Raw genomic sequence first — 63,482 nt, forward strand, 5'->3', positions numbered from 1 at the left:
GATCCCTTACAGGAACTCAGGTGCCCCAGCTTTGGGTGGGGCTCTACAGAGCATATCCGAAGGGAGTCTACTGAATGGAGGGTCATCAGCATAGTGGACCCTGTTGGTACCTGGCCCAGCTCTCCTTAATGGCTGGTGCCTCACTCCTCAGTTTCTGTGAGTATGCAAGTCAGGTGTCTCCCTTGATCTTCACCAAAGGTGTGTTTCTACTTACATAAGTCTGTGTACAGGGGAGTTCTTTATGGACATTGAGTGTGTTGCTTATTAGAAATGAAAGGCTCTGATTGCAGAAATAGCCTCTGACAGAGAAAATCCAGTGTCTGTTTCATTTTCTCCCCAATAAGAAATGTATGAACTACGGTAATATCAGTGAGACACCGGTTATAGTTCTCTGGATAAATTGTTAAATAGACTTTCTATTTCAAATCATTCTTAGGTGAGCTGAGGAAAGAAAGAAAGAGAGAGAGAGGGAGAGAGAAGGAGGGAGGGAGGAAAGAAGAAAGAGAAATCTTCATGCCTGATGGCTCCTGGATAGGCTGAATAGCTAAGTGTTAAGATGGAAGGAGCTGGCGGGTCAAACCCAAGAATCAGAGATCATGGGACTGCTCTCTAATAACACGTTCCTGCTGTAAAGCCACCACCTCTCTTACCCATGCCTTCTTCCTCTGCCTGTCTCCCTGGCTCACTGGAAGTTTCCTGTTGCTTGAGGGTCCTGGGAGTCACCATGAACTAATTCTCTGATGGACATCTCTTGAAAAATCTTTAGCGTTGTCTTGAGAGAGGTCTTGCAACTATTTGAATTAGGAAACCTCCTGTTAAATTATGTCCACAAATTCTTTGATAACCCCCTTCAAGAGACGGTGCCTGATCTCCTTCCCTTGAGTGCGAGCTAAACTTAGTGACTGAGTTCTAACAGATAGAAAGCGGTACGATTGATGGTGTAACTTCTGAGACTAGGTTATAAAAGGCGCGTGGCTTCCCCCTTGTCCTCTCTCTCTCTCTCTCTCTCTCTGGGGGAGACCAGCTGCTGCGTTGTGAGGACAGCCCAGCAGCCCTGCGGAGAGGTCCACGTGGGGAGTAATCAAAGTCTCCTGTTAATAGCCAGCAAGGACTGAAGCCTCCCGCCAACAGCCACGTGTACGAACCATTCTGAGGACAGATCTTGCAGTCCCAGTCAAATCCTCCAGTGCCTGGAGCCCCACCTGAGATCTTGAGCGATATCTAGAACCAGAACTGCCCAGCAAAGCCACTCCCAAACTGTTGCCCCACAGAAACTGTGTGAGATGATCGGTGCTTATTTTTTTAAGCGGTTAAGTTGGGGAGATTATCTGTTGTACGGAAATAGACAATGAAGATATTCCCTCACAGAGAATTGTGCCATCACCAGAACAGGGTAGTGTGTTTGTGTGTTTGGTGGGTGTTTAGGCATATTGGTAGCCATTGGAAGCCTGACAGTAATCACTAGGAGGCTGATGACTCAGGCCCGTCCTGTTACCCTCCCCGGAGGGCTGACATTACCCAGCCAGCTGGTCTTGAAGGCCAGGTGTCACATGGTGACCATTTTAGGGCCTCCCAGTCCTGCTGGGTTGGGTTAGATTGCCTGGATCCCGGGGTCAGTGTGTCAGGCAGGTAAGCTCAGGGCCAACGTGTGTCCTCCCAGAAGAAGGCATATGACACACAAGAGTTTGGGATTGGGGGTTGGACCTGAGTTCCATGGACAGGAGGCACGAGCAACATCTTCGTTAGCCTTCCCTGGAGACAGATGGGGGCGAAAGAACTGATCTGTTTCTCCTGGTCACGTGTCCCCATTCCCACTCCATTCTAGGTCACGTGTGAAGGGCTGGTGCTGGGCCGGGAAGGGGGAGGAGCTGGGAGGGAACCTGGGAATTACTTTAATTTATAGCTTATGAAATCTCTGTAAAGTCTCCATCTCCCCACCAGGATTTTGCCTGACTTCCAGGGTGTGGGGGATTCTCCTGAGAACCCCTGAGGCCATGGTTGGGCGCTAGTGGGGAGAGGACTCCCTTTAGAACAGTCAGAGACATGGCCTGAGATGATCCCGAAGCTATGCTGCGCCCCGGGGTCTGGGAACGTGGGGCAGAGGAGAGCAGGGAGCCACCTGCAGGACACCTGTGCCGTCAGAGTCTTAGATCGTGACTCGCGCGCTGCTGAGCTTTGTCCTTGGTGCCAAGGCCCTCTCAATGGTCTGGCCTCCCTGGCTTGTGCCGCCCAGGAGTCATTCTGCACAGAACTGCACGTGACACTAGCTGAACGTAGAATCACCGAGACAAGGCTCTGCATTGCACCCTCTGCTGAACTCCTCAGAGAAACCATCTTCAACGTTCCCCACACAATAAGCAGACTATCAGATTCCTTTTCGAATTGGTGCTTGAGAAGGACTTTTCTGCCCTGAGCAATCTAAGTTGTCTTCAGTTAGAAGAAATACTTGCTCCTTGCCTCACTGCTAGAAGGTTCCCATGCATTTTTGCTGCTTAATGGCATCAGCTCCCCTCAGGCTGGGATCTGGGGGATAATCACCTTCCTACTCACCATGGCTGGGCTTTGGTTCACTACCTTTATTTTCAGAGACTTCTTGTACCTTGTATTTAAACCACCTCATCTCCTTTGGGTAGAGGTAATGGTTAGGAATGTGGGCCGCTCTGCATCCTCCTCCCAGTTAGTAAGGTTAGCGGAAACCAGTGTCCCAACATGGGTGCCATGAAAGAAGTCCATGGTGGTGGTCATGACCCTGCCCCCTCCTCCCAAAGTCTGGAGCCGAGGGAACCATGGTGAGTGCAAGGTCCAGAGCTGCCTGAACCAAGATACTGGGAAGGGCAGTTTATGGGGAGTGGGGAGACTCAGCTCCCCTAAAGAGTGGACGAAACCATTGTCCTCCCCTTGTGGTAGCCAACAAGTGCCTGAGACTAAGTAATCGAAATTCCCACAATGAGAGGAGAGAGAACGTGCGTGTGTGCGTGGATCAGCCCCAGGATGGAGCTTGTGTGAGTCCCAGCTGTCAGTGGGGAGGTCTCTGAGCACTCTTTCTAGAGGCTGATCTCCAAGGATGAGTCTGAGGCCAAGCTGGGCCAGAATCTGGTCTGGCACCGGGAGGTCGAGCTATGGAGAGGTGCCGGGAGGCAGGAAGCATGGTCCCACTGGCAGAACTGGAGGTCCCAGGATCCTGGGCCTTCTTGTCTGGGGTCTTGTTTTGGCTGGCAGAGTGAGGTGTTGTCCCTGGAAAAGGAACCAAGACAAAGAATGAGGATGTGGGGGAATTTGTTTCAGTTTCCTGGTAGCGAATGGGAGCCCTCTGGAGCTGCCCTGTTCTGTGTGTGGATTTCAGGCCCATTTGGTGAAGCGAGAATGGTCAGATGGTCCTCAGGCGTCTGGAGGCAGCTTGGCCTGGCCTTGGCATAAACAGATCTGTTGGAAGAATATGATCTGCTAGCTGGAGAGCTAGGTTTTGAACGTGGGCCTTAAACTGGACTCTCTGAGCCTTGGTTTTCTGGAGTATAAAGCTGGGACAACAGTAAGTCTCCCAGGTGGCATACGATGCTGCCAGGGTCACATTGGATGCTGGAAGGGGCTGTGCAACCTGCATGGAATCATATTCAACTTCCAGCGCTTTCATTTCCTTGTGTCCTTCCCCTCCCCTAACTCTGACCTTGGGTGATTACTGGCTTGTTCTACACCAAACGCAGTTCCTGGGACACAGAAATGGACTGGGTTTCCCTGGTGGGTGAATGTGGCCCGTGACTGAAGTCCAGACTCTGATGTGCCCCACTTCCTCTGGGCTCCTCCCCTTGCACCTGTCTGGGGCAGGCAGAGTCACCGGGTGGAAGGAGCCAGCATCCCCGCCGTGTTGGGGAAGAAAGTGCCCGTCAAGTGGAAACACCCAATTTAGACTTTACGTTGAGTGAGAAGCAAACTTTCATTGTGTTTGAGTCATTAGTTGTTTGGGCCTGTTTGTTACAGTAACGGGTATCATTCTAGCGACTACTTCGAGAAGAGAAACTAAGTGAGGGCAGCCATGGAGGCCACCGGCGGCCATCTTCCTAGGCTCCCCCACAGCCCATTCCCACTGATGGTTCAGATCACACCAATTTTTAAAAAGTCAAACACTGCAGGACTGAGGTAAGCAGCTCAAAATCGAAAGAGCTTTGGATCTGTACTAAAAACTCAAATTTGGAGAAGGTCAAACTTTTAAGCAGCAGCCTAGTAGAGCAAGGGGGGGAGAAGTGTGTCAGGGGGAAGGGGACATTGGGACTGTGGGGACGTGAGCCGACCACTGTCAAACCAGCATAAGTTCCTTGGTTTGTCACAGAAAACATTTTGTACACCTATTGTTTTCCTTCCATATGTAAGTCCATCCGTGTCCGAACATGGAAATGGAATGGATTCCATTTTCTCAGTTTTGTTGGTGATACCACAACATAACATTGCATGTGCTCCATTTCCTGCCCCATGTGGGACAATTAAGGGATTTCAAATATTTTCTTCAGTGTCACGATAAGCTGCCAGCCAGTCGCTCTTCTGCGTTTCAACCCTGAACCAGCCTTTCAGGGCATCCACGGACTGCCAGCCGATCTGACCAACAAGAATGTCTACAGCTTCGAAATGTCTTCCACGTATTTTGGGAGACTCGCTAGGGACAGCTTCTGTTGTGACACAGACTTCCTGTCCTCTTTCTGCAACATCCCTTTGCTTACTTGCTACCAAGGATTCGGTAGTAATTCATTACTATTCCAGCATCAATAACGATACTGACAAGTATTCCAGTACCAACACAGTGTTTGCCGGGTGGCGCATGGTGTCCCTTGTTCTTCCTCACCTGCTTCCACAGCCACTTCGGTCACTGTTGGACCTCAAGAATTCAAAATAAGCCAACGGAGGATGTCCGTCTTGCAGGGAGATACTGCTATGCGGTTATATCCTTCGTTTCTCTTTTTTGTGGTCTTGCCTCTATGTCATAAAGTCATCACATAAATAATACAACTTCTGCACTAAAAATTCCAACTCCTGAACTTCCGGCCATTTCTTGTGCGTCTTGTTCACTTCCTGCATCGGAGGCCAAAATCACAGCATGCTGATGCAGTTTAATTTTACAGCGGGACAAGCTTTGGGACATGGGGTCATCCCAGAGATGGTGTCTTTTGATTTGACCTTCCCTCTCTCAAGGTGGAGATGGTCTGTGACCACTCCCCGTTGAAGCCCTGTGACACTTTCTTTGGAACACGTGCGGCCACTTCTCGTCCTTTTATTCTAGATATTCCAGGGTTTCTCTTTTTTAAAAGAATACAAACTGGTTAAGGTAGGACTAGCGGCTGCTGGATTCAAATCCAATTCTCCTCCTAAAGAAAACATTAGAAACTACACAGAGAGCAAATACCTCCCCCATCCCCAGGCCAGTGACTGTGACCCCCCCCCTTGTCAGCCAACCCTCAGGGCATCTTAGAGCCATCTGGGTGGGACGTCAGCAGTGCTCCTCCATTGGGTTAAATAGCCAGATAGAAAGAGGATATCACGGGGGCACTGTCAGGCTCAGGAGAGAAAGTGAAGAAGACGAAATCATTTCAGAAAAGAAGGCTCACTTGTGGCGAATGTCAAGAGTCACCGTAGAGAACGCCGCGAGAGACTTGGTGGGTAGAGGTGAGGGAGACAGCCGTCAGGAGAAGTGGAGATGCTTCCCCATGTCACAGAAGCCCCTCCGAGCTCGTGGTCATGGGTTCCCTCTCAGTGCGCCAGGACTCTGTGAAGCTCGCCTCTTGCCGAATCCCATCTCGTTCTCCCCACTCCATGAGGTGGGACCTATGATCCATTCTTAGCTTAACGTGTCCAACTTCGCACAGCTAATTGTCAGAATTCTGACTTCATCCCAGCTCCCTCTGATTTCTCAGCAGATGCTCTCTACACCCTTCCATGTGGCCCTGTAAAGAAGCAATCGTCATGAAATAGAGTTTACCTTCTTTGGTGAGTTGGAGCTGGGTGGCATTTTTGGAGGCATCTTTAGCTGTGTCCTCTGAATCTTGGGCTGTCTTTCTGCCTTTGACAGACTTGTGGCTCTTCTCGACTTCGCGGAGCTGCAGGAAAAGAATGAACGGTTCTCAGGGCAATGGGTGTTTGAGGCTTAGAGCCCGGGATGGCGAGATCTAGGGGACAAGGACTCTGTCTTTGGTTCTTGGTAATGACCTTAAATTGCCAGGTCTTGGTCCTCGCCACTGGTTGGAGAGGGCAGCCTGACAGTCAGCTTCGCCCAGCATTTGGAGGAACGTCTGGCCAGGGGAGGACAGAAACCCTACCAATCCTGCATTTCAAGGTTTTCTGTATCTGGGCAGGAGGACGGTGAGATTAACAGAGGGAGGTGCCGAGGGGGAGCTGGCTGTGAGGCAGATGAGATTAGTTCCAGAAGAGGGATGGAGGAGCAAGGAGGACAGGGCTTAGAAAGGGGTGGGGTCCGCCCTTCACCGTTTATAGGAGGGGGGTGGGTGCTGGGAGAGCAGAAGAGAGCGGTCAGAAGAGAGAGGCTGCCTGTGTGTGGCCTGGGGCTTAAGAGACCCTTTAGGCCATGGGCACAGGCACTGTGTCATTCTGACAGTGTTTTCTCTAGTATTTCTAGTATTAGTTTGAATCTGTAGGTATTATTGGGGGTACTGGTTTTATGTATGAACATTGTTTGAGGCCATTGAATTTCTCCTGTTCTTCAGCAACCTCTCCAAATTTAAGCCATCATTATTGTGTGCCTTGCAAATATCCTCAAAATAGAAATGCATGCTGTTTAGTCTTACAAGGCTTCCTATAATACAGGTAGTTTGGGATCTGGTTTAGAAGGGAGCCATTTAGATAATACAACTGGGTTCACAGAACAAATTAGCAAAAACCAAAACCATGACATATTTTTGAATGAAAACTCCCGACAGACTCACCGCTTGGATTTTCTTTCTCAGCTGGGCATTAGCTCGGGAAAGGCTTTTGGAAACTGAGTTCAGGTAGTAGATGGCCAGGCTGCAAGAGAAAAGTGAGCCTCCTGTGGTACCGTAGTCTTGGAAAATGGTAAGAGCTGGACGCCTTCTGGAGGATTCCAGGCAGGCTTCCTGGAGTAGGTTGCCTCTGGGCAGGGTGGAGAGATACCCTACTATCCTAAGTTCCCCACTTAATGTGGAGAAGGTTCTGGACACCTTGCTTTCTATTTTATTAAATGTGGGAATGACATACACATTTTTAGTTCCCAGAGTGCTCAGTAAATGTTGGCTAAAGGAATCATCCTTCTTGGAAATTGGAAGAGGTGGGGGAGGGGCAGGGGTTCTTGAAAGCAGAGGAAGCCGCTTATGCTTCCTGGGGAGCTGCCCTCGGTCAGGCTCTGTGTCATGTGCCTCCCAATCCACATCTCCGTGGTTTTCACGACAACCCCGCGAAGTAGAAAGAATGTCTCCCATCTTTCCAAATCAGTATCCTGGAACTCAGAGAGGTTAAGTACTTTGCCCAAGGTCACCCCATCTATCAGTACTTGTTGGAGCCCACATTTAAGCCAAAGCTCCTTCCCCAGTCATCAAGGCTAAGAGAGGAGGGTCTGGGAGCTAAGTGCTGGCTCCAAGTTTGCCTGGAAGGACAGATGCAAAAGGCCTGGGGGTCCTTGCTTAGGGAGCACTGATGGGGTGTCTGGTCCTGGGCTGGTTTTCAGAGTCCAGCTCCCACTGGCTGCCTGGGTGACCTCTGAGGCCAGAGCCTGGGCTTCCCTTTCACAGGACCTAAGGTCAGGCGCTATGACCGAGGTGCACCACCCGAGAGGGAAGGGGCCACAAAAGCCAAGGTGCCACCTGGATTGGGTGCTTCGCTGGCCTGTTAGTTGGGAGCTTTCGAGGTTCATCCTTCTTCGTCACATTTCTCCTTGGATTTCAAGTCTTAGCTGCTCCAGCTTGGGTCTTCTAAGCCTTCCTCGCAGGGTGGGGCCACCCATCGCCACCTCAATGAGGCCACGAGATCTCTCCAGCCAGAGAGGAGGAATCACATTGTCTTTGGGGGTCAGAGGCTGTCATGTGACCCCCCCGCGCCCCCTGCAGAGCAGAGACTCAGGGGGAGTCAGGAGGACGGGTGGAGGCAACAGGATCTGTTTTGCAAGGCCCCTACTCTGAAGGCCAGGCCTCATCTTCTCTTCTAATAACCACCCGTTTATTAGGGAGGAATTGGAGGTCAGAGAGGAGGAAATGCTCCCGGGTGGCTGTGCGCCTCCGTTCCCAAATTCAGCACTTCCCTTTGCCACCTGCCAGGATCAGGTCTGGGTTCCAGAATCTTCTCAGGCAGTCAAGGGGTCGTCCAGGGTGTCACTATCATGCCAGTCCTGTCTCAGGCCAGGACGAGGAGCAGGAGATGTTCCGATCAGGGAGGTAAGGAAATACACCTAATTGGGGGAGCCATTCAGCACTTTCTAGAAGGACTGGAGAAACACATACGTAGGACTGGTCACTTCCACTTCCAGAGTCACACACTTGCCCAAGGACCACACTTGCAATAGCGAAAAAGTGGAAACAACCTAACCGCCTCTCGGCAAAGGGACCGGAAGGATAAACTGCGGCTTCATCTTACTGCAGAGCGGAGACGAGCCATTGTAGTGCTCCACAGGGATACATCCCCAAACATAATGTTGAGTGAGAAAGTGAACCATTCCTGAAGACATTTAAAGCCCAGAAAAGGAGACCACATGAGCACGTGTGATGAAAACACCAAACCATGTATGGAAATGATAACAGCGAATTCCAACAGCGGTTACTTCTGGGGAGGGAGGAAGAGAGCAGGGCTGGGAGCGGCCTGAAATGTATCTGTAACATTTTATTTCTTGTAAGGGGACAGATCTGAAGCAAATAATGCAAGCTAGTACCATCTGTTTACTCTTGTGATCCCTTTCATGTTGTCTGTACTTTTCTGTATGTTAGGAATATATTTCAGTTTAAAAAAAGCACTCCCAAACAGGTTTTTATAAAGAAAAAAGACCCTATTGTTTTCACTAGTAGATTTTTGATGACGGTCATTCAAATTCAGGACTCTCGCTTCCCACCTTCTTTTCTTTTTCTTCCCTTGTTCCTTCCTTGAACATGTTATTTGCCTCCTCTGCTCTAGGCCTGGGGCTGGTGTTGGGGATGCAGAGATCAGCCACTACCCTTGGGGGTTCTCGGTCTTTGGTGGGAGGGAGAGTGGGGAGCGAGGAAATGCTCCAGTGTCCCCAGGGACAGGCTGAATCAGTCCCTCTGCTTCTCAGAGACCCAGAGCCCAGACGTCTTTGATATTTCTAGGGAGCTGGCAATGCCCATCTGTATTCCTTGGACCCCTGTGCCCCCTGAAAGACTACAGCTGTCAGCTCCTTCACCTCTGTGCCTGGAGCTTCCCTTCCATCCCCTGCAGAAACCCTTTGACCCAAAAATGCAGCTGACCCTGATTGCTGGGGAACTAACCCACCCCTCTCTCCCCCTTTAGGTTTCCCAGTCCCACCCACCAGTGACCGATGGGCGCTGGTCTACAGATGCCCCAACCCTCACCCTTGAGCAGGATAACTCTGAGACCCACTGTTTGCTCAGTTCTCCAGCAGGAGTCTTCCCAGTGGTAAAAGTCTTCCCAGTGGTAATGACCTTGCTGTCCCCTTCCCCATCTCACATCCGTTCCTCTTCCCCAGTGAACTATTTGCATTTGAATCTTTGTGCAGGATCTGCTTCTGGGAAATGCAGATTAAGGAAAAGGGGGGGGGAAGAAGGACCTAGAAGGACCTGCGGTGGGGGGGGGGCTCAAGTGTAAGGGGAAGGTTGCCAGGAGGCAGAGCCACGGGCCCTGGCTAACTTACAACATCAGCAGGATAGCTGGGACGATCAGGCCAGGGTTGGCGAGGAAAGCGAAGATCTTGCCCAGGAAGGTTGGAAAATCGTTTTCAATCGTCTCTTGGATGACGTCATACATTCTGTTTTTCCCACTGTGAAGAGGAGAGAACACATGACAGCTCACGACACAAAGCTCGTGTGGCACACACAACTGCGCCCGCGTCCCCGTGAGTCCCAAGCTGCCACTCACCCCTGCTTTTCTGGAAGAACCAGAGCTCTGTTCCAAAGGAACTGCGCATCAAACATGCGCCACGAGGGGCTGTCTCATAGCTGGTCAGCCCCCCGTGGTCATGTCCTCGGTACCTCAGAACTTCTCAGCCTACATCGGTCTCCTGGGTCTGACACCTTCCTCAACAAGATGAAAATGGGTTTTCTCCTCTGCTGTCCTGGGAGAAAATGGCCAGCCAGGTGGCTATCAGATCAACGTGGAGCTCCCTCTGGGCCCCCGTGGAAGGGAAGAGTTCTCCAGAGGCTTATGTGGGAGACAACTTCATGGGGCTGCTCAAAAATACCTATAATTCGTCTTCAAACGATAGTTTCAGGAGATCGGATCACCCAGGACAGGCTCCTGGACAGGTCGCAGCAGAAATTTTGATTTTCTTCAACTACTCAAGAACCATTACGTAGGCTGACTTCCACAAATGCCTGCCCAGAGACTATGGTCCCCTGAGGGCTTTGGTTGGTAGTTTCAGGGCCAAGAAATGGACGTTAGGGCTTGAAATTCCTGGTTCAAATCCTTGCTGCTTCATCATTTAGCTGTGGGGCACAGTGGATAATTTACTTATTCTCTCTCCACCTGTTTCTATCCGTTCCCTCGCTCTCCCCATTACAGCTGTCTTGTCCAGTGTAGCTATTAAAAATAAAATAAAAATCGATTTAAAAATTAAGCAAAATTAAAAATTCAGTGTTTTACTCTCACATTTCAAGTGCTCAGTAACTATGCGGCTAGTAGCTCCTATTTTTGAAGAGCAGATATGGAATTTTTTCATCACATAGAAAATTCTATTGGACAGTGTTGCAGAGGTTTGATATCTTTGGCCAAGATACTGAAAATTTCTCTGCCCTAGTTTCCTTATCTGTATAATATAGCATAATAATGATATAGTATAACATGGATAATAATTATATTTGCCTCAGAGGATTGTTTAGAGGGTGTAGATACAAATTTATACAAAACACTGTGTATGGGGCCATCAAACGATAAGTGCCTTCCAAAATGTTGCAGCCAGAAGCTTCATTTTTCTCTTCTGTAAAGTACTGATCAAGGATTGGCAAATAACGGCCCATGGGCCAGCTTTGGTTTGTGACTTGTTTTCCTATGGCCTGAAAATGAAGAATGGTTTTTATGTATTTCAGTGGGTGGGGAAAAAAAAGAAGAATATTTTGTGATATATAAAAATTGAAGGAGGAAATTCAAACTTCTGTGTCGCTAAGTAAATTATTAATGGAACACAGCCATGCCTATTTATGTATATACGGTCTGTGGTTGTTTTTGCGCTCTAGTGGCCGACGAGAAATAGTTGTGTCAGAGACCATGGGGGGCCATCTCAGTGCTTAGCTCTTTTAAGTGCCATGCGTATCACCATGTTGTGACATTTAATTAATTCTTTTTTTATTATTATCAGTGTCGACATGTCAAGTAAAAACAAGAAAAGTGAATTTCACCTGTTATGCTTTTAAGTCTCAGTTAAGTATGGGTTATTTTGTCCTTGAATCATGATGTATTAGGTGATGTATTAGTTTCCAGTGGGTGTTATAACAAATTGCTACACAGGTGACTTCAAACAATACCAATTTGTTCTCTTATAGCTCTGCACGCCAAAAGTCTGATGTGTTTCACTGGGCTGACATCAAGGTGTTGGCAGGGCTGCACTCCCTTCAGGGGGACGCTCTAGATGTTTCCTTGCTTTCTTTTTCAGCATCTAGTGCTTTATTCCTTGCATTCCTTGGCTCATGGCCGCTTCCTCCGTCTTCAAAGTTGGCAGCATAGAATCTTCAAATCTCTCCTTCCGTGGTCACATCACTTTCTGTTCTTCTGTAGTCAAATCTCCTGTGCCTCCCTCTTAGAAGGACACTTGGGTGATTTAGGGCTCACTTGGATAATCCAGGATAATCTCTCCATCTCAAGATCCTTATTTATTTTTTTTTAAAGATTTTATTTATTTATGTGACAGAGAGACAGCCAGCGAGAGAGGGAACACAGCAGGGGGAGTGGGAGAGGAAGAAGCAGGCTCCCAACGGAGGAGCCCGATGTGGGACTCGATCCCGGAACGCCAGGATCACGCCCTGAGCTGAAGGCAGACGCTTTAACGACTGCGCTACCCAGGTGCCCCTCAAGATCCTTAATTTAATCACATTGGCAAAGGCCCTTTTGCTGTATAAAGTAACATCCACAGGGATTAGGATGTAAGTATCTCTGGGAGCCATTATTCAGCCCATCACCATATGCTCTCGGGTTCTCGAAGATTCACATTCATCCCACCTGCAAAATACATTCACCACCATCCCTGCATCCCCCAAAGTTGCAACCCATTAGAGCATCAACCCACAGTCCAAAATCTCATCTAAATATCATCAGCACAAAAGTCCCAAATCTCACCATCTAAATCACGTGTGGGTGAGACTCTGGGTCTGATCCATCTTGGGGCAAAATTCTTCTCTCTCCATGGACTCATGAAACTAGAAAACAAGTTATTTACTCCCAAAATACAATGGTGGGTCAGCCATAAGCTAACAGTAAAACCTGGCAGTGTTACTGCTCATGTGACATTCTTAAATACCTGGGGGGGGTCTTCCATGTATGTCATGGGAATTCAGTCCATTAGATAAGAGGGTCCCACGCAGATCTTTCCTGGAGAATTCTATCTCTATGTTTGCCTTCTGCTGTGATGGTTGAGAGGATCCCAGTTACGAGCTTAAGAAAATCCTCCACGTGAATGAATATTCAGGTTTTTTTAAAAAAGATTATATTTATTTATTTGTCAGAGAGAAAAAGGCAGGCAGAGGGAGAAGCAGGCTCCCAGCTGAGCAAGGAGCCCGATGCAGGACTCGATCCCAGGCCCTTGGGATCATGGCCTGAGCCAAAGGCAGACGCTTAACTGACTGAGCCATGCATCCCGAATATTCAGGTTTTTTGATCCTTCAGAGGCACTAGCAAAAAAGTTTCCAGCCTGCCCCTTGGTTTTCTCTTTAGAGCATGTTTTCTTGACAGTGAGTCTGTTTTTAGTGTCTTTTGCAATCTGGACAGGCTGAGAATTTCCCAAATCATCCAGTTCTGGTTCCTTTTGGCTTATCAGTTCTTTTCTCAATTTGTCTCTTTCCTCTCACATCCTAGTCTAAGCAGCAGGAAGAAAACAGGTTGCACTTTCAATACTTTGCTTAGAAATCCCCTTAGCCAAACATCCAAGTTCATGATTTACAGATTCAGATTTCCATACACCTGTAGGACATCGTTCAGCTGAGCTTCTTGTTCTCTATATAGCAAGGACTCCCCTTTCCTCCCCTTTCCAAAATCATGTTCCTCACTGACCAGTGGTGAAGTAATTAAATTGTGTTTGATTGCAGGGGCTGAAGAAACGCATCCGGAGAAAATAAACTTGCTTGAGACTTGTACAATTTCCGGCAAAAGCAACTGCTTGAAGAGTTGAGGACATTGAGAACAATGTTGTATTCAAAGGGAGGCCAATGATGTCAAGTGGTTTTCCTTGGCTCTTGATGAGTCAGTAGATGTTACTGATGCTGCTCAGTTGCTTATTTGAGGAGTTCATGCCAAGTTGGAAGTGACTGAAGAACTGATTTCTATGAATGTACCGTGGGGAACAAATACGGGTGAAATTTTCTCAAAGAGTTGAGAATACATTAATTCAGTGCAACCGAATGGAATGGAAGTCAGTACACCTGAAGGGAAGTGGGATCTGCTATGATATGCTACAGTTGACAATGGTCAAAATATATACAGGGCAGAAGAAGGCTTAGGGGCGCCTGGGTGGCACAGCGGTTAAGCGTCTGCCTTCAGCTCAGGGCGTGATCCCGGCGTTATGGGATCGAGCTCCACATCAGGCTCCTCTGCTATGAGCCTGCTTCTTCCTCTCCCACTCCCCCTGCTTGTGTTCCCTCTCTCACTGGCTGTCTCTATCCTGTCGAATAAATACATACAATCTTTAAAAAAAAAAAAAAGAAGAAGGCTTAGCTGGACAAATTTATGAAGCTTGTGAAATTTCAGGTGTGGACAGACTATGGTTGGTTATTCACTGTCTTACTCATCAGTAGGTAATTTGCAGAAAATATTTGAATCTATCACATGGAATTACACTCGATAGTGTCAATGGTGAATTTGATTTGTTCTCATAACTTAATCATTTTCTGATCTGTACATTTTGTCAGAAATAGAAGCCGAGGATTCTGACTTGCCCCACTGCACAGCAGTTCAATGGCTTAGCAGTAGTTAAGTTTTATGGGAATGTTTCTTCTACGGTAGGAGATGTGTTGTCGCGTCTGGTACAATGATGGATCCAGGTAGCAAAGGTGGCATTCTGAGCAGTAAAATTGATATTTGATGACAGAGAACAGTAACTCTGAAGCCCTGTTATGTGAGATATTATCACCGCCTTCCCCCCAAGAACTCCATTCTTTTCATTGGTAGACCTCTATTACAAAAAATTGTACTCTATTGTTATCATATCTCGAATTTTGTCAATAATAAAAACTTTGTGGCCATTTGTTTCTCTAATTATATAAGTATTTACATAATATTCTTGATTTTTTCTCCTGATTCCCAAAGCTGAAAATATTTACCATCAGGCTATTGCCGGAAAAAGGTAGCTGAGCCCTGGTGTAGATAATGCTTCCAACTTCATAGCCTTGTTGGAAGTACCAGCTACCCCCAGCTTGGGCAGGACTCAGCTTCACAAACTCGTGTATATGCCTTACCGTGGAAATTAGCACCCTCCTTTAAGTACTTTGCAAAGCATACACTAAATCCTCATAACAACACTATGACAGAGGCACTACAAATATTCCCATGTTGTAGGCAATTAACTTGTGGTGTAGGGAGTTAAATAACTTCTCGAGATGACCCAGCTGACAAAGGACCGAGCTGACTCCAGCTAGAGTCTATGCTCTGAGTCAGGGGGAGAATTTTTTTCTGGAAAGAGCTGATAATAAAGATGTTAGGCTTTGGGAACCAGATGGTCTCTGCTGGAACAACTCCATTGTGCTGTTGTAGTGAGAAAGCAGCCACAGATTAGATTATATGTAAGCAAATGGGTGTGTGGCTGTGCTCCAATTAAACTTTGTTTATGAAAACTCTACGTTATGCAATGTTGCCCATCTCATCCAGTTACGTTGTCGGTCTGGATCTGGTTGAAACCCTGTTTCTCCCTGTAAAAGTGAATTTTTGCGATGTGAAGGGTCTAGTTTGAGCACTGACCATAAACCAGGTGTTCTATTCTGGACACTGGGTATAAAGCAGTGAGAAAGGAACCAAAAATCACACCCTCAAGGAGCTTATGTCCTGGTGAAGGAGACAGACAACAAACACGATAAATAAACAAAACGCCTGGCATGCTAGATGTTGATAAGGAGATGTAATAAGCAGAAACACTAAGAAATCTGTGTGTGTGTGTGTGTGTGTGTGTGTGTGTGTGTATGTGACATTTTAGTTAGGTTCTCCAGGGAAGGTCTCGCTGAGAAGGTGACCTCTGAGAAAACACCTGAAGCAAGTTAGAGAGAGAACAGCTGTAAAAATATCTGAGGAATGAACTTCTAGCTGTTGGTGAGTTTTGATCAGAACGGTGACAGGAAGGCAGTGGCAGCCATGTTTCCTTCTGAGTTCCGTTTTCAGGTTCCTTTCCCTGCTCTCTGGCTGTTGGCCGTCAGGGCCTCTCAGGGTAGCAAATGAAGCCAGGGCGGGGCAGATGGTGAGGGCCAGGCATGGCTCAGGCCTGCTCATGGGCCTCCTCTCTGGGGGCAGGTAGGCAGCCCGAGCAAAGGGGCACCGGCATTTGCACCCAGAGCTCAGCCCTCCAAACCCTGCTTAGGAAGAAGTCAAGAGAGGCTTTAACCATTTCTATCATGTGGCTCTCCCTTCAGCCTGGCATCCCAGGCCTTCTACAGCTCAGTACATTCTTCTTCTGTAGATTTAGGCGACCCCCACCCCAGTTCCTTCCATCTAAACCCCCGTGCAGCCAGACCTCATTGCCACGAGCACTCCACTAGCGTCTCTGAACACCACAGCACGTGGGGGGGGCACCGACCACAGGCTTTATCTAGGTAAGTCCCTCCTAAATGGGAAAGTACCAGATCAGCGTTTCCCCGTGTGTTGATCCACGATGGTAGGCACAGAGCCAGGACTAGAGTGAGCTGGGTGAGGCCCTGGGAGCTACTCACTCGTAGGGTTGTGAGGGCACAGAGTCAGTGCTTCACCAGCCTCACCCTGCTCCCGGCCCTGGATGCGTGTTACAATAAAGGGAGAGTCTGTGGTCAAGGAGGATGCAAACGCTGGCTTGCACACATTATCTTATTGCCCGATTCTTCTGATCCATTAATAAAGAGTGCGCCTCGAGCATTTCTAAGTGAGAAGGTGGCGGATACAAGCGGCAGCATGCTCCAAACTGCCTGAGCCACAGAACTCCTTCTTACAGAGTAGAGAGGTGGCTTTGTTTCCAGAGGGTCTCACGCTTGGGAAAGAGAGCAGCAGATGCATATTATTCCTCAGTGTACCTCCTCCTTACACCATTATTGATTTCTTTATACGATGCCCAGTCTCCTGAACTAGTCTGACTTATACCCTGAACCCACAGTGCTGACAAATGCTCTGCAGAGCATGGGACCCAGTCAAGAGTCTCAGTCACTACTTCCCATGTGATTGGCACTGACAAATGTATGGTTATTTCATCTTCAGAATATCCCCCCCGTTACCCATCCCATGCTAAGGTAATCCAGGGCACTAGGTTATCCACATGTTAAAAGATCAGAGCTGCGCTGTCCAATATGGTAGCCATCAGCCGTGTGTGCTTATTTAAATTAAAATGAATTATAATGAGATAAAGAAATTCAGCTTCTCGGTCCTCATTGCAAGTGCTTAAGAGCCACACGTGGCTGGTGGCTATCATAGGGCATCATGCAGCGATAGAACATTTCCATTCTTGCAGAAAATGCCATTGAAGGGCTCTGACGATGTGCCCAGAGCTCCACGGCCTTTTGCAGGCTGATGTGACACTAAAAGAGGACTTCTGAGCCAGTGCTCTCTGAACAGACCGCCCTGGGAGAGGAGCTGCTCCCACGCAACCAAGACTGTGCACCTGAATGGCCCGCAATCAAAGGAGGGCGGGAGGGACATGATGGTGTAGGCCACCGGCAGGAGGCTGAGGAAGAGCACCAGAAGCAGGAGGCCCATGTAGAAGTTGTTGGATCGGGAGGCTTTGAACACGCGTTCGTGGGGGACGTTGCTGCTCATCACTGCCCAGCACTGGAAGTACATGGAGGTCAGCAGACGCAGCACGTTGATGCCTACTAGACCCGGAGCGTAGAAGGAGCCCATCCTGGAAGGGCAGAAACCACACACCTGGTTGGCCCCACAGCAGGAGAGGCCAGAGAAGGGTGACAGGAGGAAATGGGATCGATGGGTTAGGAGCATGAGGCCTAGCTGCTTTCCCTGCAGGTCCCAAGGGCAGGGGTCTCCCATTTAAGCAGGACATCTATCACCAAGCCATAGCCACCCATTCCTTGGGAGAGGGAGGCCTCCAAGCACTGCTGGCTTGGGTTCTGGCTAGGATTTAACCACCACTTCACCACGAGGCACCTAGCAAATTATTCGGCCTCCTGTCTGTTTCTCCATGGTCCCCCTAAAACAGCATTGCTGCTCAGAAAACTATCGGAAGTTCTTAAAGGAAGAGAATTAGAAGCTGGGTTGCAGCAAGCCCTCGGCCTCTTAAAAGACTTTGGCTGAAATTACACAGCCTTAGTTTCTAACCCCCGCCTCAAGGGAGCCCCTTGACTCCTTTCCTCCTCCACTCCTTCCTATTTTCTCCCTCCTTCCTCTTTCTTTCCTTTCCTCCTCTGCTTCTCCTCCTTCTCCCTTTTTCCTCCCCTTTCCTTCCCTCTCTACTTCTTCCTTTTTCCTTCCTTCTTCTCCTTCCCCCTTCTATCTTCTTCCATCCCTCTCCTTCCCTCTCCGTCCGTGGCAGCACATGGGTGGGCGAGATACGGTCCTGGTTCTCATCTATCTTGCCCTCTGTTTGTCATCTGAAAGGAGGCAGTTCAGAGAGGCCTGAGGATTGGGGCAACCTCTTCCCCCAGCTAGTTGGAGGCCAAGCCTGGGATTCCAGTTTTCTGACTCCCCCGAGGAGGCGGTCCCCAGACAAAATGCATAGCTCACCAGATCATTCCTTGGTTGAAGATCAAACCGAGTACATTTCCACTAATATCAAACTCAGCGTACGAGGGCTGCAGGGGGAGGCAGACAGAGAGAAAGAAAGTTGTTAGGCGTCAGCCAGCCCCCATTACCAGCCAACTGGCTGAGCCAGGGCCACTCCCAAAGAGCTTGCTCTGGTGACCTGAGAGGAGCCTCGGATTCACAGTTCTGCTTCTTTCACACATTTCCCATTTTTCAAGAAAAGTTTTGAAATTCTTAAAGTTGGAAGTTTTTCCAATGACTTTTTCCATTAAAAAAGTGAGAGTTTTTACCATTTAGGACCTGCAGGCCGACAGTGTGTTCTTGGGAGGACCCTGGCCCCTAAGAGAACATTTTAGCAATGCTCTAATCAGAAATTTACCTTAAAATTATAATCAAGGAATAAACCTAATGGATAACCAAATGCAAACAATTAAATGAGGAGTCAAAAGATAGTTTTAAAAGGAAACAAAAGAACTAAGCCACTTCTCCACTTGTCTTTTCTCCTTCTCATCTTCCTCTAGTCTGAGAGCAGTTCGTGGAAAGGAAAGACCCCAGCCAGATTCATGTTTTCAGGCTGACTCTGATTTTCAGAATTTTGGAGACTTGTCAATTGTTTGAAAGAATGCAGAGTGTGTGAGCGCTGGGGAATCAGGGCTCCTTATGCAGCATTTGTCCTCCAGAAATGGAGGTCAAGGGTGACAGGGCTGAGGAGGAGGAAGAAGTTAGGATAGAGAGAAAGGAGGGTCAGGCATGGATCAAAGGAGGAAATGTGCACATTCCAAATATGTGGGGGTTACGCCTTGGGAATTTAAAATTTAACATTTAAAAATATTTTTAAAAAACTTCTTATCTGCTGGGTTTTGTGTCCTGGTTAGAAAAATTGTCCTTCCCCAAGATTATAGCTTTACATATGCTTTCTTTTAGAATTTATGATTTCATTTTTCAATATTTAAAACTTTGATTTACCTACAATTTACGTATTTTGGTGAAATGAGTAAGAGATTTAGTCCCCCCCCCCCATGGTAAACCAGTTGTCTCCACCCTTTGTTATATAATACTTCCTTTCCCACTGGGTTGAGAGACTGCCTTTTCTCTTCTTTCTTTTTTTTTTTTTTTAAAAGATTTTATTTATTTATTTGACAGAGATAGAGACAGCCAGCGAGAGAGGGAACACAAGCAGGGGGAGTGGGAGAGGAAGAAGCAGGTTCATAGCGGAGGAGCCTGACGTGGGGCTCGATCCTATAACGCCGGGATCACGCCCTGAGCTGAAGGCAGACGCTTAACCCGCTGTGCCACCCAGGCGCCCCTTGAGAGAGACTGCCTTTTCTTAAACTAAATTTCCGCATAGATTATTTCATATAGATTGTATTTCTGGATTTTCTATTCTGTTCCATTGATAATTTTGGTTATTCCTTGGTGCCAGTTTTGACTAGTATAGCTTCATAATATGTTTTAATATAATGGTAGGTCTAGCCCCTTTCATTTTGCTGTCTTAAAATTTTTCCTGGCTATTTCCACATGTTTATTTTTAGAATGAACTTTAGTATTATTTGGGGATCTTGTTGAACTTATAAATTAACTTGAGGGCAATGCCGTCTTAGCAGTCTCCTGTTGTCCTATTAAAGATGGCATCCTCTCTGAGCATGAGGTTCGTTCACCCTTGTTCTCAGACGAGATTATGACGGTTTCCTCACCGTGAGGAGGAGGTGAGTAAGCTTGTGTAAAATTATGGCTGGTGACTAAAAGAAAAAAAATGACAGAAACCTCTACTGGAGCCCTTACGTAGGCCAGGTACCCTACGGCAGGCCACGATGAAGATGACATAGGTAAACAAGATATGGAGCTCAGTTAAAGGGGAGTGCTCCCCAACCTCCCAACAACAGTGACTAACAGGGTCAGTGAGTGAGGTGTTGTGGAAGAGACACACACAGGACAAATGAGGCCAGACATTCTGCCATATCACGGAAGGCCACCACAGGGAGGAAATGACACACATTTAGAATGTGCAGTTTCCCAGGTTGTGGGAGGGGGGAGTAGAGTATCCCAGGTGGAGGGAATGAGTCCAAAGAGGTTTCTCAAAGCATAATCCAGAAGACAGCACCAATGGCTACTGTGTTCTTGGTTGGTTCCAAGGCTTCCTAAAACATTCACGTCCCCATCTGCCCTCTCCCACTCCAGGATTTCATTAAAGCCTCAAAAATTAAGAACTACCATTTCCAGGGCACCTGGGTGGCTCAGTGGGTTAAGCGTCTGCCTTCGACTTGGGTCATGATCCCAGAATCCTGGGATCGAGCCTGGAGTCAGGCCCCCTGCTCAGCGGGGGGGTCTGCTTCTCTCTCTCCCCACCCCTCTTGCTCGGTCTTGTGGTCTCTCCCTCTCTCAAATAAATAAATAAAATCTTAAAAAAAAAAAAGAACTACCATTTTGCCTTATCCACTTCCATTACCGATCCTATCACTTGCTCAGTGTGGACTCCAAAGGATGGGGGTCTTGTCTTCCCTAATGAAAGCTGATGCCGCTTTGGCATTTCTCTACTACCGTCTGCTCAGCACCGAAGTATGTGATCTACCTTTCCCAAGGCCAAATGCCTTCATTTCCCAGATAGGAAGGTCACGTTGTTAATTATATGGGGAAAAAAATGGAGTTTCCTCTAGGAAGGCAAATCTGACACTTAAAGGAAATACAGATGAAATGCTTCATTACTTTGCAGAGCAGAGACTGGCATCAATTATCCAAACAAATGCCCAGGAATACATCTGACTATATCAGATAAGATGGTTGAGACGCCTCTCTGCGGGATGTTCCTGAAACCGTGACCTACAAATCCAGCCTCCAGGTCCCAGCACCAGCAGTAGTTCATGAACCGGACAAAACAAGCCCGCAGGAAGTCCCCCAGCAGGATGGTGATGTATGTTACCAGCATGTCAGACACCGTCAGCCTCATGAATTCCTGCAAGGCGGAGCACAGGAAAAGGGCATGGTCAGGGTCAAACCTTGCCCACTTCTCCCAGTTGACTGCAGTCACGCACCGTCTTCCCCACCCACCTGAGTCTTCTCCGTGACCTGCTGGCTCTTGGTGGCAGAGAGATGGTGCAGAAAAAGGACACCAGGCTTTGGAAAATGCTTATTTTTGGGTCCCAGCTCTACAAGTTACCGATCATATTGCTTTTGGAATAATCTCTGAGCCTCTCAAAGCTGATAATGATATCAACCTTGCAGCGTTATTGGGAAGCTTAGTGATTATGCATGCAAATTGCCTGGCACATTGGCAATGCCCAGTTTATGGTAGTTATCAGCACGAATGCACAGAGAGAGGATCTGAAGGCTCCCTCCTTGCTTCCTCCATCTCTTCTGAAATGTAACTGCCTCCAGCTAAGACTGAATCTGACCATCATCCCTGGGGACAAGAGCCAGCATTCTTCATCTCCTGCTAATTGGATTTTTGGCTTGTTATACAGAGATAATAACGCAGGTTTTTTCATGAGGCATATAGTGGAAGAACCAAAAGCCAAGTTTTTCTCTGCTTTATAGAGTGTATATAATTTATTAATTTAAAAAAATGGAGAAGATCTACCAGGCATCATCACAACCTTAAAGACATCTATCTAATAGCCCTGGAGTTCCTAGGGGGCACAGGGTCTGCTTTATTCATTTTTGTATTTCAAGATGATTAATGAATGTTTGCTGGATGAACGGCTGATGAGTTTTCAGGATTATTCCTCAATAAGAATTCAAGTTAATGCTCCTAAGTAACAGACAAATCAACATGTATCAGGTCTCTACTTTTGTGCAAGGTGATGCTCTGGGGCCTGGGGTGGAGGTGGTGGAGGAGACAGGTGAGCAGGACATAACAGCTCAAACCCATCACTACTGACAAGTTCAGAAAGAGACAAGCTTTAATCAGTGTTGGAAACAGTGATGAACATTCAGGGAGGAGAGCAAGAGAGACATCTTCCAAGGGTGTGAGACAGGAAATGAGAAATTCTATTGCAGAATATTCCGAAGGAACCATGTAGATAATGAATTCTCTCTTGCCTTCTAAGGAGGGTGGGTTTTATTGACTTGAAGACTCTTTCTCTGTTATACCCAGTGATGGCTTTAGAAATGCAGGAGCTAGGGAAGCTGGATTGCTTTGTACATTAATGAGGAGGAGCATTTAAAGAGTATAGGGGGATCTGGACTGGAGGAGACAAGAAATGGTGAGTCTGAGCCCTCCATGGAGGAATTGGGGAGTAAAGGCCCTTGGGACCCTGTGGGATGGACACTCTGCCGCAGGAAAATATCTGCCGGTGGATTTACAGGCAGTGTTTGATGGACTGTGTGATTAATCCCTTCCTTCATTGTACTTCACCATCCTCAGTTAAAAACACTGCTGTCTGATGCTCTATGTGATTGGGTTCTTCAGGGAACCCATGAAGAAGTAACAAATTCTGCATCCCAGTGTGGCGGCATATGAAAGAAAACCCAGTGTAGGAGATGGAGTTGAGGATGAGAGGGTGGGTGATCCTCGTGTTACCTGTGAATACTTTAAGTTTCTGCCTAGGAAGACAAAGAACATTAGCCTTTGAAGTCCATATTGTGCAAGCTAAAGGAATGGTGGTGACATTACATAAAGAGAAGTGGTAGTTGTCAATTTTTGAGACTAATGAAAACCACTAATTCTCTTTACAAAAATGCACAGATGCATATATGCACACAAATCCTGCATCCAATTTTTAGGAGTATTTGCTCCTTATTTTGAGGTGGAGAACCTCAGGCTTTCAGTGAGATCTGCAGTGAGACTCTAAATGAATCCAAGTGGTATTAGACTGATAGATGGAGCATGTAGAAAAATATGTGAGATGCTGAAAAAAATGGGAAAGAGAAAAGGTAGAAGTTTCCTAAGAAATACTGGCATGACATTTTGGTAGCTTAAAAATAGAAACATCACAAAAGAAATAACAAAGAACGGAGAACAGGGATCACTTTTGCAGGAGAGCATAAGTACTCACAATGCCCACAGCTGTCTCCCAGCAAGAACCCCGGGGCACATCTGCAGGGTGCAGGGGTGGCCGGGGGACACTCTCGTTCCAACCCGAGGAGTTGTAATAGTTAAACAGAGTCCAGTGCGTGATGTTCTTTATTGTCTCTTCATTAGAAAGCTAGAATGGAAGATGGAGATGTGGGTTCAACTGTTTCCATGGAAACAACAATTAAAGCCAGAATATGCCACCACTCTACACCTAGCCCCTGCCTTAACCCTCAGCAGTTTCTACGGAAATGCCCTCCCCATCCTTTCAGTCTATACAAGGAGAAGGGGGGCATTTGGCTGAAGTCCTTGGGTCTTTTCCATGAAGTTCTTTTCTAAGTTATTATCTGTTTGTCCATCCATCCAGTCATTCATTCTTCGAGAATAAGGTTTTTCAGGGTCTATTCTGGGCATGTAAGGTAGTGTTGACATAAGAGTGAAAAAAGAGAGGCAGGCTTCCTTCGGAAAGTTCACAGTCTAATAGGTGACAGAGATATAGGCAATTATAGAATAGAGTGATAAGATCTATGGGAAATATTCTCTGAGGACCAAGGAAATCCACATCAGACCATGGGGCCACAGAGAATTCCTGGAGGCAATGACATCTGAGACAAAATCTCTGGGAGGATTAGTCAATGAGTCAAAACATAGGGAGAAGGGTGGGGAGATAGGCAAGAGAAAATTCTGTCCCATGGAAGAAATGTGAGGCTCAGGAGAGTGGAACAGTTCACTGGGGTAGGAGGAAAGCCAGAGATGAAGGTGGAGGGGTAGGCGAGGACCAGGTCCAGTTACTTCCATGTTTAGAATATTCCAATAGTTTTCTGTTAAACTCAGGTAAAAGTTCATGCAGCTCAATAATGAGGAGGAAGGGGTGAGGAAGAGGGCCATCGTTATCTGACCCTTCCCTTAGGTTCATTTTCCCCTTCCTCCCTCCACTCCATTCTTTGCCATCCTGCAGTTCCTTGTTTGCACCAGCTGTTCCCTCTGGTTTTTCCAATGTCTGGTAAGACTCTCCAGGTTGGGGAGGGGGATCTGGAGTCCCTCCTATGGACTGCCATGCTTTCCTGGGCTTGTCCCCACTGAAGCACCTGCCACAGCATGCTATACTGAATGTGTCTGTCTCCCAGCCTAGATATGAATACCCTTGGAACAGGACTGCGTCTTGTTCCAACATAGTGGGTGCTCCATAACCATCTAGTGAGCGTGATGGAAGGTTGTGTCAACCATGACATGTCATGTCAATGGACACTTATTTGGTTGGTAAACATTTATGGCAGCTATGATGCAATATAGGAAAGACAGCAGATAAAATATGAAGGGTACCAAATGACATGTATATGATATAAAAAAAAGACTTCCTAAGAAAAAGACAGTAAAAACCTGCAGCAAAATATTAACAATGGTTGTCTTTGGGTCATAAGATTCTGGGGATATCTTTTCTTCATTTTACTTTTCTCAACTTCCCAAAATTTCTTTAGTTAATAAGAATTGTGCATAAGGAAATTATAGTTGAAAAAGGAAATTTGGTGGGCACCAGGGATTGGGGGAGTTTGTGGTCTTTACCTTGAGGTGAACATCATCCATCAGGGCCAAGAGAAACGTGTAGAGGTTCCCCAGGAAGAGTGCAAAGATGCGTCCCAGCTGCCACTTCAGTCCAATGCGTGGGTGATAATTCTCCAGGGCGGCGATGGTTTCAAACAAAGGGGGACAAAACATTCCAAGCAGGGACATCACAATTTCTACCTAGGAAATCAGGAAAGCCTGGATTACTTGTGTCATCAATATCACTTGCTTGGCCACCATCTCTGTACTCCCCAGGGCCGTGCATCTCCATCTCCTTCTTGCCCCCTCCTCTGCGTCTGGAGATGTCTCCACAATTTGCTGTGTGACCTTGGCTAAGGCGCCAACATGCCTGGAGCAGTCAGCATATATCCCACACATCATAACTACTCTGTGACTGGTTGCCATCATGATTGTTGCTATTAGTATTGATACAAATAGCAAACTTTCTTTGGGAAATAAATGAGCTAACATATGGAACAGTGCTTTGTGTTCTGTAAAAGTCATGAGCTGGGCAGGAGTCACTGTGGTAGCTCTTATCTCAGGAGCATGGAAGACAAGAAGCTGAGATCACAGAGGGAACTAACAGCAGAGGGATGTGGTTAAGAGTATGGCATCTGGAGTCAGTTCTCTGGGTTTGAACCCCAACTCTATCACTTGCTGGCTTTGTAACTTAGGAAAAGTTACATAACTTCTCTGAGTTTCTTGTTTCTTCACATGTAAAGTAGGAATGATAGTTCTTGTTGTGAGAGTCAGAAGAGATCGTGAACATAAGTCTACTAGCCCAGAGCCTGGTAAGCACTTAATTTTGGCTCCAATTTTGGGAGAATCCTGACTTAATAACTGAACCTGACCTTGGTAGAATATTTTTCTTTTTTCAGCGAAAACTCCTCATCTAGTGGAGAGTAAATCCTTGAACTGCTGACCAAGGTGCAGGTGGGTCAATTCTTCTGGGCTAGTTCTGACTCCCTTATACTCTATCACACTGACTGTTGGCATGGCTTCTCAGCACCCTCACACCTGTTCATGCAGTGCTTCCCACCTGGAGAGCTATCACTGCACTACATCCATCACCGCCCCTCTTCACATGTTTGTTTAATGCATAGCCTAATTCCTGCCTTTGCCACAAAATCCCCCTGCCTCTCCAGCTCACCTAGAACTCTCCACCTGCCACATCTCTGTAACCCAAAACATCTCAGTTGATCACTATTCCTGCCCACTGCTGTTTGTCCGTTCATTTATTCTTGTCAAGTCTTCTTCCGAAGGAAACTGCAATCCACTTAAGGGCAGAATCCATCCTAGACATCTTTTGTATCTCCCTTATAGCTTAGTGACCCAATGTTTTAGATAAGTTAATTTTAAATAGCATGTAGCTTTAAAAAATTCATTCTGATTATTATTGCCTTTATTTTTAAAAAGATTTTATTTATTTACTAGAGAGAGAGAGTGAGGGAAAGAGAGAGCACAGAGGGAGAGGGAGAAGCAGATCCCCGCTGAGTGGGGACCCCGACTCAGGGCTCGATCCCAGGACCCTGGGATCACGACCTGAGCTGAAGGCAGACACTTAACTGACTGAGCTACACAGGCCCCCCTGTTATTGCTCTTAAACTGCAGCTTTAATCCATTTACATGTATTGTAATCACTGACCTTAATTCTATCTGATTTTATGCTTTACATTTGTCCTACCAGTTGCACATTTCTTTTTCTATCTTTTTTTGCTTAGTGGGAAGAGATAGATTCTTTCTTATTATTTAATTTATTTAGCTCATGATTCTGTGGGTCAGTATTTTTTCTCTGGGCTTAGGTAGGTGGTTCTTTTGCTGGCTTCATGTGGATTCATTCATGTATCTATGGTCAGCTGTGGTTGATGGCTTCATTCACATGTCTGGTAGTTGACTGGCTATCACGTAGAGTGATGAGATAACTGGGCCATGTGTCTCTCCTCATTCAACAGGCTAGCCTGGAACTGTTCACAAGGTGGAGGTTTCAGGGTTTCCAAGAGGGCAAGTTCCAATACACAAGCATTTTTCAAGTCTGCTTATATCATGGTTGCTATTGTCTCACAGCTAAAGCAACTCAAATGGCCAAGCCTAGCTGGATTCCAAGGGTGGGGAAACAGATTCAACCTCTTCATGAGAGGAGCTAGAAAATCATATTGCAAAGAAATATAGGAATATAAGAAGGGGAGGAACTTGTAGCCATTTTGCCAACTACTAAAGATGTTAAATTCCCAAAAGAGATTTACGGATTCAATATAAACACGATGAAACTTTAATGAGTTTTATTGTGGATCTTGATGAGAGAACTCACTCTACTAGATATCAAGACATACTTTAAAGCCATAGTTTATCAGTGTACTTTTTAGTGCAGGAACAGAGAAATAAACCCATGGAATAGAATAGAGAGCCCAGAATCACACCCACACATTAACAGATACTTGATTTATGATGTATGGCACTGTATAGCTGTGAAGAAAGGATCACCTTTTTAATAGTTGGTGCTAAGATAACTTACTATTCAGTTGACTGACATGTTAATTATAATCCAGCTTTAACAACCTATAAAAGCCTAATAAGAGGTGACTCTTCGTTCAAACGTTCATGCTACTTAACTGGAAAGGGATATAATTTCACTTTTAAAAACATGTCCTATAATCTAGATTTCAATAATTCAGCTGAATTGCATAGGAACCAGTGTAATTTCCACGTTTGCCCTCGGTATTCATTTCTACAGAGATGCCCTTTTTACCTCATTTCTTTCATACCAGCTGACATTCTGCATTTTGGAGAATTCCTGGGATCGCTTCACCACAAAGTAAATGAGGTACCCACTTCCACACAAACAGCAGATGATGAGAAAGTTGGCCAGGACCCGGAGAAATCTTGTCAGATGGATATTTTCTTCTTTGTTACTCTCTTGTTCATCCACTATTGATTCCTTAATGTGTGGAAATAAGATGTGAACAATGATAGGCCAGGAACCGACAGGATCCATCATTGTTGGGTTCCTGAGATGACTACTTACTATATTTTCATAAATGAAATAATGCAGAGGAGGTGGTGCCGAGCACTGTTGCCCTATGGGGAATTATTTTCTTTTTTTCTTTTTCTTTTCTTTTTTTTTAAAGATTTATTCATCTATTTTTAGAGAGAGAGAATGAGCACACAAGTGGGGGGAGGGACTGAGGGAGAGGGAGAGAGAGAATCTCAAGCAGACTCCGCACTTAGCACAGAGCCCCACGTGGGACCCAATGAGAGGCCCGATCCCATGACCCCAAGATCATGACCTGAGCCAAAATCAAGAGTCTGATGCTCAACCAATTGAGCCGTTCAGGCACCCTAAGAATAATTTTCTTTAAGAAGATACATCTTGTTGTTATTGCCATTTTGGTACATGTGCTAACAAAAGCTTAGATTTATTGAATACCTACCGTATGCCAGATGTGGTGCTAAACGTTTGCTTTGCATCATCCCTCCTTATCCCAATAACAAACCAATGGAGTAGTTTCTATTATCATCCGTGCCACTGATCCTATGGCGCAGAGAGATCTCAGCAACAGTCTGACTGGGATTGTTTTAAAACTATAGATCAAATAGATTAAAATGAAATGTTAACAATACTGAGTCTTCTAATCTGGGGGCCAGCAAACATTTTCTATTAAGAGCCATATAGTAGGGGTGCCTGGGTGGCTCAGTCAGTTGAGCGTCAGACTCCTGATTTCGGCTTGGGTCATGATCTCAGGGCTGTGAGATCAAGCCCAGAGTAGGGCTCCAGGTTCAATGCGGAGTCTGCTTGTCCCTCTCCCTCCCCCAACTTGTACTCTCTCTCTCAAATAAATAGATAACATCTTTTCTTTAAAAAAAAGAGCCATATAATAGTTTTGGCTTTGCAAGCCATGTTGTCTCTTTCACAACTACTCAGCTATGCCATAGTACGTGAAAGCAACCACTGACAATATGGAAATAAATAGGCATGGCTTTGTTTCAGTAAAATCTTATTTCCAAAAATAAGCAGCAGGCTGGATTTGCCCCTGGGCCATAATTTGTTGATCCCTGTCTAATCTATGAACATGGTATTTCTCCATTTATTTATGGTTTCTTAATTTCTTTCAGAAATGCCTTGTATTTTTTGGTGTAGCAGTCTTGTATATTTGTTGTTGTTAACTCTATTCTTAAGAATTTTATATAATTTATGTAATTTTATTGTAAATGGGATTAAATTATTTTCTAATTCTTTGCTGTTGTATATAAAAATACAATAGTCTCATATATTTTTATAAAAATATAAAATTTTTATAAAAAATTTATAAAAATACAATAGTCTCATATATAGGAATATATGTCTATATATGTATATATGTCTATATACATGTATATATGTCTCATGTATATATGTATATATATGTGTATAGACACACACACACACACACACACACATATATATAGTTGTTGCTTTTTTTTTTTCAAGTAGGCTCCATGTCCAGCATGGAGCCCAATGCAGGGCTTGAACTCATTACCCTGAGATCAAGACCTGAGCCAAGATCAAGAGTCAGATACTTAACTGACTGAGACACCCAGGCACTCCTAGATTTTTTATTATAAACTTTGCATCCTGCATCAGTCACTCTCTATGAAGACAGAAATAGTATGTGGCGGACCCAAGACAGTAAATGAGGTCTCCTGATTACCAAAGTACTTGGAAGGAGACTTTTCTAATTAATGAACAGTTACTGTATTCAGGTTCAGGTTTAAGTAATTTATCAAGCAGTTAATATACATTAGCTCATGCAGTTTTCACATGTGCCCTGTTATATAAGGTTATTATCTCTGGTTTTAATAGACTCAGAGAAAAAGCCTTCACCTTGCCAGATGTTCAAAGTGCTTCATAGGCATTGACCTTCTTTGTCTCTCTTGGGTAGGCCTGGAGGAAGAGGCAAAACCCCCATTGACCCTCTCCTGCCCTTGGATGCTCCACTGGTGGCCCCCCATTGCTGGGAGAAGGAGAAGGGAGGAGAGCCCAGTCAGTTCCCTGCGCTACCCACTGCCAAGGACTGTGGGCTCATGAAACCCATGCAGTGAGCTGCTGAGCCCAAGTTCTGCCCCTGGTGGATGTACCTGCCATTTGCAGGCATTGGTGAGGGGGTAGCTGCCAGGAAGGGCCAGATGAGAGGAAAGGAAAGAAGACAAGACAATTAAGCATGTTGTAAATCTGACCTTTGGCAGGTCCTGGGGGAAAGAAAGTCTCACTGATCAGACACGAGAAATACTGAACTATCAAAAACTCTGAATGGTTTTTACAGACATGGAGGAAAAAAATAAGATGTGCCACGCTTCAGCATAATAGCTTCTGCCTTCTTTCGTTTACCCTTAGGTTTGCTTTTATTTTATAAAATAAATAGAGATGTGTAGGTCACTTCACACATCTTTGGTGAAGAAATTAATGAGATGATTAAGTATGGAGTTGCTGTGCATTTAATTGACTCCCCCCACCCACCCAAACCAGGGTTCTCAACTCTTTCTGGGGTTTCTAATCACTCAGGGAGCTTTTAAAGAATTCAATGCCAATAATCTCCCAGCCCCTGACCAATTATACCAGAATCTCTGGGGATTTGGGCCCAAAAGATTTTTAAAGTTGCTTAGGTGATTCAAACATGCATCAAAGGTTGAGAACGGCAGCCCCAAATGAGTCCTTCCAGTTTCTCTGGCAGGAAAGAATTCCACGAGGAAACAGTCAGGACCAGGTCCCAGCATCCATGATTCTCCGCCATATTAGGAAACAGATGGTGAGTACCAGTCATGAGCATTCTTTCTTGAAGGCTTGAGAACTAGGCTCATGCCTCTGGTAAAGCTCATACCACAAATTACTTGGGGATCTTATCTACCATGCCCCAACTAGGTGAAGTCTCCTAATGAGCGGAGGGACCCAAAGTTCCCCCAGGAAGTGGGAACTACCCTGGGGCGCCTACCTTGAAGCTGGTGGTGATGGAGGCATATTTGTTGTCGGCCGTCTCTGAATTCCCAATCAGGTAATCCCAGCTGGTGAACATCTTGAAGCTGAATGTGAAGTTAGCGCTCTCCCCGTCGCTCGCACTGCCCTGGCTATTGCTGGCCATCCTGCAGGGCACATACCACTGCGGTTAGCCCAAGGGAACCTTGGTGTCAGCTGGTCTGGGGCACAGGTAGCAGACATCCAATGAGGGGAAAGAGCCAAGATGATTGGAATTGAACTAATGGTAGCCAGGTTGCCTTCCCCCCAGATTCAGAGTCCAGAGCAAGCACACATGGTATCATCCGGACAAAGAACCACTTAACCATGTTTTCTACCCTGACGTTTGATTGCCTGTGGCTTGACTCGTCTGCCAGTGGTGTTTGAGAACCCTTTATGGGGACTCTATTCTCAAACAAGAATATCCCCTTCTAATTCATCTATTTTCTTGAACAGAACGGATATTTATTTTCTGATATAAAACCCAAAAAGCGCTGAGGCAGTTCTTACTGCCACCAGTGACCTGTACATCCTTCTCTTAAGCACATTTGCTTGAAAGTCCCTTGGACCTGCCTCATTACTCACCCATTTTATCCTACCTATCCTCATCCTCGCTGTGGGAATCAGAATTCCAAGCAGGTCCTCTATCCGATACAACGTGTGTATGGAAGAGGGTGTGGCTCTCTATCTTACGTGTCGGCTTTTGGGATTTGCTATTCCGTGGGTTTAGTTGACTTAGTTTTTGATTCATCCGGGAAACCTTCTGTATCTCTATACTTATCTGGGACAATAACAGGGAACATTGTAACAACATGAGGGCTAAGAATAAAAGCAAGCCTATCTCCCCTGATAGATCTGGCTGGGCAGTCCCCCATCACCTAGTGGTCACTATTATGTGCTGGGCAGTCGCTGGTGAATAGCAGCATTTCCCCGAGATGATGTGACAGAAAGCCATGCTAAGCCCGCACGCTGCCTTTTGGAGTTTCTAACCCCTGCTCTACTCCTCTCCTGCACACACAGTGACCTGTGCTCTTCCGGGGGGCATGACCTCATGCAGCCCTGCTGAAGGGTGGGCGGGCCCTGGTAGTCAGGCTGTGCTCCCTGCCCTGCACCAGCCTTTGCTGACGGGGGTCCCCTGGCTTAGAAGAAGGCAATTCATGGGCCAAAGTTTTTCTTCAGAGAAGATAAATTAAGAGGCACAGACATATTAAAAGGCCACTTCCGACCACAGAGACAGGTAGCGTTGGAGCCAGAGAGGACACCACGGTTAATCACACCACATATGTTCCTTTGCATTTTTTATTGATATCTTTATAAGTGCTGAGCTCAGTACTCACACACAAGCTAGAGTTACAGAGGAGCAGAAGAGTATTTTCTGAGGAAGCTGAGCTCTGGGGAAAGCAAAAAACACTTCTCCAGCCATACCCTACCAGGTACATGCTCTCTCCAAAGCCACACTGGCTTTTTGACAGGTTTGGAACTCACTAGGATATTTGCTGCCTCAGGGCCTTTGCACCTGCTCTTCCTTTGGGTAAACATACTGTGCCCCAGACTTTCAGTGTGACTGGCAATTCTCAGCATCATGTAAAGATGTTTCTATCCCATTTCCCAAAACTGCCTGTATCATCCTGTTTATGTCTTTTATATCACATATGACAATCCATATCTGCTTTACATGTTTCCTCGTTTTCTCTCTAAATCCCCACAGGGATTTAGAGGTAAGGTAAGGAGGCACAGACTGGCCATGGGAGTGAGTGGGCTGTTTGTGTGAAGAAAACGAAAAAGCCTGTAAAAGAGATGGTCATACTTACGATCTAATGACAATCATCAAGCTATAGCCAAACACGCTGACCCCCACCATAAAGTACGCCATGGGCAGCCTGTACCTCAGCCAACCGATCGTCCTCTGGTTGTTGTAGTAGCCGTAGAAGAGAGCAGAATACTTGATGTAACCCTGTGGGACAGGTCCAAATGCTCTGGGTCTGTAAGCCTAATGCAGAAGGTCATCAAACACGTTCATTCTACTGGGGATTTCTTTCTCAAGGGTTTAATGGGAGTCTTAGGGGAGAAAGGAAGAGTTCTGGATGTCCTTGTTCTTCCTTTAACTTCCCCCAGTTGCTCCAGAATCTGTCTATGTCTTTGTGTCTCTCCTTCATTCTCTTTATTCTCCATTATACAAAATACATACAGATACAGAACAGGGAGGAGAGGGTTGCTGATATTCCGGATACAATTAGGGATAAGGCTGTGTGTGTGTGTGTGTGTGTGTGTGTGTGCGCGCGCGCGTGCACATGCACAAAGATCTCCAGATTCTTTCCCCTTTGCATTTCCAGGGTCTTCATGTAACATTCTGGAAGTAGGCAGGAGTCTGTGGGCTTTCCACAAAATTTACAAAGAAAACAATACGTTTACAAGGCTCACAGTCTAATCTGAACCTCAAGTTTTGTTTCATTTTGGTTTTAGGTATAATTGGATTTAGGTATAATCAGTATACTTTTCAGGTGTAATATTAGCTTAGAATTTTAGCATTTCTTTTACATATTTGCTGAAGGTAAAACAGGATTATTCTGGCCTCACACAGATATGTAGTTGGAAAGGGGAGGCAAATCTTAATAGTCTTTTCATATACTTAAGGCTGCTTCTTCTTTGATATGATACCTAAACTCAATAAATAAATAGTCATCTCTTAAATGTTAGTTGTAATGTGGAATCTGAATCACATAATAAATGTCTCTTAAATGTTAGTTGTAATGTGGAATCTGAATCACATAATAAATTTTTCATACCTTGTTACATTAAAATCCATTGCACTCCCCAAAATACTGAGTAACTGAAAAGAGATAAATACTAACTTTGCAGTAGAGAATTCTGGCAGATGCTACTTAACCCAAGTGGTCACTGTCAACGTTGCCAGTCATAACACATATCGACATAATGTAACTCCAATATGCCACCCTGAGAAGGGCACATTACCTCTGCGGCAGCCTTCCCAATAATGTATGATCTCACTACAATCACGAGAGAACATCAGATAAACCCAAATTGAGGGACATTCTCCAAAACAACTGACCAGTGCTCCTTTAAAGTGTCAAGGGCACTGAAAGACAGAGAATTTTCATAGATTTGGAGGAGACAAAGGAGACAGGACAAATACAATGAGATTTTGAGTTGGGTCGTGGAATAGAAAAGGAATATTAGTGAAAACATTGGTGCAATCCAAATAAATACTACACTTTAGTTAATAATATTAACCAAGGTTAATTTCTTTGTTTTGATAGTTGTTCTATGGGTATATCAGATGTTGTCAGAAAGTGAAGCTGGATGAAGGGTATATGGGAACTCTGTACAATTTTTTGGGGGGAGATCTCTGTACTATTTACTCAACTCCTCTGTAAGTCTAAAATTATCTCAAGATTTAAAGTTTTTAAAGCTTAATTGCTTGATCTTGTACTATCAAGATGTGGGATCTTTTACCCACACATAATTCTGTAAGATCACATATTGGTCAAGTGGAAAATAATGGTTCCCTGAGTTATAAAAATCTGCCAAATGTTGAGGCACTTCTTATACAATATTTAAAAAATCGTAGTTGTTAATATCTTCATTGAGCTCATCAGAAACGCATTTAGCCATTGAGAAACTGCCACTGTCATGGTGATGGATATAAGTTTTCCAAAGATTTAATTTTAGCTTGAAAAATAAAAATTTAGGGACGCCTGGCTGGCTCATTTGGTGGAGCACGTGACTCTTGATCTCTCTGGGTCATGAGTTCAAGCCCTACATTGGGTAGAGACTACTTTAAAAAAACAAAAACAAAACCAGGGGCGTCTGGCTGTCTCAGTTGGTGGGGCACACAACCCTTGGTCTTGGGGTTGTGAGTTTGAGCCCCATGCTGGGTGCAGAGATTACTTAAAAAAACACACACACATTAAAAAAAAAAAAGAAAAAGAAAATTTTACCACTAGTAACAACAACAATAACAGCAACAACAACAAACCAGAGGATTATTGTTGAATAAATTTGGTTTGTTTTGGGCAGATAGGATGTTTCCATAGGGGTCCTTAAGCGAAATAAAGAATAAAGGAAATCCTTAGTAGTAGTACACAGTAGTAGTATATAATACTTAGTAGTATAGAAGTGTAGTAGTTATTTGGAACACCGTTATTCCAAATGACTTGGAAAAATACTCCAACTCACTTCCACACGTACCTGAGAAGTATGAACCTGACCTGAACTTGAACCTGACAATGAGCATGAAGGATGGCAGTAGCAATGACCTGTTGCCTGAACCATCACAGCCAGGCCTCCCAACCTCACGAACTCCTTGGAGCTGCAGACCAAGCCCCACCAAGGCATGGGAGTGAGGAGACTCAAAAGAAAGGAAGGGTGTTCCAGGCCGTGTCCTGAGCAAAAGCAGGGGGGCACTGGTATGTGATACATTCAGAGACTTCCCCCAAACTTGATAAATATTGGAACATAAAGTATGAGGTCAGAGATAGAAATGGAGCTGGAGAGGGAGGGATCAGCCAGGTGGTGGGCAGTTCTTTCTTAAACCTGACTTAAAACACTGGATTTTATTCCATCTGTGAATGGGAAAAAATGAATCTCCAAGGTAGGGAAGCGACGGGGTCAGGTCTGCATTTCAGAAAGATCACTCTGGCAACAGAGGGAATGGAAATTTTTAGGGGCCAACTCAAAGCAGGAAGCAGAGTTAGAAGATTCTGACATGGCCCCAGTATGGTTGGGACATTATTCAAGGAAGAAGCAAGAGGGATGGAGAAAGGGGGCTGAATCAAAATAGAGTTGGTGGTTGATTAGCTGTGTGTGTGTATGTGGTGGGGGTGGGGGTGGGGGTGTGGTAGTGAAGAAGAGGGAAAAGTGTAGGATGACTTTCAGGTTTCACACTTGAATGATTGGGTGAATGGTGGTACCAATAAAGGAGATGGGAAAAAGCAATGTGGGTTTGGCTGGAAGGATGTTGAATTTGAGGAGCAGATAGGATATTCAGTTGAGGCTTGGGAACGGCTGAGCTGGCTAGAGCCCTGGAGTCTTCATGTGGGTATGGGGAAAGATAGCCATCCTGTAGGATCACTTACGTGGATCTGGCAGAGAGAGGGGAGCAGTATGTGGCTGCAGAAAGGACCGATGAAGGGGATTGGTTGGCTAGCTCATTTTGCATAGTGGGGGATCTCATTTGAGTTAAGCACAAATTTTCCAACGACTAAATGCAATACTTCTCATTTATCCATGCAAACTTTAGGCCTTACAATCACATAACAGAAGTGCATTGGCATGTTGGTGATGGTACCTCAAAATCCCAAAGCACAGAAAAATCCATGGCTTTCTCTTCCTCAGCCCGAGGCACTGTCTTTCTGGGAATACTCCCATAGGGCACGCCCATGAGTACCTTGTGTAGGGACAGAACAACAGGATGATGCGTGGAGAAAATACAAACACATGGAGACATGCATATAACTGGGTTAAACATTTCCCTTCTCAGAGCAGGACACACCTACTTTCTTCTTTAGATAACATTCATCACTTTCCTGGTTTTATTTTTTTTTAAAGGTTTTATTTATTTATTCATTCAACAGAAATAGAGACAGCCAGTGAGAGAGGGAACACAAGCAGGGGGAGTGGAAGAGGAAGAAGCAGGCTCATAGCAGAGGAGCCTGATGTGGGGCTCGATCCCATAACGCCGGGATCACACCCTGAGCCGAAGGCAGACGCTTAACCGTTGTGCCACCCAGGCGCCCCACTTTCCTGGTTTTAGAACTACCACATATTCGTGGTAGAAAATGTGAAAAAGTACAGAAGAACATTAAAAAAAATTCCCTATCACTGGCGTGCCTCTGTGGCTCAGTCAGTTAAGCACCTGACTGTTGGCTTTGGCTCAGGTCGTGATCTCAGGGCCCTGATCTCAGGGTCATGAGATGGAGGCCTGAATCCAGCTTTGCACTCATCACTGAGTCTGCTTGAGATTCTCTCTCCTTCTCCCTCTGCCCCTCCTACCTGTGCTCCCTCTCTCTCTCAAATCAATAAATAATAAATAAATGTTTTAAAAAATTCCCTATCACCTCCATATCCCAAAGATAATGACTGTTAGATATTCATATATTTCCTTACGGTTGTTTCTGAGTTTTATATATATTTTAGTCTGGTTATTTAGCTTAATATTTTATGTCCAATTCTCTATGGCATATTACAAAATACGCATGTCAAAATAAAATGACTTCAAAATATTTAATCCCACGTATCTACCATACATTTACTTAACAAATCACCTGTTGTTGGATATTAGAATATTGCTAGCTCTTCCCATGTACATCGTTCTGTTATTAATACCCTAATATATATGTCTGTATTTGCATCCTTAATTCTAAAAAATCAGAATTGTACGAAGTTTACATACTGATTTAGGAAGGACTGACTTTTTTTTTTTACGATATTAAGTTTTCCCTTCCAAGAATGTATCCTCCTGGGGCGCCTGGGTGGCACAGCGGTTAAGCACCTGCCTTCGGCTCAGGGCGTGATCCCGGTGTTATGGGATCGAGCCCCACATCAGGCTCCTCCGCTATGAGCCTGATTCTTCCTCTCCCACTCCCCCTGCTTGTGTTCCCTCTCTCGCTGGCTGTCTCTATCTCTGTCAAATAAATAAATAAAATCTTAAAAAAAAAAAAAAAAGAATGTATCCTCCTGTGTATTCAGTCGTATTTTGGTCCTGTAATGCTTGACGGTGTTCCTCACAGAAATCTTCTAATTTGTCAGATTTCCCTTGGAAAAGATCCCAGGCCAACACTCTGGAGACCTGGACTCTCATTCACTACAAACTTACTCTGTGACTTTGCACAAGTTGCTTATTCCTTTTTTGTGTCTCAATTACTCATCTATAGGTAGAGATGCACCTACATCTGTAATAAGATTATATCTGGGAGAATAGTGAGGAATAGTGTTTAAATGCAGGGTTGTTGTTTTTTTTTTTTTAAATAAATTACGATGCAATGCATTGTATCTCTCTTTTTTTTTAAGGGTAAAGAAAAAAAACCCTGAGATGTTAATTTTCTACTGATCTTAAAGTAAAACAAAAGCTAGAAAAATGTAGGGTCCACTTCTTAATTTAGAAACACAAATATTTTGAGCACCCCTCCTGTTTGTTTGCTGGATTGGCCTAGGGGACTGGAGGTGCCCCTCCTCACCCATGGGGCACAGGGGTCACCTGAGACCCTGGGTGGGCACAGGCTGCATGGCTGAGCAGGTGACCTCTCTGGGGAAGGACTGGCATCAGCCTTGCAGGAAGTGTGAGAAATGTGGAAAGACGCTGATGTCAGGGGCCATGCTGAGCATGGGCAAGCCCTACTGTAATCATCCCTGCTATGCCGCCGTGTTTGGGCCCACATGCGTCGGGTGGGGTGGAGCTGAGAGTCACACGTTCAAGAAAACCCAGGTCATGGAAACTATCCCCGGCTCCCCTTCCAGGCTGATTCCAGGCCGTATCCCCAGGCACCCAGGGCTCCCCTCTAGACCCCATGCCCTCAGTGAAACTGAACACTTCGAAAACAGAAAAAAAAAAAAAAAAAAAAGAACACAAGTATTTTGGTTCCATTCTTTGCCCTGAACTATCTGGGTGATGGACGGGAGTAGAGAATTTAAAATGAATGATTCTTTGTAAAACGGAGAATATTTGATTAATATAAATGAGGATGGTGGTCATGATAAGCCTTGACACTATCTAAAGATAGAGGAAGCTCTTGTCTTACCTCTGGGATGATAACTAGACCAAATATTAAGCCAAAGAGGACGAGGTTAACTCCATACATCCACCGGAGAAAGATGAAATACGACGCCACGGAAGAACCAAAGTGACCTGGCGTAAGAAAAGATGGCGGGATTTAAATGCTGCGGAAGGAGGAAGGTAGCACGACCGAGCACTTCCTGTGTGCGAGGGATTCAGCTTCCACGTCAGTCAGTGGAACGGATATTCCAGATAAACAGCCTGAGGCTCTGTGGGGCTAACCAATCTACCGATGCTCCCGCAATTGGAAAATGAAGAAACACGATTTAAATCTTGGCCTGACTCGTTCAAAGCCTGTTCTGTTTTCTAACACCACGGGACCTATGGAATAATCTGATCAGCTGGCCAAGAACACAATCTGAGCCCTTGGAAAACTCTCTAGTAAACCAGCGAGACACAGCTACGCCCAAATACTCACTTTCAATGTCCTTGATCTTCATTTCCCAGGGTATACACTGAGTCTTGAAATTATCAAAGTCTCTCTTAAACTTGACCCACTTCTGAAATTAAACAGGCAATACACTCAGTTCATTAACATTCTGCCTCGGGGCCTAGAGGGACACACTGGAGGGACATGTGGATGCTGATGTGTCAACACCAAAGTCAGGAGCAGGGTGAGAGAGAAGCCAGTGCAGCATAATGCCTTGTATCTGTCTGCAGTGCTGATAACATTTCTCGTTTGGACTGTGTAAACATGAACTTAGGAATTCTGTATATACTTTTGGTTTGGGAGATCAAATTGGGTTAGCAACCTCTGATGCAACTTTTTTTTTTCTTTCTGATCTTTAAATAGACATTCAAGGGGAAAAAGAAATCTCACAACTCGAGTCCACATTTGGCAGACAGCCAAGTGCCTAAATCTGATAGGAACTTTGCTCAACGTCAGTGGTGTTGGAATTGGTAGAACCCCAACCCATGGCTTCCATTCTTCTCCTGGTGAGAACAACAGCCTGTTTTTTTGGTCCTTGTTTTTGTTTTCCTGAAAGGAGTTAGGAAAGTATTTTGTTTCTTTCCATGGTCCGTTCCCAACTCCAACACTCAGAGTTTGTACCAGTTGGAAACCTGAGTAGCTGTCTGTCTGCTGATTGGGTGAAAATTTGTCAACTCTCAAGGGGGTTGCTCTCCAACAACACCATTCCCTGGAAATACATCCATTTGGAATTAAAACAAAACAAAACAAAAAACAACTCATAGAAAACAGCGGACAAAGAAGTCGTGGGGAGAAGATCCTAAGATCAGTTTCTATTACTACAAAGGTCTCCTAAGAACTTGTTCATGAAGGAAGTGAGTTTTCCCGTGTAAATTCACTAAAGGTTCAAAACGAAAATTTATCTGAAGGGATCAGATGCGTTTCCAGACCTGCAGGCTTTGAATGGATCCTGATGGGATGATTGCTCTTCAAGGGAGGAAGCCACCTGTCAAAAAGGGTGGTGGTCACAGGTGCAATAGAGAAGAGGAGTGCGTAAGCAAAAGCCTGGTTGATAACAATGGCAAAGCTATCCTTAAAACAGGAAGGGGTGTGGAGAACAAATGGTGGGCATCGGGCACTCCAGTCCCACTGCTTTATCTACCTTCCCTCGCTCTGATTCCATGCTCAAAACTCATCTTTGGTGGCTTATTTGGCTTTCTATGTAAGTGTCTATGAGGAAAGCATTGCCCATCACCTGGGCTGTGAGTATTTTGGTTTCTACGGTAGTGATTTAGATTAATAGATTGGAATTGGGATTATGGTTTAGCTACCCATATAAAGTCACTCTACCATCAAAAAAAAAAAAAAAGGCGCTGCCGATGTGAACTCTTCACATTTTCAGTTCTCTCATGGTTATTTCTCCTTGTAAATTAATAATCCAGCACCTGGTTTTACCTATCAGTCTCAAAGCTTTATTAATATGAGTCCTCCCCGAGAGCTGGATCCCTGTCAGGGTGCTGATAAAATCAGTACAGAATATAGACTTGCAAGGCTGAGGGCCAAGAGGGGTAACGAACATTGCCAAGGGAGGCCCCTAGGGACAGCCTGTTGCTTAGCTGATCACTTGACAACGATCTGACAGCCCCTCGAGGCTGTGGGCATCTTGGCCTGAAAAGTGATGCCCTGGAGGTGGGGCAGAAGCCAAGAAGGCCTTAGAGAAGCTTGGCATTGAAGCTCTTATCCTTCATTGGTTTAGAGAATCAGAAAACTGGGATGGGGCGTGGCCAGGAGGAAACCCCAGCTCCCTTCCTCAGAGCCACGTGAGATGGTAGCTGCGGTCCCAGGACTGGGTTATTACACATGCGTGTTGTCTTGTTCTCCAGCTCTAGATAGAAAAAGGGTTTCAGATAGTGGGCGAACAAGACGTGGGCAAGCTACGCATTCGGTGGATGACATTCAGATCTGAATAACTGAGACAACCAGGGAGGTCTGAGAAATAGTATCGCAGAACAAGGAAAAGGGGATGTGATTCTCTGCAATTTTTGGAAAGCATTTAGGCTACATAACTCATTTTTGAGAAATGATTCAGCATTCTTTTTTTAAAAATGATTTTTAAAAATTTTTATTTGAGAGAGAGAGAGACAGAGATAGCAACAGAGAGAGAGAGAGAGAGCATGAGCACAGAGGAGAGAGAGAAGCAGGCTCCCTGACACGGGGCTTGAACCCAGGACCCTGGGATCATGACCTGAGCCGAAGGCAGATGCTTAACTGACTGAGCCACCCAGATGCCCAAGAAATGTGGTTTCTAAGTAAAAGATAACAATTTGGGATTTTAAAAAGAATATAAGTGAAGCGTGGGAGGATTACAAGGTAGCTGAAAGCTCAGCAATCAAAGGAAAATAAGCATTATATGTAATAAAGCCTATCGTTGAAACAGAAGAAAATGGATTCAATAATATTGGGAATCAACCTGAGAAATTTCTGAGGATGCAAAGAGAGAAAATAAGAATTCAGAACAATGAAGGAAGGCAAACACAGACAGAGGGTTGACAGCCAACCTCTTCCTAGGGAAGAAGCTAGAACGATTTGCTAAACAGAATCATTTATCACAGGTATATTTGAGGAGCACATTCCTCAGCTGGAGAAAAAAAAGACCTAAGCCTTCAGTTAAGTGGTAAATAGTTTCTAGATAAAATTAATGAAATGACCCACAGATAGTCGTCAGGCAAGTAATACTGAAAAAAGGAAAAAAAATAGTATTAGGAATAAAAACGACTCAAACTCAACATATACAGAAAATAATTCCAAAAATTATGGGACCACCACCTGCAACTTTTTGGTAATACATATGAAGATCTTAAAGAAATGATTGAGTTTTGGGAAAAATAGGAAATATCCAAATGGCTCCAAGAAAAAGTTAGAATTCGAATGCACCAATGAACAGGGAATACATGAAAATACATGATTTATCAAACAAGGCATCCTGATTTGGAGCTTGGGAAATAAGATCTCGGTGCTTTAACCGCATCAGTTCTGTGAGTTTATAGTTCTTCACTGGAGAGGAAGTGAATCTCAGATACACTGAAACCCTCACGGATAAATGTAGAGAAATTGACAGGAAACGGTTTCCATTCCTGAACAAATCAGCTGCGTGGCCGGACCTCACACTGAGGATTCTGGGGGAGCCGGACAGAAACGGAGAGGCTGGACAGGTGCCTGTGATGGTCACCCGCGTTCAGAGGCGGAGCAAGCTCTCCGGAGGGTTTCGCTTGCCTCCCCTGCACCACCCACCTTAGCCACCAGCATCCTATAGGCGTAGAGTCGCTTGCCTCTCCCCTTTCCCAAGGCTCCTTCATACTTCTCCACAAATTCTTGGGCCTCCCTGGTTAGGAAAAAAAAAAGAGGGGGCTAGAGGCAGAACTTCAATTAACACCAAACCAAAAGAAATCTGAACTACGAGAGCGTGTAGGTGGCCGAAAGCCTGAGTGTTTTTATACCCCTAATTAGAATGTAAGCTCCATGAAGGCAAGGCATTTTGTCTGTTTCCTTCATTGAAGTTTCCCAAACCCTAAGAATAGTGCTTAATACCTGGTAGGCACCCCTAGGCAGAATTTGGGCCCCCATGACCTTCGCCCCCTGGTGGCACACCCATGAATGGCGAAAGGGACTTTGCAGATGTAATTAAAGTTCCAGAATTTAAAATAGGGAGATTATCCTGGAGTCTATGCAAGGGCCCAGAGTAATCACACGAGCCCCTAAACACAGAAGAAGGCAGAGAGTCAGAGAGAGAGAGACGTAGCAGAAGGGGAAGTCGGAGAAATTAGAACCAAGAGAATTCTCCACCCTCTGTTGCTTGGGCCCCTGGAGAGAAAGCCACATGGAAATGAAGGGAAAGAAGCGAATTCTGCCAAAAACCAGCGTGCTTGGAAGAAGTCCTCTAGCCCCACGTGGGAACCTCAGTCCTGCTGACACCTTGATTTTAGCCGGGTGAGACCCTGTGCGGAGAACCCAGCCACGCCACAGCTGGATTTCTGACCAGCAGCCCTGAGAGCTGGTAGATAGAGGAGGGTCGTCTCGTACAGTTAAACTTGTGACCATTTGTGACAGCAGCAATAGAAACAGACATGCAAAACAGGTGAAGGGGATGAAGGGGTAAAAAATTCCAGTTATAAAATAAATAAGTCATGGGGATGTAAAGTACAGCCTAGGGAATATAGCCAATAATATTGTAATAACGTTGTATGGTGACAGATGGTAGCTAGACTTATCGTGGTGAGCATTGCGTGATGTATTCACACGTCAAGTCACGCTGTTGTACACCTGAAAGGAATATAATATTGTATGTCAACTATACTTCAGTAAAGAAAAGGAAAATGAATACAGCGTTCAGTAGACGTCAGTGGACGGCATGAATGTTGAATGAGGGAGTGAATATCCTGGGAAGGTTGGATGAGAAACACATGGATCCGTTTGTCTATTAAGTATTCTGGGTGCTGTGCTGGGGCTAGTGAGAGCTGGCTCCTGAGAATCCCGTGTTAAATATTCAGGAACTTGGCCCCCCAGCTGTTAAACTGTTGGTAGCTTGAAATTGGCCACGGTGGGAGTATTTAGACCACGGAAATCAGCAAATGCTGCAAATCGAGCCCTCTGCATCCCAGCCCCTGGAGAGCCAGGTTCAGCAGCTCCCGGCTAGAGCCCCACAGATGGAGGAGGAATGAAGTCCATTTCAGGGTGGCCAGGAGGAGGCGTTGTGGAGCTGCGTGTCTGGCGGCTATTGCCACAGCCCCCACTGTTAGCCACACAATACCTATCCCACCTCCAAAGTACAAGTGCAGACAGGTGCCAAGAGTCAAAGTCGCCTTCTAAGCTCAGGTTCATCTGGAAGCTGGTTTTATTCGGATGTCTCCATATTCATGAGGCTGACTGTCTAGCTGCTGCGCCCTGGGGGCCAAAAGCTGGTCTGGAGGGGATTAAGGCTCCTTAATTGGATCAGCTCCCTGTTTCCCCCCCAGGCAGGACATGTCCTGGCAGTTAGTTATCTGTGGCTACCAGCAATATAGCCATGACACACAAAAAATGTTTTCATGAAATTTGTATTTTTGTTCTTTTCCAGTATTTTACAAGTGAACAGAGGCTGATAAGCACTCGGAGTTTGTGAGTTTAAATGTGCCAGTTTGGGGGCACCTGGTGGCACCTGAGCATCCGATTGTTGGTTTGGGCTCAGGTCATGATCTCGTGGGCCATGGAATCGAGCCCCAGGTCAGGCTCTGTGCTCAGTGGGGCGTCTGCTTAGAGATTCTCTCCCTCTGCCCCTCCCCCCAGTCTCTCTATCTCTAGAATAAATAAATAAATCTTTAAATGTGCCACCTTTTAAGATTTGGGGACTTCAAGTGAGTATTCTCCAAAGTAAGAGCCAGCTCATGTTCCTGAGCCTTTGAGCCAGGCAGTGGATGCTTCTCGTCTTGATGTCCAGACTCTGTGTCTGGACCCCCAGACGGTGCTCAGGAGAACAGAGGGCTGTGCGCAGCACCGGGTGCAATCTCTGAGGACCACTCACTATGAAAAGCCCAGCTGGTTTAAGATTTTGGAGGACACAGCAAGCTTTTCTGGATACAGTGAAGATATATAAATAGTAACAACTAACTTTTTGCAGCAAACTCCTTTTTAAACCTGTCACCTATGATTCAGACTGTCCCAGTCTTCCTTACCGGAGAGTATTTGGTTTATGGAAACATTGGCTCCTGCCCTGTACTTCCCGATTGTTGCAAACCTTACTTCTAGAAGGTGCTTCTGTCCCCTCCTGGTCACCAAGTGTCCTTTGCAAAGGGAACTTCCTGCAAACTCGCCTCTCTTTTTTCCCTCAAACCAGATGGTGTGTGCGGGATGCAGTGACAAGGCAAGAGGGGAGGGATCCGTTGTTTTGAGGAAGCTTTTAGGGGTGTGGATCTCAAGGTCACTTTGGCAGGTGATGATTAACCCATTAGACCCCTCCAGCACTCCGCAGAGGAGGAAGGTGTGGAAGAAAGGGCTTTCAGGCTCAGACACCACAAACACAGACCGCACTCAGAATTCCCCCACTTTTGCCTCCTGGAGGACCCTCCTTGTGAATCAAGTGACCCAAACCACAGTTTGGAAAACACAGGTGGGGTGGCCCACGATGGCTGCTGGAGGGAAGGGGGTATATTGTGTGGCTTTTAGTGCCAGAGCCCCAGGCAGGATTCTGTGGTTCTCAGGGTGGCAGTTCGTCTAGAAATGAGGATAATGATACGAGAATCAGGTGCATGAAGTCATGCTCTGAGAGCATAGTGACTTCATGCGGCAGGCTTCCGACGAAGCGGGAGCTCCTAGGGTGGGCAGCTGGTAAGCCTCCACTAGCTCAGGGGGCTGGCGTGAGGAGCCCTCTTCTCCCCCAGGTGCCTGGACGAGGGGCTCGGTAACGTGGCTTTCCACAGTGGGAATGCTCTGAAGTTGACCCATGGCATCTCTCAGAGACATTATCTACCTTCTAAAACTTCTCCCTGGTGAAGGTGCTGAGGTTCAAAATCACACTTAATTTTGAGATGCAGAGGTAAGAACAGACACAGGGCTGCTCTGGTTGGATGGCACCCTCACAGAACGTGGCTGTCCCGTGCAGGACACTGGGAGAGAGTAGGAGGCAGCCTAAAATCTAGAAGATATGTGGAAGTGGGAAGGAAGTACTGATGGTCCAAAGGAGGTGGCTAGGGCCTGGTGGCGGCCAGAGGCTGAAGGTGGTCTGGGCCATGCTGGTTTGGGGTCTCCCTTTGTCCCCAGGCAATTTCCACTTTTAGTTGTGGAGACGAACGTCAAATAAATGCTGAGCTCACACTAACTAGAAATTCGGATCAGCCAGGTGAGGGGTCTGCTCTAGAGACCTCACTGAATCAGTCCGAGGGCAGTGGAGGCTAACCAAGCATGCTGAGCTTCTACGGGTGGTAGTTTAAAATATGTCAGCAAATCATTATTTGTCCCTTTAAAATAGAGAACTGGGGGCGCCTGAGTGGCTCAGATGGTCAAGTGTCCGACTCTTGATTTCTGCTCTGGTCATGATCTCCAGCTCGTGGGACCAAGTCCCTCATCAGGCTCCTCACTCAGCATGGAGTCTGCTTGTCCTCTCCCTCTCCTCCTCCCTTGCTCTCTCTCTTTCTCTCAAATAAATAAATAAATAAATAAATAAATAAATAAAATCTTAGATAAATAAATAAAATGGAGAACTGAATTCTCCTCCCCTTGAATGTGGGCCAGACTTAGTGACTTGTTTCCAATGAATAGAAAGTGGTAGAAGTGACAGTTTATGACTTGTGAGACTAGGACATAAAGGGTATTGTGACTTCCCCTTCGAATACACCCTCTTCTGAGGGAAGCCAGCTGCCATGTCATGAGGACATTCAAGCAGCTTATGGAGAGAAACTGAGGCCTCTTTCTAACAACCAGCACCAACTTGTCATCCATCTGAGTGAGCCACCTTGGAAGGGGATTCACCAGCCCCAGTCAAACCTTCACATGACTGCAGCCCCATCCAACATCTTGACCCGACTTTATGAGAGACTCTAAGATGGAACTGCCCAGTTAAGCTGCTCCTGAATTTCTGACCCACTGAAGATAGTAAATGTTCATTATTGTTTTAAACTACTAAGTTTTGGGGTAATTTATTACACACCCCTAGATAATACACTGTAGGACCCAAACCACTTGGTGCTGACACATTTAGGTTTGTTATTCCTTCCTCTTGGTGGATTGACACTTTGATCGTTCTTTAATGTTCGTTTCTGTCCCTGTTAATTTCCTTTACTCTGAAGTTGACTTTATTTGATATTTATGTAGCCTCTTCTATGACTTATTTTGGTTAACATTTGCATGGTATATATATTTTTTGCCATCTTTATACTCTCAACCTACATATATCATCATATTTAAAGTGAGTTTCTTATGGACTATATGCAGTTAAGTCATTTTTAAAATTACTCTGCCGGTCTGTCTTCATTTGGTGTGTTTAGACCACTTACATTTAATGTAATTATTGATATGTTAAGATTTAAACCTACTGTTTTACTTTTTGTTTTCTCTTTATTCTTTCTGTTTTTCATTTCGTATTCCTTTTTCCTGCAGGTTACTTGAACATTTTTTAGGATTCCATTTTGGTTTATCTATGATGCTTTGTAGTGTTATCTCTTTGGTCTTTTCAGTAGTAGCTCTAAGTATTATTACATATCTCCATATAATGTAATATGTAATGTAAGATGTGTGTGTGTGTGTGTGTGTGTGTGTGTGTGTGTGTCCCTTATGTCCCTTTACCTTCCCATTTATAATTGTCTTAAATGTTTTCTCTACATTCATTGAGAACCACATTAGATGGTGTTATAATTTTTTCTTCAACTGTCAACATAATTTTAAATATACAAGAGGAGAAGCAAAATCTATGATGGTTTCCAATATTTTTGCTCTTACCATGTTCTTCCTTCCTGATATTCCAAGGTTCTTTGTTTTATCATTTCCTTTTTATTTAGAGAATTTAGCCATTCTTTTAGGGTTGGTCTACTGGCAACAAATTCTTTTAGGTTTCCTTCATCTGAGAATGTCTTGATTTCTTCTTTTTCTTTTTTTTTTTTTAAGATTTTATTTATTTATTTGAGACAGAGAGAGTGAGCAAGGGGAGAGGCAGAGGGACAAGCAGACTCCCCACCGAGTGGGGAGGGGCTCAGTCCCAGGACCCTGAGATCATGACTTGAGCTGAAGTCAGATGCTTAACCAACTGGGCCACCCAGGCATCTGAATTTCTTTTTCTTTTAAGGATATTTTTGCTGGCTGTAGAATTCTGGACTGACAATTCTTTTATTTAGCACTTGAAAAATTGTTGCGCCACTTTCCTCTGTCCTCCAGGGCTTCTAATAAGAAATCATTCTAATTGTTTTCTCCTATAGGCAATGCATTGCTTCTCTCTGACTGCTGGAAAGAAGTTTGACTATGATGTGTCTTGACATGGATTACTTTGGGTTCATCCTGTGTAGGCTTTATTTAGTTTTCTTGAGTCTGTAAGTTTTGCCAAATTTGAGAACTTTTTAGTCATTATTTCCTTGAAGACTTTTTCAGCCTCACCCTCTTTCTTCTCTTTTCTGGGACTCCTCCCCCTACCCTCACATATCCAGGGTGAGGGATGTGGAAGAAACACTAATGTTAGAGCATTTATTATAGTCCCACATGTCCCTGAGGTTCTGTTCATTTTTTTCCCCCAGACTATTTTCTCTCTATTGTTCAGATTGGGTAATTTCTCTTGTTCTACCTTCAATTTCATTGATTCTTTGCATTCTCCATTCTGCTGTTGAGCCCACTCATTCGGTTTTTTAACATTGCAGTTGTTGTATTTTTTACTTCTAAAATTTCTAGCTCTTCTTTACATCTTCTATTTCTTCTCTTAGACTTTCTATTTCTTCATTAGTTTCATGTGTTCATAATTGCTCAGTGAAGCACTTTTATGATTTTTAAAAAAATCTTTGCCAGATAATTCTAGCATCTATGTCATCTTGGCATTAGCATCTTTAGTTGTCTCTTATCATTCAGCTTGGGATCTTCCTGGTTCTTGGTATGATGAGTGGTTTTCAGTTGAAGCCTAGACACCTTGAATGTTACAAGACTCTGGATCTTGTTTAAATCTTCTGCTTTAGCAGGCGTCCTCTGACACCACTTCATTGGGTGAAAGGGATGCTGTCTGGTTACTTCCAGGTGGAAGTCCATGTACCTCACTTGGCCCCCTTTGGCATCCGAGACTGGGTAGGAACTCTTCATTACTGCTGAGCAAGGATGGGAGTTCAGGCTACCAACCAGGTTCTCCTCATATCTTCCTGCCTAGGAGGGATGCCTTGTGACTGCCAGGTGGTGGTGAAAGTCCAGACTCCCCACGTGGTTTGCACAGAGAGCTAAGGGAGCAGGAGGGTTTCTTACTGCCCAGTGGGGGAGGAAAGTCCCTGCTCCCTACTCAGCCTCCTCTGATACCACTCTGGTGGGGGCTTTGGGGGCACTATTATAACCTGGCAGGGGAGGAAAACTAGGCTTCCCCACTTGGATTTTGCTGCCAGGGGCAGGGATGGGGATGCTGTTCTGTTTGTGGGACTTGGCTAGAGTAGGATTGTTATTGCCTAAGAGTTTTCTGTCTCACCAGACTGTCCCTTTCCTGGTCCTTTGACTAGAGAGAGCAGATTTTTCCTGAGGTGTTTTTTTGTCTGTGTCTGTCCATGTTTCTGGGTTGCCAACTTCTCTAATATCCAGTCTGGGAATTAAGGGCAAGAAGAAACCCCAGAACTCAGTGCCCTATCAATCCTTTGGTCCTGAGGTCCTTAAGCAGACTGTCTTCTTCTTTCCACCTTTCTGAGTCTTCTTATGTTTGCTTTACACATAATGTCCAGGGTTTTAGTTGTACTTAGTGGGAAAAATAGGCAGAAGAATGTCTACCCCATCTTTCTGGAAGTGGAATTCTTCGGATTTCTCTGAAGAAAGCAAGCGGCTTGGGTAATTTTCTAAGATATCGGGCTTCTGATAAAGCTGAGGGACACACCTGATTAATTCTATGGTTAAAGCAAACATCCCTGACTCGTGGGCCCTAGAAGCTCTTTTTGCCAACATTATGGCCTATCCTGTGTAATTAATGATACCTGTTAGTAATGTCTTCTCTGATTCATCTCTGTTCCCCCTCCTCATCTCTCAAGGGTCAGCACAGTGTCTGGCACAGAAGACAGTCAAGCCTTAATAGTAGCAAGAGCTATTTATCAATTGCACACCACGTGCTGGCCACTTAATATAAATATTTTGAATTTGTCAGAAAAACTCTGCAAGATAGAAATTATTATTCCCATTTTGTAAATGAGGAATGTGAGGCTCAGAGGGCTTAAGGGAAGGAAACCATCCTGAGGGGCACTGACCAGCCAGCCAAAGCCACCTGGATGTGGCAGGAGTGTGAGCACAGTTTTGCCCCCATTCACCACTGTTGTTCTCTCTGTGTTACCGTCCCTCCTCGGTTGTCCCAATGACTATGCCCACATCAGCCTGAGTGGGCCAGAGACTGGCGTCTCCATACCATTGCTTCTGAGAAAAAGATGTAGGGGCATCTGGGTGACTCAGTCGATTAAGCTTCCGACTCTTGGTTTCGGCTCAGGTCATGATCGCAGGGTCATGAGATCGAGCGCTGGGTTGGGCTCTGTGCTCAGTACGAGTCTACTTGGGATTCTCTCTCCCTTTCCCTCTGCCTCCCCCACTCCACTCGCTCTAAATAAATAAAGTCTTAAGAAAAAAAAAGATGCAGTCTGGGAATGCTATTTGCAATGGAAGACCTCACTGCCAGAAAAGGAAATCATAGAGGATGCGAAGGGATGCATTCTAGAATGTTTAGTAATTCTAGAGAAACGGTTACCAATGAAGACTGCAGGCACTGGAGCCAGAATCCTTGAGTTCAAACCAGTCGCTTTACTCACCTTGCAAACTGGGGGCAAATTACTTGATTGCTCTGTGTCTCAATTTGCTCATCAGCAAATGGGGGACAATAAGAATAGTCCCTGTGTCACAGGGTGGCACACATCAGCACTCAGAACAGCGTCTGGCACCCATGGAGCGCTCAGCAAGTGGAGGCAATTTATCAAAAAGGAAGAACAGTAAAAGATGAATGAGATGCAGCTCTGCAGACAAGAGCATCCAGTGGAGAGAGGACACAGGCCCTTGGGGATCAGAGGGACAGTAAATAACTCAGCCTGAATGCAGGGGCATGGCAGGGGCAGACGCAGAGGCTCCCTGGCCTTAAGGACTTTGAGTCTAGGGTAAGGAGTCTTGGGAGAGGGAAGAGGGAGAAAGGCCAGTGTTGGCTGAGGAGCCCTGTCCCAGGGACGGATGCATGGGTCTGTTCGGCTTCCCAGGCTTTAGCCACTTCCCAGCCACCCCAAGAGCAGGAGCTCTGGCCTCCAGCTGGAGGAGATGTCGGACTCCTCCTCTGGGCAGCTAGACAACCCTCAGGAACTCTCCCAGTCCCTGCGACTTCCAGCCAGCTGCAGATCTCATTTCCATAAGCACCTCGATCGCTCTTTTTCCACTGTTAATAAAAGATGTGTTCAGGTGACACCTGAGTGGGGGCGAGGATCTGTCAGAGTGACAGATGGCTGGTCTGCGCCCCCCTGGCAGGAAGAAGAACCTGGCCCCGAGGGACAAAGGAGGAGAGTCTCAGAAAAAGGGGCTGAGAGGGCAGACAGCCACTGCCTAGAGCTGTCCCTGTCACCCGAACGCTAGCCACACGGGATGATTTAATTTAAATAAATTAAAATAAAACCAAAAAATCAGTGTCTTGGTCACACTCACTACTTTGCAGTGCTTACTGGCCACTGGGGTGAGCGGCCACTGTATGCGTGTGGATTTAGGGCACTTCCATCATCCCCAGAAGTTCTGTTGGTCCGCACGGGCCCGTGGGCACCAAAGGGACACATTTCTTCCAGCAGCTGTGTAGGACACGATGTAATTTGCTGGCACAGAGACAACTTTATTTACCAGAAGCCTGTCAGCCCTGTCCCGTGTTCGTGCAGCCAGGGCCATGGCGGCGCCTCTTGGGGGCAAACAGTGAGGCCCAATGTGTCAAAATATAGCTGCCAAATTTTTCTACGTAAGCAAGGGTGAGGCATTTGACTTGAGTGGATGGGAAACTCAAGTGTGAGAGGAGCCAGGGAAAATGGCGTTATAAAGAGGGAAGGGGAGAAGGAGTGTCCCCCTCTCCCCCAGTCCTGTGGCAGAAAAGCCAAGGGGGAACTTAAAGGGAAATGGTAATGTTGGATGGTTTTTTCCTTTTTTTTCCTAAGTAGAAAACCAGAAGTTAAGCAATGTGACTCCCACCCTTATCTCCCTCAGCAGAGATGTGAGACTCATAAAATGCTTGGTGTGTTGAGCTCTCCTATGGAAGACGGAGAAAGGCTGAGCTGAAAACAGGAGGCGGGGGCTTGGGTCTGAGGAAACCCGAACAATATTCACGGAGCATCGAGGCAAGCTTGGCCCAGAGTCGGGCTCTCGGGCCACAAGAGTAGCTGAGACAGACCCACTCTCTGCTCCCCACACACACGTGTGGGTGGGCTACACATGGAGCCGTTCTGGGTGCCTAAAGAACCTGAAGGGAGTTCTGAGCTTGTCGAGGTGGGGGGGTGTCCGAGAAAGCCCCCCAAGGAAGACATGTCTGTGTTGGGTTGTGAGGGAGGCACGGAGCCACTGGTCGAAGGGGCAGGGGAGTGGGACAGAAAGGATGTCAGACCGTGGATGGGTGGACTCTAGGCCAGAGCGCCATGATGCTCTGTCTCTCCCGCCAGACCCCGCTCGGTGCTGGCCAACCGCAGGGCCTCCGTCAACAGTCACCGCTCATGCTTGTCTTGGCTCTAACAACCCCCCACTCAGGCACTGTGCTTGTGCTGGGGAGCGAGGGGGCGAAAGCAGAGTGGGAGGGTGAGGCCCCCTTCCTGTCAAGTCCTCTTGGGGCCGAGAGGGGCAAGGGGCTCTGGGCCCATCAGAAGGACCTGAGCCTTTTGGACATCCAGAGGCCCTGGTCGACCAGCACGCGCTCACCTGAGCTCCCTGAGCTTTTTCGTCATGGGCCAGGGCTTGTTCCGCATGGTGGCAATGAGCTTCTTCCTGTCTTCTACCTGCTCCAGGATCCAGGCCAGTTCCTCCTCTGACAGAGACTCCCCTCCGGAGGCGCTGGAGGCCGAAGAGGGCGATCTGGAGGCAGAGCCAGGGCAGAAGAGAGAAGAGTGAGAAGTTGAGCAAGTGTCTGCAGGTGCTCTGTGGAATGGAGACGAGCCCACAGGCACGGCGGCTGCGGTGGTTCCCTGGCCCTCCCAGGCCTGAGCGCCCCGGCCACCCCTCAGAGGCCCACGCCTGCTCAGAAGCCCTCGGTGACTCCCACTGCCCGTCAGAAGAGGCCACCACTCTGTCCTGTAGCCCAAAACACCGGGAGAGTTGCCTCCCCCGACTCCCTTCCTCTGAGTCCTCCCCACCCACCGCATTGGAGCGCAGGGCCGCTCAACAGAAATACAACCAGAGCCACACGTTGTGATTTTAAATTTTCTAGGAAACATATTAAAGTGGCAAAAGGACATGGGCGGGTTAATTTTAATAATACAGTTCATTGAATCCAATATGTCAAAAATTGTCCTTTTAACACGTAACCAGTATAAAAAATTCTTAATGAGATATTTTATATTCTTCTTATACTGTCTTCAAAATCTGGTGCTCATCCCGCCGCCGCTGTGCGTATCGATTCAGACACTAAATTGTCCTCGAACGTATTTGATCTGTATCTGGATTTCATAAAACTTGTGGTTGAAAAGTAGATTCACACACCCAGGTTGTTTTAGACATACTTAAAAGTTTCCGGACAAACGCTTCGAGTAGCAAAATGTTGTTTCCCTTTGACATTTGCATCTGCATGGACAAAGGCAGTTTGCCTTTCATTTTTAAGAGGAAATGCACCGGCTTCAAAGTTAAAGTTGATTTCAAAGCCACAGCTGCCTGTGTGAGTTCAGGAAATTCACTAACTCTTGTGTCAACTTGGTAGTATGAACACTGAATTAAAATGAAAGGAAATGAGAAATTCAGTGCCTTGGCTGCGCGTTGGCCAAATTTCAAGGGCTCAGCGCGCAGCTGGTGGGGAGGGTACTGGACGGCCCAGGGGCAGGGACCTTCCAGCTGGAGCCCTTCTCCCCATGTGAGGGGCCTCGGCATCTCACAGACAAGACGATGTGTTCGGCTGCCACAAAATCCTAGTTCTTGTGTGTGCTCCTCGCAGCGTCCTTCACTCACAGGCACAGTGACTCTGGGCGGGAGAGCAGCCCCCCGCCCCAGGTGAGGGGTGCACAGGGAAAGGTCACACCCCGGCAGCCTTCTTAGCAAGTTCCATAAACGGAAACACCAGGATGTGGGCTTGGGTTAGAGAACAATTTACAGCAGCCCCTGTGAGTCTTCATTTCCGAGGAACTCGAAGAGGACAGAGGCGAGAGGAGGGGCCCCAACACTTCACTGCTGGGAACCTTAGGGCACAGGGGTGTCTTGCCATGCCTCAGGTGCACCCCATGATAGCTGCCTTGGTGTCTTTCCACAGGGGTTCCCGCAGTCTGGGGGTCGGGGGCATTCAGTCATTGCGTGTCCAAATGCCACCTGGGAGTCCACGAGCAGCCGAAATGCTTACCTTCTCCGAGGAGGAACCGTGATGCCCCAGCGCCCCGCCAAGAAGGCCGTTCTTTAAATCCTTTCTCAGATACGTATTGCCTTCTGCCTTGTCTTGTGATGACTGATGCCCATGTCCTACATCCCCTGCTAGACTGTCAGCCTCTGGGGAACAGGACTGAGTCTTTTCCGTCTCTCTATGCCCTGCCACGGACTCAGCTGAGAATGACCACGAATGAGCCCTTGTCTGGACCCCTTACTTTGCATCTGCCGTCCAGATACCTGCGGTCTGTTTGCAGGGGTGGGGGGCAGCCTCCCTCTAAAGTTCAGGACACTCCAGGGCCCAATCGACATGCACTCAGGTTCTCTCTAAATTGCTAAGGGCACCATGCCTTCTTTACCCCTTTAGCTGATGTCCAAGGACAGTCAGACAGTAGACAAAAGCCCTAACTAAGGCAGGGATGGCTGGCATGGATGACAGAAGAAATCAGTGGCCCTTTTGAGGAACCAGTGCCCTCTGTAAAGGTGGGGAGGTCCGGTGGTAGAGCCTAGAGGCCCATGGAAAGGAATATCATCTTCACCATAACTCCAATTCCTTCACCTATTTCAAAAGCCTCCCCAGCCATTATCAACAGGGATTCTTAAAACATCCCAAGAAGTGAGTAAAGCCAAAAAGAGAGGCCAAGAGAAGGAGATGTCCCATCAAAATATGCAGCAAAGAATGGAACTAAAATCCCGACTTGCTGATTCCATAAGCTGGCTCACTCCATGAACTCCCGTGTGCCAGTGCTAATGGGACAAAGGAAACAAAACAAATAAAACCCCCAAATCCTAGGTTTTGGGGCTGGTTGGAATCCCTGAAGGTCCTCTAGATCAATACCACATTTCACAGAAGAGGACGCAAGTCCAGATTGGGGAAATGGTATGCTTAAGTCCTACGATGACAGCGAAATCCAATCGTGTTCATTTCACTTAGTGCCTCTTCCAGAGCTGTACTGAGTCACCAGCTGAAATTCAGGAGACTTGGGATCTTGTCCCACCTGGCTGCCATGTCACCTCCCCCCTCAGTGCTTCCGCTTGCACCTGCTGGACAGGGGGCATTGGCTCTGAGAGTGCCCAGTGGTCAGTCCCCCCAGGATGACCAAGATCTCATTCCATCTCTGCCATAGACGGGGAAGGCAGGGCGGTGGACAAGGCAGGGACAAACAGAAGCAGATGAGAGCAGGGGTCACCTATACCAGGGGAGGGGACCTCCGCCCTTCATCAGGGGAGGGAGAAGGGCCAAAGGAGAAGAGGGTGCCAGTCAAAAAACACACCTGAATTAGAATCACAACATACCTGTGTTTCTTTGGCCGCTTCCACATCTCCTCCTTCCTTGGCACCTCCTTTTCCTTCTTTGGGGGAGCTCTCTGCTCCTTGAGGGAAGCCCTCCCATCTCTCTTCCTCCTCCCCTCGAAGGTCCTCTCTGCGGAGCTCCGCCCCTGCTCCCCCAGCTCCTCTCGCTGCCTCCTGCGCTCTGCTTGCTTCCTCTGGGAGGACCCCGGCCTTGGACTGCCCCTGGCCGGCTCCTTCTGGCAGGGCTGAGCTCTGCGCCTGCCCGCTGCACCCTCGGCTCTGGGAGCCTGCTTCCGTGAGTGTCTCCTCCCGGACCTGTCACCTGCAGGGACAGGAAAGGGACAGTTCTGGCCTCCCTGGCCACCACCCCAGGAAAGTGCTCCCAGCTGTGAGGAATCAGATGTTCCAGATGCTTCCTGGAGCTTGTTGGCTCCAAGGGCCACCTCTTTCGGAGACTCTGGTTTGGGATGAGGATTAATGTCACCCTCCTCTGACCAGCTGGCATTTGCACGCTCTTGCCTAAACCTCAGGTAGAAATCTAGGCACATGCCTTTCCTCTTCTTGGGTGTGTAGCTCCTTGGGGTCAGAGCTGAGTCATATCCTGACCCCCAGGGCCAGCCAAGCATGGGTCTCTGTCTGGCAAGCCTGGACCACTGGCCCAGGAAGGGCTGGGCGGGTTCCTTTCTCCAGGGGCTGTTGCCTCACATCCCCTCACCTTTGAGTGTGTGTGTGTGTGTGTGTGTGTGTGTGTGTGTGTGTGTTTGTAAACATGACTTTGTGGCATTGGCAAATGGCCTGGTTGAACAGAATCGACAGTATGAAATTTCCTCAACATTTTGCCCAACGTCTACACTAAGTACAACTCTTCGTATCAACATTTACGAATTGAACGCAGGGAAATTATCCTGCAGTTCTGGTATTAATAACTACCCTCTCCACCACTTACTAGCTGGGTGTCTGAGCAAGTCATTGACCTCTCTGAGTCTCAGCTCATCTCTAACATGGGGGATGTTCATCCTTACTCCATCAGCTTGTTAACGAACACAGAACAGTGACCGGCGTCTGAGAATGGATGCCATTACCCTGATACTTTTACCCAGAAATAAGATAATTTTTGCTTACAGGAAGAACACAGATTTCGAGCTAGGCTGGTTTAGCGTGAAAAGATCATTTCTATCATTTTTTTTTTTTATCTCTGTGACTACAAATAAATTACTTTTCTGCACCTCAGCTTCCTCATCCGTAAAATGGCTCTAGTAGCCCCCATTTCCTTACGTGGTTACGGGGGTTAATTAAAAGCAGGAGTAAAGTTCTGGCCTGAGGGAAGGACTCAACAAAGTCCCCCTCCCCTCCTGTCTCCAGCCTGCCTCGCCAGTCTTGCACTCTGAGCCCCGCATCCAAGTAAGCAGTGCCTGGAACCGATCTTCTGCAGGGCACTTGTTCTCCTTGTCCACACGGGCCCCCATCCAGGCTTTTCTGCCACTGGCAGGTAGCTTTCCCCAGCTGCACGACCAAAGCCCCAACTTTGGGCAAAGCAGAGGAGAAGTTTGCCACCTGCCATTCCCAGCAACAGCGATCGAGTGTGGGATGTGGAGTCCCAGGTTCCCAGATTCTCAACTCTACCCTCCTCCTTACCCAGCCTCTCAAGGTTGTGCATGCAATGGGGTGGCCCCAGAGAGCTTTCCTCTCTGCTTCCCTGACCCTTGAGATTTTACACTCCGAGAAGCAAGCCACCCTGTCAAACAGCAGCCAGAACTAGTCCATGCTAAGTGGGGCTGGATTTAGGCAGATGCTTGACCAACTGAGCCACCCAGGCACTCTAGAAGGAAGAAACTTCTGAGCTGAGATCTGAGATCTTATTCTTTTTTTTTTTTTAAGATATTTATTTATTTATTTATTTGACAGAGATAGAGAGCGCGCACAAGCAGGGGGAGCAGCAGGCAGAGGGAGAAGCAGGCTCCCCGCTGTGCAAGGAGCCTGATGTGGGCCTCGATCCCAGGACCCTGAGATCATGTCCTGAGCCTAAGGCAGACGCTTAATGGACTGAACCACCCAGGCGTCCTGAGATCTTATTCTTAACTGATCCAACAGATAAGAGTTTGTTTAAAATGATGTTAGCAACAAGGTACTGGATGACTGCAGCTTACGGATAAGTGAAATGGATGGCAGCGGTGTTCAAGGGACAGGAAGGAGGAACTGGGAACACCCTTAGAAGGTGCCTACGCTACCCATGAAGTGGTATGGTGTATTTGGAAGTGGACTTGGATTAATTATAAACAGATATTGCAAACTTTAGTGAAACCACTAAGAAAAGTTAAAAAAAAAAGTATAACTGATATGCTAAAAAAGGAGAGAAACTGGAATCCTATGAAGTGCTGAGTCAAAACCACAAAAGGTAAGAGAGTGGAAGACAAAAATAGGAACAAAGAACAAGGGCAATGAATAGAAAACAGCAACAACTATGGCAAATATTAATACAACTATATCAACAATCCCTTTAACAGCAATGGTCTAATATACCAGTTAAAGAAAGAGATTGTCAGAGTTGATAGTAAAAAAGGTCCAAGAAGAAGTCGTGTAGAAGAAATCCACTTTAGCTATAAAGACAAATGCAGTTGTCTTTCCTTGTAAAGACAAATACAGATTATGAGGAAAAGGATGGAGGAAAATACACTAATTTCAGATAAAGCAGATTTTAGAGCAGGGAAAATTATCAGGAAAAAAGTAGGGCATTACATTACACAATGTTAAAGAGATGATGTTAAAGAGATCAGTTCTTCAAAAAGACGTAACAATTCTCCCAATATGTATGCGCCTAACAACAGAACACCGAAAACTGATAGAACTGCAAAGAGAAATAGGCAAATCCATGATTATAATTGGAGAGTCCAGCTCCTTTGTCAGTAATCAAGATATCCAACAGGCACAAAGTCAATAAGGACATAGTTCAACTGAACAACACCGTCAGTCAACTGGGTCTAACTGATGTTGACAGAACACTTAATCCAACGACAGCAGAAAACACACGCTTCTTGAGCCGGCATGGAGCACTCACCAAGACAGAGCACATTCTGGCCCATAGAAGAGAAGAGTAGCCAAATAGTGTTTCTAAGGCCCCCGCGAGCCTATCTTAAGTGTTCAAATCCGACAACTTTTCATTTCTTTTTTCTAAGATTGACTCCTAAGTGTAAAATGAAGTAAAATAACTTTCAGAATATCTGCTGCAGCTGAACGTCTCTTTGAGATTTCCCAGAAGGTCCTGGAAAATCACAAAAACTTATTCTTCCACCTTATGAAAAAGAAACAGTCAGGATTATTTGATACGTCACTTTTGGAGTTTCATGAGAAGAGCTGTCAAATCAGAAGAGAAGCTTAGCCTTTTCCAGGTTAAATTGGTATAGGTGGAATGTTTAAATATTTCACCAACTGTATGCTCTACAGGCACTTCCTACAGATTTGTCATTGCCTTTGCTGCTCGTGACCTGTTTCCATTAATCAGAGCCCTGAAGGTTCTTTGCCTGATGTTAGGCAACACTCTAATAATCAGTCATAATTCAGTTGTCATTTAAAATGTTTTTTCGGTATCAGGTCTTTAATTCGAATCTGGCATCTTTTAGGCCAGTGCTTTTCAACTGGAGATGCACATCAGATCTACCTAGGGAGCTTTATTAAAATACACACGCTTAGGGGCGCCTGGGTGTCTCAGTCTGTTAGGCATCTGACTCTTGATTTCGGCTCAGGTTCATGATCTTGGGGTCCTGGGATTAAGCCCCATGTCAGGCTCTGTGCTGAGCACGAAACCTCCTTGAGAGTCTCTCTGTCTCTCCCTCTGCCCCCCACACCCCTCACTCTTTCTCTCTCTCAAAAAAAAAAAACAAAAAACAAAACAAAACAAAAAACCCAAAATACACATGCTTAGGACTTACTCTGGACTCACTGAATCTCTTTACTTAATATTCTTGATATCTTTTTCTTATATGTTTGATATATTCTTGTTATATTGTATATATGTCTTTATCTAATTATACATTACACCTCAAGATATTTTTCTCTGTAAAAATTATTTAACCATCTTTATTAGTCAGAGATAATGTTCCTTGTCTGCAAAACATGCTTACTCATGATAAACATTTTGCCCATAACTTTTAGATTGCCTTATTACATTTGTTTTGCATCCTATAGGAATGACCAAATTTCCTGGTCAGTTTCATTATTGCTATGAAATGTTCCACTTTTGAAAGTTATCAGTAATAAGTTAACCACTAGTCATTTTAAGTCTCTGTCACTTACAGATATTACCCTGAAAGTTCCTTGAAACCTCAACTGTAGCCTAGAGTTTTTGTCTTCAACCAAAGGACGGTCTCAGAACCCTGACTGGAAGGACTCTAGCGGGTACTACTAACAACTAGCACAGTAGTGAAACTGTCAAGGGATTGATTCTTGGATTCATGTCTTTCAACTGAAGAGACATCACCATCCTCAAATTACCGGAAGACCATCCCTACTGGTGACCTTGGGCTGAGCGTTAAAGCAGACGGTCTTTGAATATAGACAGCTGTGCCCAAGATCCATGGAACAAGACCATAGATTGTCACTTTGTAACCTGTATTCCTCTGTTTTCTATTCTTGAACCTAATTCTATCCTGCACCAACTTAAGGCTGCTTTTAATTGTGTTACTAATAAGCATCTATTTCTAATATTGCTGTTTGCATCCTTAATCACTCGTTGATATGAATCCAATACCCAGTTACAAGTCACCCATGAACTGGCTAAAGTACATATTTCCTTTGGGAACCACTCAGCTTTCTTTGGTCCCAGTTCTTTGTAAGAAATCAGTTGGTTTCCTGGGTAACTGGACTCAACCACTGGGCGATGTATTAGGTGGTAAATTCCACAACAGGCCGGGTGGTGAGAAATCCAAAACCCCCATCTCATCCTGGGAGAGTCTTGACTCTGCTGAAGCAATACTTCAGGAACTTTCGTGACAGCTAATTCTTGTCACAACTTTGACCTTTCACTGAAATAGAATTTGGAAGGAGATCCGGGAACAGGTGGTGTATTTTTGGAGACTGTCTTACTGTCACAGATCTAGAAGTAAGACATGTTACTCTTCTTTTCCTTGAGCCCGACCTAATGATCTTGGTACTACACAATTCACTACCTGACACCAAACTGCTCTTGAGGAGCAGGGCCAAAAGATTCCAGCATTATTTTGCAATCCCCTAGGAGTATTTTGGCCCAGACCAGATCACTAGGTGGCCCCCAGTGACTGGTATTGGATCTGGTACGGAAGCCTAGCATCACTCACAAATCAGACAGGAACTTGTTACTTTGGTTAACTAATACCTATCTCAGGGTTGTCTCTGACAGCTCTCAGGATCCATTTTATTTTTATTTTTTATTTTTTTAAAGATTTTATTTATTTATTCGACAGAGAGAGAGACAGCCAGAGAGAGAGGGAACACAAGCAGGGGGAGTGGGAGAGGAAGAAGCAGGCTCATAGCAGAGGAGCCTGATGCGGGGCTCGATCCCGGAACGCCGGGATCACGCCCTGAGCCGAAGGCAGACGCTTAACCGCTGTGCCACCCAGGCACCCCTCAGGATCCATTTTAGCCCATTAGTTTGTCCTTTAGGAAAGTAAGATTAGTAGACAGTTTCATTGAAGAAGGAGAAAAATTGGGCCCTGATTTAAGAACCGACCCTAACAACTCTAGGAGAATTGTGAAATTTAGGACTTTCATTTCCCTATTTTACAAGAGGTCTGGATAGTGAAGTGAATCTCATATGTTATGATTGAAAGAGTAGCAGGTGAGTAGACAATGCCACCAAGAACACATCTGGGAGGTTTAGGAAATTGAACAGATGACGATTTAGAAAAGAGCTGCCTTATTTTTTTTTTTAAGATTTTATTTATTTATTTGACAGAGAGAGAGGCAGTGAGAGAGGGAACACAAGCAAGGGGAGTGGGAGAGGGAGAAGCAGGCTTCCCGCTGAGCAGGTCGCCCTATGCGGGGCTCGATCCCAGAACCCAGGTGCCCCAGAGCTGCCTAATTTTTTATTTTTTTTTTAAGTTTTATCTATTTAAGTAATGTCTACACCCAATGTGGGGCTAAAATTCATGACCCCAAGATCAAGAGTCACATGCTCTTCCAACTGAGCCAGCCAGGCGTTTCTAGAACAGAGCTGCTTTAGGTATATTTTGGCCTTTCTAGGGGAATGTGCAATATTTCAGGGGAGGAGAATTGTACTTGCATTCCTGAAGACCCCTCAGAGATCTTTAACATTACTAAAAAGATCCAGGAAGTAAACAAAGATATCAGGAAACTGGGAACTTTGATTCACGATCCCATATTTGGTTCTATGGACTTTTCCGACTAGGCATGAGATTTGTTCTTTTACGTAGTCTGGATATTCTTGGGTCCTGGCTGAAAAGTGACCTATACAGACTGTGGTCATAACCCTTTTCTTCGCATGTGTCTGTGTACCAGTGTTCAGATGGGTGGAGGTGTCCAGAGTTTTGAACGCTGGTGTACAACTGCTGTGTGTCAAATGATACAGCAAAGGGTCATCCAGAAGAAAGAGCTGGAAAACCTCACACACAGGTTGAAACAATCATCCCCAGAAACGTGGAGGTCCAAACAGCTATCCACATGCAATTAGGATTCTCAAACAGTGGTGAAGATCTGGATTGACGTTCTTCCTTTTGGGCTGAAGAAGGACCACAAAGACCAACTGAGAACTGAAACCCTCTACCCCACACTCAGTTCAGACACAGAGAACCAAAACTGTATCTTAGTGTCTACATTCAGATGACTTTGTGTTACACCTGTGTCTTCATTAGCATGACTCTTTTCCCAGGAGTCTCCTCCCCAGGCAAATGGCTTGATTGGTCATTGCAGGATTTCCCCAAAGACTCATCAACTCTTCAATGGAAAGCAACACAATTTGCACCCTAAGTTGCACCTAAGTTTCTTTGACTGCTTTGCCTCAAAATCCTGGTGCTGTTATTTATTGTGGACTGTTGTACTGTAATTCTTATTCAGCCCCAATCAAGCCCCCCACTTTGGAAGTCCTAAGCTTTGCCTGCTATACGCCATAAAGGTTGCGTGCGTGATATTTAGGAAATCAGTTTTTGACAATAACTGAGATAAACAAATTTTTGTTTTTAAAAAGAAAAAACAAATGGTGGATGAAAAAAAAAGCCATGGGAATACAGAGAGTGTGACAAAGCGTAACCGGGATGATTGAAAATGCTTTGCAAAGAACTGACTCTGATTCTTGAGGATGAACAGGATTTTGCCAAGAGAAGAAGGGGAGGGGGTGGTGCTAGCAGGGTGAGGGGACTCTAGGCAGAGGAAATAGGGGATCGAGGGGCCCCAGTGGAAATGCGAGAGGTCTGAGGTAGGGGTGACCAAGGCAGAGCTGAGTCTCGGGTGGGATCCGGTTGCTGGGGATGGGGAGTGTGCTAAGGGGAGGTCGCCCAGAGAGCTGTACCCGTGGGGTAGCTGGGTGGAAATCTGGAGGGTGAGGGTGTGACCCTGGAGCCTGTTTTGCAGGCTGTGGTCTGCATCCAAGGGTCATGCTAGCAGCACTGCGGCACTGTTGTGGAGTATGGACACGGGCTCCCAGTCACTGCAGGGCAGACCCCCCCGAGTGAGTGAGTGTGTTTGCTGTGGCTGCTTCACCCGCTGTGAATGCACAAAAAGGCACCAAGCAAGGGTCTGACTCCACCATTAACAATCTTTGGGACTCGGTTTCTAATTGGGGCAATTACTGCATGAGCCAACTTGTGTAAGCACATTGAAAAGCAGTGAGTGCTGTTTACGGATGCAAAGATAGGTGATTGTATGTGTGGTGGGACAGGTTTTCTTGGCCCACTCCTGCCCTGATCTCCATCAGCAAATGTAAAGCAGGATGATTTAAGAGTAATGAGAACTCATCCAA

General features: G+C 45.9%; 1 protein-coding gene across 1 annotated transcript; it reads right to left on the reverse strand.

Annotated features, from left to right (window-relative positions):
- Window positions 1–2,556: 2,556 nt before the first annotated feature.
- TMC2 (transmembrane channel like 2) lies at window positions 2,557–56,085 on the reverse strand. The gene is made up of 18 exons (XM_008703425.2): window positions 55,541–56,085; window positions 52,604–52,756; window positions 42,302–42,392; window positions 39,020–39,101; window positions 38,567–38,673; window positions 36,118–36,216; window positions 32,621–32,763; window positions 30,790–30,937; window positions 27,573–27,761; window positions 24,827–25,006; window positions 23,247–23,396; window positions 21,077–21,205; window positions 18,238–18,305; window positions 17,162–17,401; window positions 9,827–9,952; window positions 6,924–7,002; window positions 5,963–6,080; window positions 2,557–3,234 (listed from the first exon to the last, which is right to left on the reverse strand). Exons 1-18 carry the CDS (start codon window positions 56,083–56,085, stop codon window positions 3,017–3,019), a joined length of 2,865 nt encoding a protein of 954 aa, XP_008701647.2. The 3' UTR covers window positions 2,557–3,016.
- Window positions 56,086–63,482: the final 7,397 nt, after the last annotated feature.

The sequence above is a fragment of the Ursus maritimus genome, unplaced genomic scaffold (assembly GCF_017311325.1).
Source record: "Ursus maritimus isolate PB19 unplaced genomic scaffold, ASM1731132v1 scaffold_22, whole genome shotgun sequence".
In the NCBI taxonomy this organism is placed as follows: Eukaryota; Metazoa; Chordata; class Mammalia; order Carnivora; family Ursidae; genus Ursus; species Ursus maritimus.

Bases quoted from the DNA above. Each gene is read 5' to 3' on its own strand.
- TMC2 (XM_008703425.2), bottom strand. From the start codon at position 56,085: ATGTGCCTAGATTTCTACCTGAGGTTTAGGCAAGAGCGTGCAAATGCC. The intron at 52,757-55,540 runs GTATGTTGTGAT...CTCTGCCTCCAG, and splicing joins AAGCGGCCAAAGAAACACAG to ATCGCCCTCTTCGGCCTCCA. The intron at 30,938-32,620 runs GTAAGTATGACC...TGTGCCCTGCAG, and splicing joins TTGATGATTGTCATTAGATC to GATGGCCAGCAATAGCCAGG.